This window comes from Calonectris borealis, chromosome 1 (assembly GCF_964195595.1).
Source record: "Calonectris borealis chromosome 1, bCalBor7.hap1.2, whole genome shotgun sequence".
NCBI lineage: Eukaryota > Metazoa > Chordata > Aves > Procellariiformes > Procellariidae > Calonectris > Calonectris borealis.
Window position 1 is genome coordinate 17,325,877 of NC_134312.1, and position 60,948 is coordinate 17,386,824.

At 40.8% G+C, this 60,948-nt stretch overlaps 4 protein-coding genes and 1 long non-coding RNA gene across 10 annotated transcripts; 3 read left to right on the forward strand and 2 right to left on the reverse strand.

Moving 5' to 3' along the window:
* Positions 1–3,117: 3,117 nt before the first annotated feature.
* ALG10 (ALG10 alpha-1,2-glucosyltransferase) lies at positions 3,118–15,061 on the reverse strand. Of its 3 annotated transcripts, none has more exons than XM_075145877.1 (3): positions 14,845–15,060; positions 14,315–14,512; positions 3,118–9,256 (listed from the first exon to the last, which is right to left on the reverse strand). In XM_075145877.1, exons 1-3 carry the CDS (start codon positions 15,007–15,009, stop codon positions 9,206–9,208), a joined length of 414 nt encoding a protein of 137 aa, XP_075001978.1. In that variant the 5' UTR covers positions 15,010–15,060; the 3' UTR covers positions 3,118–9,205. The 3 variants fall into 3 exon arrangements, with proteins under 3 accessions (XP_075001978.1, XP_075001970.1, XP_075001988.1); XM_075145869.1 differs by lacking the exon at positions 3,118–9,256 and adding an exon at positions 10,261–11,669 and having other exon boundaries at positions 14,845–15,061; XM_075145887.1 differs by lacking the exon at positions 3,118–9,256 and adding an exon at positions 10,261–13,069.
* Position 15,062: 1 nt separating this feature from the next.
* TPRKB (TP53RK binding protein) lies at positions 15,063–17,841 on the forward strand. The gene is made up of 5 exons (XM_075145901.1): positions 15,063–15,123; positions 15,314–15,577; positions 16,308–16,430; positions 16,712–16,888; positions 17,723–17,841. Exons 2-5 carry the CDS (start codon positions 15,437–15,439, stop codon positions 17,807–17,809), a joined length of 528 nt encoding a protein of 175 aa, XP_075002002.1. The 5' UTR covers positions 15,063–15,123; positions 15,314–15,436; the 3' UTR covers positions 17,810–17,841.
* Positions 17,842–21,876: 4,035 nt separating this feature from the next.
* Positions 21,877–27,983, reverse strand: LOC142080479 (uncharacterized). The gene is made up of 3 exons (XR_012673002.1): positions 27,439–27,983; positions 24,605–24,704; positions 21,877–23,450 (listed from the first exon to the last, which is right to left on the reverse strand). It is a non-coding gene; the product is annotated as an uncharacterized LOC142080479 (long non-coding RNA).
* A 152-nt stretch (positions 27,984–28,135) lies between these two features.
* On the forward strand, positions 28,136–41,174 carry GTSE1 (G2 and S-phase expressed 1). The gene is made up of 12 exons (XM_075145856.1): positions 28,136–28,202; positions 29,147–29,230; positions 29,920–29,983; positions 30,064–30,682; positions 31,885–32,055; positions 33,309–33,459; positions 34,677–35,054; positions 35,245–35,317; positions 35,748–35,996; positions 37,197–37,377; positions 38,516–38,656; positions 40,755–41,174. The coding sequence occupies exons 2-12, from the start codon at positions 29,152–29,154 to the stop codon at positions 40,836–40,838; spliced, it is 2,190 nt and encodes a 729-aa protein (XP_075001957.1). The 5' UTR covers positions 28,136–28,202; positions 29,147–29,151; the 3' UTR covers positions 40,839–41,174.
* A 2,575-nt stretch (positions 41,175–43,749) lies between these two features.
* On the forward strand, positions 43,750–55,138 carry TRMU (tRNA mitochondrial 2-thiouridylase). 4 transcript variants are annotated; one of them, XM_075145924.1, is made up of 11 exons: positions 43,750–43,867; positions 44,346–44,511; positions 46,767–46,873; positions 47,431–47,553; positions 49,466–49,638; positions 50,614–50,667; positions 51,222–51,288; positions 52,116–52,216; positions 53,264–53,408; positions 53,654–53,736; positions 54,937–55,138. In XM_075145924.1, the coding sequence occupies exons 1-11, from the start codon at positions 43,777–43,779 to the stop codon at positions 55,081–55,083; spliced, it is 1,257 nt and encodes a 418-aa protein (XP_075002025.1). In that variant the 5' UTR covers positions 43,750–43,776; the 3' UTR covers positions 55,084–55,138. The 4 variants fall into 4 exon arrangements, with proteins under 4 accessions (XP_075002025.1, XP_075002042.1, XP_075002033.1 ...); XM_075145941.1 differs by having other exon boundaries at positions 43,797–43,871; XM_075145932.1 differs by lacking the exon at positions 43,750–43,867 and adding an exon at positions 43,953–44,055.
* The last annotated feature ends 5,810 nt before the right edge of the window (positions 55,139–60,948 follow it).

The window sequence follows — 60,948 nt, forward strand, 5'->3', positions numbered from 1 at the left end:
GTCATGTATGAGACCCCACCACTACCACCAAGTGACTTGTTTCCAGGTGCTGGTTGAGCTGGTTCAGCCCATGAGACTAGTTCGCCACATATCACAGACAAAATACAAAAAGAAGAAAGCAGTTGGAAATGAAAGAAAAAAGTCATTCACAAGTGCCACTTGACCCCTCATGCCAGCTGCACTCATGCATTTTGAAGGACATCAAGCCATAATGGGCCACCAGAGAACCTGTTTTACCAGCAGAAACCAGTGTAAGGTCTTTTAATCTTTTATAGGGACACATGTACATGGAAAGCAGTGAAAAGTGAACTTTATTCTGTAGCCACATCTCTAGAAAAGGATATCCTTTTGTGCATTATTTCACCCAGTCTCCACTACCTTCAGTGGGAAACTACACAACGAAAAGAATGGAACTGAGCAAGAGCGTTATGAGATCAACTGAGATACTTCAGTTTTCTATACCGATTTCGCTTCCAACAAAACTACATTTAGTGTACCTCTGAGTATGAGAAATTAAGAAAGCATGACAGAAATTGTCCCTTCCTTTGATTTTAAACCTCAGGTCTCCTGGAGCCTGAATCATAATACTTAAGCGCTAGTAATTGGCAAGTCTGCATTTGTGCCTTTGAAAACATCTTCCATAAGTGATTTAGCAACACAATTTATATTAGCTCAAATAAGGGTCAAATAGTTTGTAAGTTCAGAAAACATCAAAAAGGAACCTTTGCCTTTTGGGTTGCTAAAAAGCCACCCATTTCCAGGTTGAGCAGATGCTGATACTGCAACATCTCAGACGAGGAAGCCAGGCTGGGCTAACTGACACTTAATTTTAGGGCTGTCTTTAACGCTTCTTGAGGGTGGAGCAATACAGTCTGCTGAGCTCAGTCGCTTTGGAACCATTATCTCAGGACAAGGCAAAAGGGCTGTTAGCTCATCCTAGCTAGAAAGGATTAATCATCTGGAGAGGCCCTACTACGGGAATGAAAATCAAGACAAGTGAAACTCCCTCCCTGCAAATTTTGCTTCTGACAGCCAGGGTAGGATTATCACACACTCTTTCTTTTCCCAGGCCAGCCTTTTTGGTGCCATCCCACCAAGCTGATGGTATGTACAGCCTACATTTAGATTTCTTGAAATCCTTGCCTGAATGAACGCTGAGTTTTGTTTTTCAGCAGCAAGGATGAGGCAAAGGAACAGTCTCAGCTTGCCAGGGTGGCCAGGACAAAGGTGGTTACAACTGCAGATAGCCTGTGGCATGTGATTACGTGAAGAAGAGAGGGTGGCACCAAAGGAAGAACAGCCAAGCAAGAAGAGGAACAGTCTACGGTGGGAGGGATGGGTTCATCCACCCTAGAGAGGGATGAAACTGGAGGCTGAGGGGCCAGGGTGAAGTAGGGTTGCCATTACCATGGAGCCCAAGCTCCCTGCAAACGCATACAGCATTACTTTTATCTTCTCCTCCATACGGCCCACCAGGCACACCCCTCACTTTGTTCTCTTATTTGTTATCAAAATACAGAAGTCCTAACAGAGGTTCAAAGAAAAAGATCAGATTTATAAAGGTATTTAGGACCATAAAAATGCAGATGAGCACCTGCACAACTAGATCCTACCTTTTCAGATTTGGTGCACAGCTGCTTTCTACCTTATACAAGCTGGCAACAGAATGTCTGTTACAAAAAATCTTTTCAGCTTTGTATTTCCCTGTATTGTCTCGTTGTAAATATCAGACGGTAGCTTTGCAAAAAAGTAGTCATTGCTGCGAGGGTTTTTTTTTATCATTATGCATTCTACTGAATATACCAAATCCAAAAATCTTTAAGGTCTTTATGCCTGTTCTTTCAGGCTGTAAGATTGAGAGCATGCAGCTGAAGTATTTCGAGAGGGCATTATTATTTCTTTAGGGTGTAGTTCCTGTTGATTTAGATCCTCTAGATGGTGTCCTTGGAGAATGCAGTATTGAAATGAAAATAGATCCATCTCATGAAGTTGTACTTACTACAATTTCAATTAACTTAAGTGTATGGGTAATGGAAAAGAGAGTTAGATTGTAATTACCTTCTTCAACTCTGCCTTGGAAGTATGTGTTCAAAGCACCAAGGAAATTGTCAATATCTATACACTCGCAGAGTAACATGAAAGGTTAAATCTGATACCAAATTATCCTGCTTATTTTATGCTAGATTTAATGAGAAAATAAAGTATTGAATGTATTCAGTCAACACGTACCATTGTCTGCAAGTCCAAGTACTACTCACTACTAATGTAAACGTATACCCTTCTTTAACTTAATAAAAAAGACTCCCAAATCAATTTTTCATCTAAAAGCCAATAAAGCCAAATCTAGGAAAGAAGATCTTGCATTGTGAAAGAAAACACAAAAAGGGCTGAAGAACATTTATCATGAGATCCATCACAGCAAAAATTACCAGAAATCTTTTAAAGCTCTTTACTAAAGGAAAGGTGTTGACTGCCAGCTGATTTTGACATGCTGGTTTTTGCCAAGTAACTGCAGACTATCAAGACGTTATAACTGACTTTAAAGGCTTTCCTTGTTTGTTTGCTTATTCTCTGACAAAATGATGGGCAAGAAAATTCAAGAGCATCACGTACTCGATTACATGCGACTTAAATAGCAAGGTAGAATCTTTGTAGGTGTTTAACATCTTTGACTCAGATTCAGTCACAAACAACTTACATTAACTGGTCTTTGCCATAATTGTATGCTAAGATTTATAGAAGCCTTAATTGCTAGTAGGATTGACATTTATTTTCCACAAAGACTCTTTATTCACAAAGAAGTTTTAATTATAAAGCTAGGATTTGAAAGTGCAAGAGGAATGTACCCACCGATTTTGGTGGTGGTGGTGTTCATTTGTTTTTAGAAACCAAAGGCTTCCTGCAAAGTTAGCTGATCTGATAGCTTATTAAAACAAAGCTCTAGCTCTAGCTCTCAAGCGGACTGATTCCATGGATTACAGAGTTCTTAGAGCCCCATCAGGGCAACTGCGATTTGGTTTAGTCAACCTGAGGAAAAGGAAGGAGGGCCTCCTTCCAGAGTCACCCCATTCTCACAGTCCGAATACCCTATTTCAGACCAGACAAAAAAGGAAAATTCTCAAAGAAATCGTGTCTCAAAGCAAACACAGCCAAACTCTCAATACAACAGCTACAACAGCAAGCTACTCCAGTTAGCCCTGGCTTTACAGACCAAGACAATAGTCAATCAACTAAATTTACCTCCATAAGCATTTAACTTCAAGGAGCTCTACAGGAAACAGCAAAATCATAAACTGCTCAGCCAAACTGAAACTCCACATGCCCTAACTGCTTGCTTCTCCCTTGTTATTCCTACAAAGCAATGTGTGTATCTCTAGTCACTTCACTGACAAAGATGAAAGCAGTCATTATGGGAATTGTTAATATATTTGGTTTGGACTGATTTTTCCATTAGCATGACTTTAGAGGTCAAAAAGTGATGCTTCATCTACAAGGTAGCCAGCATGCTCTTCAAACTAAGTACCCATACGAGGTGCCACAGAGCTTGTTTTGGCTAAACAGAGCAAGGTACACAGGTCTAGGTAGATGATACTTCTTCCCTATAAAAAAAGAAGAGCTCAAAAGTGTTGTGCAGTCTTCAATTCTGGTGATCATACTTCTCTACATGCTGGAAAAAAGCCAGAGAAAAACAATCTGGAGCGCACAAGTCCTCATGTCTCTGTAGGTCAGTAGGTTAAGAGGCTGTTGGGTTGAGACCTGCACATACCAGTATAATTGGCGTGTATCCGTGCACGTAGAAGAGGAAAATGGGGAGAATTGTCTTCGTGCAGATGTAGCATAAAGCTCATAACTAGAGAAAAAAGTTTCCTAAAAGTAATTAATCTCTGAAAAAACTTGTCAAAGGATATGGCAAATTCATCACCACTTGACGGCTTTAAATATTCTGTATTTTCTGTATTTTCAGAAGATATGCTCCATTTGAAAACATTAAACTCTACAGGATTCACTTACATCATGTGGAAACTAATTCCCTCCTTGGTGGAAGTTCCCGGATAAAGTTTTGTGGCCTTCTGTCACGCAAAAGCTGGTCAGGCCATTGTAATGCTACCCCCTCCTCCACCCCCTCCAAAATTTAAGCAGTGTATATTTTATAAGCGGTAAAGGAGGGTGGAGGGAAATTACTAGTATTTATCTCAAAGGCAAACTTAAAGCTCCTCTCAGACAATAGATGGCTCCAAAATCCCAAATATATTTTCTTCTTAAAAAAAGTGCAAGCACTTAATTTCTTTTTGGTTTTAAGCAAACTATCATTCTTCCCTGTTTCAGAACAGAATGCAGAAAATTCCATCTTAGTAATAATTAATGGAACAAAACTCATTTGCTATTGAGCAAATGTGCACCAGTACATTTTTAGCAAGGATACATACAACTCTCTACTATAGCCAGCAAATAAATTCCTTTTCCTTTGACATGTTCCTGGTTCTTCTTCTGGGGGACTGGACCTGGACAGGGAAGGTTATTCCACAAGGCTTCTTGAGACTTTAAAGCAAGTTAACTTGTTGTATTGGGCTGAAACTTTTCAAATTTAGCTAGCAGAGTGGCTGCCAGGAAAATCAGCTCTATCAGGTCATTCTGGCCTAAATCTCGGATGTGAGGCTTCCCCAGTTCACGCGAGTGCCCTGCCCAAACAGGCTGTGCTCTAGAAAGTAGACCGCACTAGAAGGTAATTTTGACAAGATGTCTGGCAGATGAATTCCTGCCTTCACAACTACCTCAATGGACTACTAATGTAAAATAATCCTCTTGGTAATGAAAAGTATATAGTGCTACAGTGGCACAGGAGCGCACAGAGCAGCGAGTAAGAAATCCTGTTGCAGGCAGGAAACACTAGGTATAAAACACCCACGCTGCTCTTCGCCAGGACGATAGTTATGATGTGCTCACTCCCACCCACTAACAACGTTGTGGCATTTGCTCAGCACTGACCCAGAGGGCGAAGCGCGGTCTCTGAAATCGGTGATATTCCTGACTGTGTCTCCTTTGTTCTTTTGAAGCTTGTGATTTAAATCTCAATTCAGCCAGGCAATGCTTTGTTGGAGATTTGATGGGAACGCAGGAAAATCCAGCATGATTTACGTGTATTAAACTTGCAGGTCTGAAGCAGTGCCCTAAAATTAGAGGTTCTTGTCAGCGATAATCACCATAACCATTCCTTTTGCACTGTATATTCACAAGATTATTTCTACAATAATACTTTTAGGAGGGTTGATATGAAAATGTGGAAATCTAATCTCATTAGAGAAGATCTGAAGGTAGCTAAGGACACGAACTTTTGCAATTACATCTTTGAAAAGGCGTACACTGCTACTATTAATACAAGTTCATACCAATTTGAATCAAATGCATGGGATATTAATTTACATTTACCTAAAACCAGGATATAAAGCACATGGGAAGACATTGTTTTAAAAGTGTTTATTTTTTAAGATACGACAATTTTTGCTTTATAAAAACACTAGAGTATCTGGGCAACTAACAATCTGAAAATGAAAGCAACCCCTTCCCTATTACTGACACACAGTTGCAATTCGCGTAAGCTCACAACATTTCTTGAACACAGTAAGAACAGTTTTTATTTACAGATCCACAGCTAAGTACCAAAGCACCCTTCAATAAACCAATTAGCTCCCAAGTTTCAGCAAGATCATTCTCACAGTGATCAGGCCAGCTCTAGCAACAAGCAGCTTCTTCCAGCCGGAGAAGACATTTCCACTCATGCATGGCAAACAACTTTCCTCTATCACCCCATACTTTAGCAAGCCACAGTGCACTGCGAAATGCAGTGGTGCCCCAAAACCCCCAAAAGCACCCCACTCATTTCTGCTCCTGGTAGCGCTGCCCACTCCTAGCTATGGCAGCACTGCAATGGCAATTATCTGTACAAATCTCTTTCCTCTTGCTTCCTGCTCCTCATATCTCAGCTATCCCTGAAGCTGAAGGAACAGCATGAAGCTCTGAGCATATTCCGAGACTAAGCACAAAAACTCACAAATTAAGGGCATTTTAGCTACATATTGCTAGCTAGGTTAGCATTTCTATCTCATGGATTCTTTTTGTTTGCAAAATGATGTTTGTTAGTAAAATCAATTATCTGCATCCATCTAAAGCATACTTTTAAGAAGGATGTTTTTCTGTAAAAGATGCCTCAGCTGAAATACAAATGTCACTGAATCGAAAATAAAAAGCATATCCTATCTAACAAGAGATAAGCAAGAAAAGCAAAGCTTTTCAGGGAAAAACAAAATTAGGACGGTGAATATAGACAAAGAATTTGAGATAATTGGAAGCAGTCATTTCCATTTACACTTTTTCATTACACAAAAACTAGATGACGCATTTAAAATGCAGTATGTCAACTACTATAGGGCTAACAGACATTTCAGCATTTATATTTCATATGTGCATCATCCAATTAAAAAGAGTGAATATTTCAGAAAATCACCATGTGACAGTCTCAAAAGTATAATCACTTTGCTTTCCTCAATTTGTCCTCCAATTTTTTTTTCTTTTTAGACAGCAATGAATAGAATGAATGCATGAAGAAAATAAGAATGTCGTGAAATTTAATAATAAAACAGCAGAAGGAAATTTGCTAACATTCTAAGCAACTACACTGTTTAAAACAATGACATCATTTCAACAGTAACCTTTCCAAGTTTCATTTTGTTCTCTCAGACCAGACATGAAAATTCCACAAATACCAAAAATATCAAAAGACGACATTTTAAAGATGAGCAAAATTTGCTCTTCTTCTGAAACTTAACATACGATACATATTTAAAATTACATACAAGGGTATTTTAGCTAAGCCAGTTACTAAAACAAGCAATCAGCCATGACAGAACTTGAAGTTTTCTAATTCTCCAAAATAGTCTTGCTAAAAACCCTGACATTATGACTTCAAGCAGCATTGCATTAAGCAGTTGGTCACCTCAACAAGATGGCACAAGACTGCCACCTTGTGAAAAGGAAAAAAAATCAGACCTGCATTAACAGGACAAAAATCAACTGTCTGTCCCCAGAGACTACAGAATACTTTTTCCTACAATATTTTTAACACAAACAATCCATCTGATCTATCTACTCACAAGAAAATTAACAGATAAAAAAATATTTCAGCATGCACATATTGCTTATAGTGTAAAATTCATGCTAATTTTGAACATGAACATGTTTTGCCAAAGAACTTAAAAGGAATGAAATACAGACTGGTCACGAATAACAGAAAATAAAGTTCACAGCATATAGGATTGTCAAACAAACTTCCTATCTTCCCAAATAACCACCTATTTTTAACTAAAATTAAAAAACAATGTGTTCAATTATTTGTCTTTTTTTTTTCCACCTCAAAACAATTCAGCCATGCTGTGGCTGTTCAGCTCTCTATTTTTATTATTCTGACAGTTATTGAAAAATCATCATCTTCTTTCTGTCTGAGAAAAACTGAACCTGAGCCTTTATTTTTAAACAGTGATTACAAAAATGTTAGCTATGCTATTTTTGTTTTCATCTTGGACATTTCAACAAATTAGTGTGATTTTCTTTTAAATGGATAGCTGATTAATAAAATTTACAATAAATTATCGTTTTAATGCTGTTGTAAGTAATTTCATTGCCAAATAACACCTGCTGAGGAATTACCCTAAAGTAAGCAATTATGGTTCTACCAAAACTAGAAGACCTTGGCAACATAAACTAGGATAAATAGAGTCCTTTCTGCATGTCTTTAAGAAGAATAGCTAATAAATTACAAACAACTACAATGGGAATATTTGAGGGGCAAAATACTAAAATTGATTTTCCAAAAGATACTTGCTCTAAGTATCATTATAAAGTATGTTTAACTAATTCTTGTATCTAGATTTAAACAATGCTACTGCTACTTGTCAAATTTGTTGATGTTGATGGAATTTGAAGACCTTTCTTTATGACTAATTATGATATAATTACAACCATCTTGATTTCTGAGACTGAATCAGTCTAACGTTGAATATTACCTGCAAACTCCCTGTGGTTCATCAGTAAAAGCGAAAACATAGCTTTACTTTAAAAATAAATTCTCCTTTCACATTTTAGTAATTCATGGACCTTCCTCTTTAATTTAAACTTATATCAATTCAGCCTGCTTTTAAATTAGCAAAATATGTTGAGAATAATTGTACTCTTAAAATAAAATATGTAAGTATGGTGATAAATCTCATGATAAAATACTATGCCATCTCACAACATTGCTTAAAAAAAAAACTCAACAGTTCACAGACTTCTCTCTACATGTAATTTTTCTAGTGTCTTGTGATGTGGAGCTCATTAGAAGGTATTGTGCTCTAAATTTTGGGGGACTTTTTACATTCACTTTTCTTTACAAAAGAAATGTATTTAAATTGTATATATTTGAACTTGGTTCTTTTCACTTGAAACATGGCTGCTATCTCTCTTAAGAATAAACAGGAAGCATAAACACTGTTTAACAGTGTTGATAATCGAAGGCATTCAGATACCAGTATCAACAGACATGGACAAAGCAGAACACCTGTGGACTATGTAAGCACAGGAATTTTTGCATCCTGTCAAGTGAATGAACACCTGCTCCCCTACATCAAGCCAGAAAAAAACCCAGATCTAGAAGACAATTCAGAATTCTAGGCAGAGCCCCATCCCTTCCCATGTTACCATTTCAACTCAGTACTGAAATTTGAGGACACAAATGAAGTTGTACTAAAACACGCATATGCTCTTCACCTTGTTTACATTTTTACTGGCATGGTATACAAAAACAAAATTGGAAGCAGAAGGCGTACAAGACTTCCCCCCCAAATCTGTCATACTAAAATCACAACACAAGACAACATCCTGGACTCTGCAAGAATCACGCTGGATTCTTGAAAAGCAACCCATTTCGCGTTTCTCTTGCCCCTTCAACTTACATATAAGCAAATAGGGAGTGATCGAAAATGCCTTTCCCTATCGTACGCACGTTATCAACAAATTACCATACTGACAACAGGCCAAGAAGCAAACAGTGAGTTGGCAAATGTGTCAAATTCAACACAAATAAACCTACTCATTGAAGAGTGGCTTTAAGGGTTCTTAGAAGAAACAGGGTTGCAAAAACATTGAACAGGAGAATGTGAGTTAACCACACGGTTCATAGTGTTAGTACTGAGAAGGGATCAGAGCCAGGACATTGATCTGCATACTGTAAAAGAAAAAAAAAACACCACCACTACCGATGTGAGTAGTAACTCCACAGTATTGACCTTTTGAGAAACAATTCCATTTCAGAATGACTGGAGTATTTTCATTACAGAATAAGAAAGAAAGATGCTACACAGTATGTGAAGTTTTGGATCCCCCCCACCACATCATTTAGTTATATTTATAGAACTGCTTGATAGTTAACTTCAAGCAATCAATTATTTTTGAGTCTAATTAAAGTCACTTACTGACAAGAACCATTACAGCCTTCTTTTATTTTGGTGATAATGCACTAGATGCTTTTAAAAAAAAAAAAATATATACACACATTGTATTTTACCTTTGTAAAATGAAATACATACTCCCTAGTTCCATTAGATTTGAATATATATGAAAAACATTTAAAAGAACAATTCAGTAATGCCATTAGTATTTCTTTAAGATTATACATTAAAGATCTTAGAAACACTCGGTTCAACTTGGGAGTGCACTCGTATCCTACTTCAATACAAACCTGTGACCACAGAACCTCAGGACATAAAAGCCTGATTATTTAAAAGGGTATTCATTAGACTGCATTCCACTGTGTAATGACACGTTTCAGTCTGACATACATAAATTACTCCCTTTCTAGTAAGTCACATTGTCAACTGCAATTTATCTTTCGCTGTGCGATAACATTTAGTCCCCCAAAGAAGGTATATGTACATAGCCTCCACTATATTATCTAAATATCAGTTTGAAATAAAATTTTCAAAATTCTCTGATGTTTTAAGAGCCTACCTTCTGTTTGCAAAACTAATGTAAGCATTTGCTGACAAAAAAATCATGAAAATTCAGTGGGAAGTTTTGAAAACATTATACATTAGCAGTGGTTCATACCTTGATCACTAGAAAACCTAGGTGGAAGTGGCCTGATCCAAGGAGTAAATATGCACCCAGAGGTAACAAAAAGGTTAAACACTTAAATACTTTGTTTTAAAGAGAAACATCTGAAACAAAGTGTCATGTCTTCAAGGGCATATTATAAAATATTTTATTATAATGCAAAATGACTGTAAACACCTCCCTTATTTCACATTAATTACAGAAAGGTGTTCTCAAATTTCCCCTCATATTGAATTTGTTAATTCCAGCAGCTCATAAATTCAATACATGGAATATATTCACATTACAACAAATCAGATCTCACATTCAGTTCCAAGAAATAAGCAAACAGCTTACTTCCCCAATTCCAACTGGGGAAAAAAGTCCTTACAAATTCAAAACATATTACTTCATTCCAGAGTCCACCGTCCTGAAACAGCACTGGGTTTTCCAAAGGGTATGAAAGTATGGAAAAAAAAAAAAAGAAAAAGTCACCACATAAACCTCTGGATTTCATCACTATTTGGCCATTGGAATGTTCTGTTTAGAAAAAGATGAAAAGTTACTGCATTCACAACAATATAAAATGCCAGCTCCAGAAGTTGTCTGTATAAAGATGGAAACGGAATATTGAGCCTATATATTAAGAATGGCAAAATAAAGTAACGAAATTCTAGCAATTTTTGAGGAACTGTGACTGCTAATAAACATACAAAATACATTAAGATCCAGAATATCGATTTTGATTTTAGTGTATCAGCAAAACTCCAGCCAGCAAATATATAGACTGGAACTAATACATATTTTACAAGCTCATGTCTTTGGAAAACTTTTCTCCAGACATAGAATGTATAATGTCTGTTATCTGCTAGTAAATACTTATGAACATAGGTAAATTTCCAGATCAGAAATAAAGAGGTGACGGCAATTAAGCTGTACTGCACAGGATGCTTTCGTAATGACAGAAGGAATTTCCTGATTTTAGTAGGGGTCAATAAATGAGGGAATGAAAAAAAGACAGTAAAGGACAGAAAATAGAACAGCTGAGGAAAGTGCAAACAGGCTTCATGGCTACTTCTGTCACCAACAACTATTCCACCATTGATGAAGACAAAAACAAAGAACACAGTTACTAATATGATGTATGGCCAAGTTAAAGCAGTAAGTGCAACTAAGTTTTTAGGCGATATGAGATATTCAACAACAAACTGCAATATTCTGATCAAATCTGAAAATGATCCTTTCCTGGAAGAAATCTTTTCATCTTTCTTTTTCTGTAACTCTGTCTTCCAGGCTTCATTTAGCTTCTCTGCCACAACATTTCCAGCGCAAAAAACTGCCCACACAATATTTGTCTGACGAAACATGAAGCCACAAAATCCAAGGAGAGCTGAAGTTTTATGGTTACCATAAAGGCACATTAAATAGGCAAAGAGAGTAAAAAATACTGATCCTGGGTCCGTATAATAAAGGAATGTAAAAAAATAAAGGGTGGGAAACATTGCAAGAGTTAACGTAGACAAGATTCTCTGGAAACCAGACACAGCCTAGAGAAGAAGCAGAAAAATGTGGTTAGCAATGACCAATAAAAATAAAATTAAAAAAAAAAAACAAAGAAAGAGTATCATTCTTGAGAATTCCATTAACACAATATAACATCTCTTATGCTCTTTGGTTCCATTACTGCACACACACACGCGCTATATTTTTGTTAACCTCCTGCTACGTTAATACAGAGTGTCAGACTATACAATGTTAAAAGACAAATGAAAGTATGGAACATTATGGCAATGAAAATACATCAACTTCTTTCATATGTCAGGTGTTCACGTATTTGTGGCATTAAAATCACTGTGGGAGTGTACCTGCTCCCACACCTAGGATAAAAGAGCTGCACTAATGGGCAAAAGAAAAGAAAAAAAATTTCAATGTTTTATGCCCCTGCAATCTCATCATCACATTCTGTTTATTTGTGAAACAGCAGAACATATCATTCTATGCTTATACTATTGCCTCTTTTGAAGTCAGTCCTCAGAGAGGTCAGTTCCAAGTTTCTAATCTTTGGTGCAGCTTTTATTGTTTATCTTCATTATAATTCATGAGTTAGAAAAGAAACTTTTAAGGTAGGAGATCATGCACTTAAAAACTCCTCCCAATTATCCCACTCACTACATGATGCAACGCAATTCACAACATTAAAAAACTTTGCATGATGTTTCTTAATGATGTAGTGTGGGGTGAAACAGCCAGTCACCACCTTACAGAAAAGAGGAACAGAGAAAATGCTGAGTTCAAAGAAATGCCAACAATATAACTACATTTTCTAGTGCTTAGACTACTGTCATGAAACCTTTTGTTTTCTTACATTTATATTTCCAAGCATAAAATTAAAAGTGTTCCGAAAGTGGAAAGAATTTATTGAATTTGACCCAATTCTGTACAGTCTTATCATGTGCTTAAACATGAAGAGTATCCTGTAAGAAAATACATCAGACGAAATTTTCTTTATAGTAAAGAAATCCTTCAGTTATCGGGAAACAGGAAAAACGTTCTTATGGTTAAAAGTGAAACTAAAGAACTTCACTAAGATGAAAGATTTTGAATAGGCCATTAACCACTGGAACAATTTACCTACTGCAGTGGTAGATGCTCCACTACTTTAAACATACAATATTCTTGTATCCAAGTTGAACTGTTATGGTCTGGATGGGTGGACAGTTAGACAGGTAAAAACTGGCTGGATGGTTAACTGGTCACATGCCATCCGAAGGTGAGTGTAACAACCAGAGTATCACAGGGAACTGTACTGGGACCTGTCCTGTTTAACATCTTTATCGATGACTTGAAGGCAGCGCGAGTACACTGTCATCTGCAGATGACACTGAACTGGGGGGGACCAGGCAACATGCTAAAGAGCAGAGTTGCCATCCAGAGTGACCTAGACAGGCTGAAGGAATGGAGCAACAGAAATATTATTAATTCAACAAGGACAAATGCAAATGCCTGCACCTGGAAAGCAAGAAATCCCCACAATGATCCCAAGAAATCCCCAAGGCTGGGCACAGAGTAGCTGAGGAGCTGCTGCTCTGTGGAAAGGGACCTGGGGGTCTTGGCAGATAGCGAGGTGAACAGGAGCTGGCAGCATGCCCTGGCACTAAGGAACAGCAACAGCCTCCTGGGCTGCATTGCAAGAGCATAGCAGATTAAGGGAAATGACTATCCCTCTTTACTCTATTTGTTAGGCTGCACCTAGAATACCACACCCAATTTTGTGCCCTGTGATACAAAAAAGGCACCAGTAAACTGGAGCAATGGCTAAGGGCCACCAGGACAGTTGAGGGCTGAAGCACGGGCCCCAAGAGTAGAGGCGGAGGGAGCTGGCCTTGTTCAGCCTGGAAAACAGATGGCTATATTCGTAGTCTAGCAGCCTACCAATACCGGTGAGGATGTCAACAGGTAAAGGGAGCCAGGCTCCTCGAAGTGGTACATGGTGGGAGGACAAGAGACAACAGTCATAAACTGAAATGAAAGGTTCAGACTGGATTTAAGAAAAACCTTCTTCACTGTAATGCCAGTCAGGCATGGAGCAGGTTGCCCAGAGAGGTTGTGTAGTCACTGTCCATCCTTGGAGAGTTTTCCAAGCCCCAACCCTGAGCAACATGATCTGATCTCAGGGCTGGCCTGCTTTGAGCTTTGAGGGTGGACCTCCTAAGGTCCCTTCCAACCTGAATCGTTCTCCATTTCTTTCCAACTTGAATTATTCTCCGGTTCTAAACATTGACGTCAAACCTGGTATCTTTTTAAAGAACACATTTTAGTTTAAACGCAGCTCACAGGGCTTCACTCAGGATTCACTGGTTGAAGTTTTGTGGAGAGTCTCAAGCAATTCCAACTAGATGAGCATTCAGACCTTTGGATAGGAAGTCTAATGTGTACTAACTTTACATTTTATTTCAATGGGACTACTTATAGTTATGCACAAGAGTGAATTTTTAGAGGATTGCACCCTGAGAGAGAAAAAAGATACTAAAAAAAATTTAGAGAAAAGGAATGTGCCTCCTTGGCCAAACTGGTAGTAGTACTTGCAGTTATGTAAAAAGCAGGACAGCTCACATATGTAGCAAAGCGAACATACACGGAGCCATCAAAATTGCTTGTACAAGCGCATAAAATTATTCTACTTTGACCGTACCTTATTCTTGTGATGGATTTTGAACAGAAGTAAATACAGTAAATAGAAGTTGCCAGCACTGAAAAGGAGGTTAATAAACCTGAGCATTCCCGCAGAGCACACCACGCTTCCCGTCCACCCGAAGAGCCACGCCGCGGGCTTCACTACTCCCACCGACACCAGGTACAAGCCCGGCAGCGTGGTGATCATGGGGTCCCACTGGAAAGTGGAGAGAAACAGGGTTATGGAGCTGCTACCACACAAAAAAGGGACCAGAGACGCGCGACAGGTTACGGTACACCATCCCCACCCACGGCCCGTTTTGTTAGCCTGGATGTTTAGCGAATTTCTGGCATTATCAGACTGAAATTTTTGAACAGTTTGTATCCTGCCCGGCGCACTACTGCACCACCAAGTCACAGAAAGCAGAAACCGGCGTTTTGGACAACCATGACCACAAATGATTCCCTTTTCAAAGCGCCCACGGTACGTTTATCGAAATCATCGATCCTGACTGGAAAACACGCGCCGGGACGGGTCCCGCGCAGCACCTGGAGGAAGCGGCCGTGGCAGTAGGCCTGCGCCTGGGGGACGTGGAAGGCCTCGTCCATGTAGGGCCCGCGCTGGCGGCGGTTGACCGCCGCGAAGAGCAGGCACGACAGCAGGAAGGCGCCGCTGATGGCGGCGGAGAAGCCGTGGGCCTCGGATCGCTCCATGCTGCCGCCGCCGCCGCGCTGGCCGGGAAGGGGCCGCCCTTCCGGGAAGGGCTGGGCGCGGGGAGGAGGGGCCTGGCGGCGCGGGGCCGCAGCGGAGGCGCTTGGCGGGCGGCGGTGAGAGCCTGGGGGGCGCGGCGGCGGCCGGGCCGGGAGGGCGGCCGGGCGGGAGGGGCCAGGCGCGGGTGGCGGCTCCCGTCGGCGCGGCCGCTGCCGGGCGGGCAGGGGTGAGGGGGGCGGCGGGCCGGCGGGCGGGGGGTGCGGCCTGCCTCCGGCCGTGGAGCCCGCGCGAGGCTTCCCCCTCTAGGGAGCGTTGAAAGCCGCATGTGAAAGGTTGCGTGGGATTAAAATTGTGTCCGTGGGAGAGAAGAGTGGGTGCGCCCTTGTGCAGCGGTCCCCGCGGCGAAGGCTGCAGGCTGGCGCTGCCGAGATGGAGCTGAGGCACCAGCTGGAGCTGTTCCCGGGCCGCAGCGTGGCTCTCCTCCTCTTCAACCGCGTGAAAAATGCCGCTGCTCTAAGGAAGAAAGCCATGGAAGGGGCCATTGAAGGAGCATTAATAAACCCGGCAATGGTGAGCGAGTGCTTGTGTCGTCCTGTTTGTACCGCCTTACTGTTTTGAAGGCAGCGTGGAAATCCTTCTCCGTGGAACTGTGAAAAACGACCTGTGCTTGTAATCGCTGTCACACGAGTTGCTGCACTCGTACTTCGCTTTCTCTGCCCAAATGCCCCTCCTTTGATTGCATTAGAGTGTCGTCCAGCGTAAGGGCTCTCTGTAAAAGAAGGAGCCTTGGCAGGATTGGCCAAAGCAACTGTCGTCTTGATTCACTTCACATCCTACTTGGTGGAGCTATTTAAATCTACTTCCATATGTAAAGTGTAGTACTAATTGCTTAATGCTGTCAAAAATCTACTATTTGGAGCCTTAGTTCCCATTTAAACCCATAACTTGTTTCTGAATCTAGTCTTTTTTGTTAGAATTAGCAAAGCAGTAGCTAGGGAAGGGGGAAAAAAAAGAACCTAATCTGGTAATTTACTGACAAGAAGATTTATTAATGTGATTCTTTTTCCAAAATATTTCAGTGATCTGATTGAGAGAGTGTATCTTTATTTTTAGGTCAAGTATTGCCCCACGCAGGAAATAATCACATTGACTTTGGAAGAGCAAGAATTGCTAAAATAGCTAGCAGAATACTGTTTTGCTCACTTCTACTTAGGCTATCAAAATTAAGTGGTCAGGATATTTTCAGAGTTCAAAATAGTATGTTAAATTTCTGTTTAACTTCTTCTGTTGTGTTTTACAGATTGTAGATCCTTTTCAAATTCTTGTGGCGGCCAACAATGCAGTTCATCTACACAAGATAGGTAAAATGAAGACCAGAACTCTCTATGCAGAAATTATTTTCAGCCTTTCACCAAACAACAATGTAAGATTTACTGAACAAATGTCTTTCTTGCCAGAGAAGCTTGCAAAGATCCATGCAGCCAAACTCAATATGCATATTCACTTAACTGTTTACCTGGCTACTAATAGAAGTTACTGTTATTTTTAATATGCTGTTACCTCTTGTAGCTTGTCAGAATTCCATTAATGTAAAATGTGTGTCAGTTTATACTCTTGGTTTATTTGACCCAGTAACTGAAAAGGATGCTTGTATGTAGTGAGAAAGTGATTCATAGTATTTTGATAGTTTTCATCTTTTCTTAGATTTCAGATGCATTTAAAAAGTTTGGCATTTCAGACAGTGACACAGCAGTACTCATTGTTCTGGTTGTGGACAGCGAAAAAACTATAAATCTGGAAGATATAGCATCTCAGGTAGAAGGCCAACAGGTTTCTCTAGATGAACTCCCCCAACTAACAGACACTGCCAAAGTTAAAAAGGTACGTAGCCAAAAGAGATGACTGGCGTAGAGAAAAGGGATAGTTTATTCAGTTATCTGATTAAATATCAATGGACATAATTAACTTAGGGTCTGTATTTCTTTAGCACAACTGGAAACTGGTTTTAAGTGAACCTTGATTATATCTTTATTACAATTTTTTTACTTGAAAAAAGTTCTAGTTGTCACACCCTGACACCACAAATTTTAAGTCTTCAAATTCTTAACATTGTCAGGAAGTTGGAACATAAAAATAAATTCCAGATTGCTGCCTACCACTCAGGCACTTTTGCTTCCTGTTTTCTCAGGCAAATATCCATTTAATTAAAAATAAATTTTCAGTCCCGAACACTTTCATAATCTTAAGCACATAAATAGTCCCAGCATGGGCGGCTAAAAAAAAAAATGTGTTGATTAGCTGCTAGGAGCTGTGTTAGGGCATGTGTGCTTTTAACGGATTACCATATGCTAGATAGGTATCTTAAAGCATAACTATTTCACTTGGTAAAATTCAAGTAACTTTAATCATCTTGATCATGTCTGTCAAAGTAATGATTGGAGACATATGAATAAAATTGGACAAATCATAGCATGAAGCTAAAAGTGCTGCTTTCATTCAGTTTCTTAGCTTTCCTTTATGTCTCGCAGTTTCAGAATTTGCTTGGTTCCTCAGTCCCGATTTTGCCTTGCAGTCACGACAAGATAGGAATTTCCAATGTCAGAAATGGGGGAGGGGGGCAAATCTTTTCTTGTGTACATATTTTTAGAAGATATGTGACCAATTTTTTTCTTCCTTATACAGCTTTTAAGTTTTTCTTGTTCTTTTTTTCTGCAGATGTACAAAGTTACTCCGCAGGAAGAAAAAATCGGCACCTTATTGGATAGTATTGTTTGCAGAATGTCAACAAAAGATGTTTTATGAAAATGTGGAAATAAATTTTTTTAAAGGAAAAAGAGGGCTTTTTAAGATGTAAAAACACTTCATTGCAATTCATCCTGCATTTCAGAGAAAGTGGTGTAGTACTGAGTAGTTTGATGACATCTGAGCTTTAACCATAAATGAGCCAGCTTGGATATGGGGGTGATCTGATCTGTATTCTAAGCACAGAGAGCAATTCTGCCATGCAAAGCTGAGTTTGCCATTGACATTTCTGTCCATTTTCTTAACAAGAGAAAAAAAATCACTTTTGCCAGAACCTTAAGTTGATCATAAACAGAAGGCTTGGAAATCTGTACTTTACTTTTCTCTTTCATCAGATGTTTTGCTAGTCCCAGGTAGGATTCAAACATTGTAAATAATTTTTATTAACCCTCCCCTGATTTGTTTGGTTTTGGCATCGCCGATGGATGATACTCTTTAATGATACTACTGCCGGAAAAGGCGTCTCTATGGCACGAAGTATTGCTGATGGGCTAGAAAAAGGAAAGTTTCCATAAACTATCAGCAGTGCCTCCCCCTCTGCTGATGGGATAGAGTCGCTGCCCACCCTTTGGGAACAGGAAAGGGTGGGAGGGGCACCACGGCAGCTGGTGGTGGGGCAGGGGAGCAGGGGCCTCGGAGGTGTGCAGAACAATGGATTAGGTCAGTATGGATGATGTGGTGGTGTAAGCACCTGACAATCTGATGTCATCAGATGCAGCGTACTGCTGAGGTACTGGTGTGTTGATGTGGTACTTTAGTGTTGGCATTAAAGGGTAATGAGAGGTGCTTGTACTTTATAATACTGAATTATGCATGGTGATGCATAGGCTGACTTCCTAGGGCCTGGTTCCAGGTGCAGAATTCACGAAGAAATTTGCACCATAGATTTATTCACTCAAATTGTCAATATAACTTACATAGTATTCTGAAAGGGTCATTGAACTTACTTTGTTTTGTTGAACCAGTGTTAGGAAAGGCCATCAAAAGGAATGAAAAAGCATATTGATTTCCAATAGTCACCAGGTCCAACAGCCCTGCATGAGTATCATTTAATCACATGCAGGCATCCTGTTTAAGAAAAATTATTGTCCTAATTAGGTAGAAATCCATACTGTTTGTTATTGTTATGCTGTATATTGTTTTTCTGGGACGTGTATAAAACTCTATAGCAGTGTTGGTTTTTTTTCCTAATGTTCTCTGAGGTATTATGTTCTATGTACTTACAAGATATTTGGCAGAGTATGCCCCAGATTCTTACACACAGTGTTTGGGAAAACAAGATGTATTTTGGGGGAGAGGCAAGTCTGAGTTAGAGTTACCCACTACAGTAAACAGGCCAGCAAACTGACATATAGGCCTAGTATTGTCTGTGTTTCTGTATTTAATACGGAAATCCCTAGCTTCTCTTTTGCATTTTGATTTTGGTTAATTCTTCCCTCAATTAAAACACAGTAGTACAAATACTGTCTTTTTCTTACCAACCAAATCAATGGCAAAATACTTGCCAAGTACCAAGGGAATTACAAGGTTTATCAAAAGAAATGATTCAGGAGAAATGGCTGTGCTGATTTCTTGATTTAAAGATGGTTTTACAGAATGTGTCATCCTCTCTAAAGGGAAATGTGAGGCGGTAGTAAAAAATGGAGCTTGAAAGGGCTTGAGTCTTTTGAAATAAAACGTGTGTAACGTCAGCAGTGAGAATTGACCATGGAAACTAAAAGACTTGTTTTCCTTTTCTGACAGTCCAGTTGGTACATGGAGTATATCATCAGATTTGCTGGCTGAACTGCTGACATTGTTTTTGGTAGCTTAAAATAACAGCATACAGGTATGCTTAAACCACAGCCTTTTTTGAACATGTGTAAAACATCAGTCTGGTCTGTTTAATGTAGGAGAAATATTAATAAAAAGATCACTGCGTGACAATTGATACACAAGCTCCAAACTTGGGTTCCCAGTTTCTGATTCTTGTCAGTCTATTTCATTGGTGTAGAAACAGTTAATAGTTTGTTACTGTTGACATGAGTTAAATTATGAAATTGTGATTTACTGTGAGACCCAAATGAGCTATTTTCATGGGTGGATTTACTGGAAATGATTTTGGGAGCTGAAGCCTCCATAGTATTATTCAGTCAGGCAGATGATTTGGGTCTGTTGGCAGTGAAGACTATGCCATTGCCCTGCAAGACGACAGTTTTCCCCTAGTCCCAGTTACATTATCTAAGTTAAACAAATTATTTACAAAAACTGGTAATAACTGTAGATTTTGTTGACCCTGCAAAGTTACGCTTGTCTTTCTGAACACATTAAAAATTAGTAAATTTGGATCTGTAATGTTACTGTTAAATGAACCACCGCTGTTTTCCAGCAAAGCAAAAGTTTAAGGAAAAAAGACAGGTTTTTCAAAACATTCAATGTTCTGCTGCTGTCTCCTCTGAACTTTCATACCTCATCTCTTCTATCACAAGGAGAGGAGAGGAAGCTGAAGCATTTTCAGTACCTTATTTGGATCTCCAGTGCTTCAGAGGCAGGATTATATGAATTTGACAACTAAATCCAAAGTATGATGTGTGGTCAGTTGTTCTAGCTTTTCTTTTTTTTTATGTGGGGTGGTTGTTGTTTTTTTTTTTTGCCTGTGCTGCCTTTTTAACATTGTGTATATGACACAAATTGAGAAAAACCAGCAGCCTGCGCTTCTAAAAGACGATGACCAAAACCTTGTCCACCACAGAACTCACTTTCCTGCTTGAATGCTTTGCAATACATTAGTTTCTTGGGGGGGGGGCGGGGGGAAGAGGAGACTGGGCAAGCAAGAAACAGACTGTACAAAGCCATCTTTTACAATGACTTTGTAATACGCGGTAAAGCCAGCAGGCTATTGCTGTTTGAGTTAAAGACAGTTCCCAAGCTTTCAGCCTAGGTAGATGTGATATATGTCCAAACTGCTGGCCTGTCCATCACGTAACAGGTATACCTCTGGGCGTACAGCAGGAATGTGGACATATACTTAAGGAAAACTTGCCTGCCCTGTCGTGACAGAGGTAGTCGTCCTCCCCTCGGGGAGGATGTCCAGTAGCACGCCAGGATTTGTCAGCAGCCTTCACCTACAGGCCGGTGTACGTGTGCGGGATCAGATGCGTGCCCTTCTCATGGTTGGTGGAGTGTATATTTTGGCACATGGCAAATCTCGTGGTGATGTGAAAGGGACAGTCAGAGGTTCTGCAGGGAAAGAGAAACAGAGGGTAGGCTGCCTCACATCAGGATGACTCCACCTGAGTGCTCTGCAGCCACATCTGCAGGCCACCGTGATGAACATGGCAGCACAAGCGATGCAGATTCACTGATCTGGCAGCTCAGTTTATGAGCCGCAGCCTGTGCATCTCTGAACTGTGTGTTTCATATTAGTAAAATGCGTGTTTCTAAAAGCTAGGTATGTTAGAACAAATAGCCAATCTGATTTACAAGATCTTAAGCAAAGGAAAAGTCCGTTTCAGCTGTCTGACAGGAGTGAATTCCCCTCACCATTAAGTGTGCCCCCCTCCCCAGCTCTGTTTACTGGCTCCTCTCTTCTGTCATCCTGAGATACTTTTACCTGTCTGTTTTCACTTCCAAAGCCCTTCACAGTTCACATCAGTCTCCTATAGCCCAAGCTCACCCTCTTGCCTTGTGTTTCCAAAGCAGCAGCTTCAGGCCTCCTTCTGTGCCTACTTCAGCTAGGGGAACCTCCCTTCATCATTTTCAAAACAAATGATTATTCAGTACCACTCTTTGTCCCTCTCTCCTGCAAAAGCCTTGATGACAGTAAGCTTCCAGCGCGCTGAGGCCACGGCTCGTCACACAACCCCAATTGCCTGGGGTTTTTTGTACTACTGTCAGAACATCTAAATCCCTCTCTCTTCTCATGTACTTCAATGGTACATTTACAAGGGAGGGACCATCCTTTTGCTTTCCCTTGTAATAGTAGTTCATGCTATATGGTTTATGACTGGGGTCCCTATGTCCTACGACAATGTACTTAATGCGCTAATCATCTATATTTTTTATTATTATTCCTTTGTGTGCTCTTCTTCAGAGAGCATCATCAAAGCTTTGCTCCCATGTTAAAGCACGATGAGGTGGTACCTTAACAACAGTAGGTAACAGTGCTGCATAGATACAGGAACATTGATTCCAGCACCCACACCCGCCTGTTGAGAGCTGACACAGGTGTCTCTGGTGGTACACTGTGCTTTCTAAACACTCCTTGAGGTATGCCATGTAGGTCTTCTCAGAAACATTTCAGTTTATGTACCCCTCCTGATTATGGATGGATACCAAAATGGGGTACACGATACTTATAAGAATTGTGTTGTCTACAGGTACTACGTAATTACAAACATGTATCTATCTACTCCTAAGTATTTAAAATGTCTTGCATCTCTTCTTTATTAGGATACTGTTTGTTAGTTTAGGCAATGCTGAAATTTGGGGCTTAAGCTGAGTTTAAGCTCCAAAGGCTTGGACTATTGTTCCCAACAGCCACTGCCCCTCAGCGCTGCCAGTCCATTAACCTGAGCTCATCAGGAGTAGGCAACCATACAATTAACAGAGAGTTTAACAGAGACTGCCAACTGGCAGCTTTCCAGAAAGCTTGCTGGTTTTCTGAGTGGAGTTACTTCCCTGAAAAATTGGGAGTATGGAATGTTCCCCATCAAGGATGGCTGGTGTACATAGAGGTTGGTACTGCCATGAGGTATTAATGAATTATGGAGAAGCAAGCAGTGGTTGAAAATGAATTAAATATATTGGTACAAGATTGAAGACTGAGCCAGTTGGTTCTGCAACAAAGGATGCTTACAAATACAGTTTATTTCATGGTTTTATTCCTGAGTTTACAAAGGCATTACCATAAGTTAAAAATATGCACATGCAAGTCCTATATAAACTATTCAGCAACAAAGATGAGAATTTGACTCGTTGAGAGGTCTTCCTTTGCCTGTGGGATAGCTGGTTTTATTGATTCTTTTTTCTATGTTGTTGTGACAGGGCAGATTATTTGCCTGCTTATAGTGTATGTTTTACCATGGATTGGGACAGGTAATCTTAGCAGAGGTAGAGACTGGACAACTTAAATTCAAAAATGGAAAGCTGGGGTGGATATACGAAACATTGACCAATAAAAACAGAAGTTGAACTCCTTGTTACTAGCATATTGTGCTTAAAGGAAGTTTCATATACATGCAAAGGGTGATATAAACATGTCTACAATGCAAACAGGTATATGTTATTCACAAAGTCATGTTCTGTACATTGCCTATTAAATTGCTTCACAGATTCAGTTCCACAAGTAGCAACAGTTTAAGCAGTTTTAAATAAACTGTAATATGCTGAGACCACTTTTTTGTATCTCCTGGGTATGGATAATTGACACAAATATTCCTTTAAATATTTGACAAAGAAAGCATATTGCTGCTATTAGGATGAATCCTTTCTTGACCAGGCTCCCCAAATTGCCATTAGAAGGATCATGACAATCACTGTGTAAAGGGTATGGACTGTTGCAAGATCATCTCTATGCTGGTGCTTGAACCCAGAGGTGCTGTGCCAGTTCTCACTTTTGTTCCCATTGGTTTTCTGTCTGTGAGCACGGAGAGAATGTATCCTGCCATAACAAAAAGCAAGATTAAGATTAAAAATTATTCTTTTTTATTAACAGTTCAATAGTGTTTATAATGAAGTCCAGAGTGTGCATCATGTCATTGACTTGGCTAGATTTGTGAAAGAAAGACTCGGTATGGGCTTGTTAGAGGATGCACAGTGCTCTTACTCTTCACTGCTGATACAGATCAGCTGTATGAGAAAAACCAAACCCTTTCATTTTGCAATATTATGAAAGTGTCAGGGTTTTAAAAAAATTACCAGTTTCCAAAGCTTTAATCCATGGGAATAAGCACAGCATGTACTATGTGACTTTCCCATTCTGCTCTGATAATGTGTTTCTATCTCTGCTTTTCAGAGGGGACTTCCCTCGGCAGTCTGTGTCAAGGTGTTCATTACCAGATACCAAAGATACCAGTCAGGAGTAACTAAACAAAGCGTATCTGCAGGATTCTCTGGAGTAACATTTTACATTGCTTTGCCACCTTTCCCAAATGGTTTGAAAGTAGAAGTGTTAGCCTATGGTAACTGACCTCCAGTTATTGTTATCTCCACTGAAAATTGCCTGCTAAGCCCCAGTGGGCCTACTTCTTTTTTTTTAAGAGAAAAAAATGTTGAATGTCCACAATTCCATCTGAACTGGAATGCAAAAAGGAGATCAATCAGCTTGTGATTTTCATGTAGCTTAGAAATGGGTCTGAGAAGTATTAGATGTATTACAGCTCTCGTTCATACACATTCCTGCTGTTATTATTACAGAAGAGTAGGAGTTACCAAAATGTTACTGCAGATACAGTTTACAAGTAAAGAGCTTTTAAACACAAATTATATTTATACTTATGCACACTTGGAAGAGAGCTGTCAAAACTGATTTGTTAAAAATGAAAGACTAGGAAGTGCAATCTGCAAAGGTAATTCATCAATAAAACAGAAGTTCTGCAGCTGAGTTTTTACAGAAAGTAGTTGTAGAATTAGAAGTACACATATAACATTCGTATTAGGACAAGGGCTACCTTCTGTCTTGTGTAACTGCGAATCAAATAACATAGTTCATAATCATCTGCCAGCATGATGTGAAGACCACGAGAGGAGTATTCTCCCTGTCAGTAGTTTCCTTTCCTATTCCTACCTGGGGGGAATGCAGTTTGTGCAGCTTACCTCCTGGAAGCATTCATGGTGTCTTGGTGATTGAATTCCCAATGAATCAGATTTCTTCTTGCAGAGAGGAAAAAGTTGTTCTTTTTTATCTTCTCGTTTCCTTGCACAAAAGAGGAAAATCTTCACTCAGTACCAACAAAGAGAGTCTTTCTTCAAAGCCCAACTTGACCAAAGCTAATCTGGGAGCGATTGATATGTATCAATCAAAGTTCTCAAATTACTGGTTTTCTAAAGCTAATTTTGTCATAGTTCTTCAAGAAATTCCCTGGAGCAGCTCACAAGGCAAGTAATGAGTAATCCCAACGACTGGCTTCTTTTAGCTGCTGGGATCCCTTCTTATAAACAGTAGCTCGCTGCTAAAGTGTTGCCAAATTCATAGCAACACAAGTAATGCACAGATGGAGGGTGCTGGTGATGAAAAATGCAGGATGAGCTGTAACTTAGAACTACTTTCTATTAGATCACAGGCTATTTTGGGGTAAAATTTAGTTCCTTTCTACAGCTGTAATTTGGTTTAACTTGCCTGGAGTGAAATTTCAAGCCACCATCACTTAGATGTGCTCTAATATTCAAATATTTTTATGAAAAAGTAGCTGCCTTCTTTAATAATCTGTTGACTTTTAGAACACAATCACGTTCAATAAGCAGCCAATAAGCAGTATATCAGCACAAAAGAAAACATTTGGACATTTAGGGTTAGTAACAAAGTCACATACATCCTGTTCTTCCCTGACCACCTGGAGCCATAATTAACAAGAGGCTGTGCCAATGAAGAAGGTCTCCCAAAAGTTGGGCATTGCATGATTAGCTGGGTTAATGGTGGCTTTAGTGTAATAAATCCAATGGTCCAGCAACTGTTTGTAGGGCTCATGAATATGCACATTTAAATTTGTAGTTTAGAAAAACAGGCCAAAGCCCTTCTTTCCCAAAACAAAATGCGAACATCATCTTGCATCATCTTTAAACTACCAAAAAAAAAAAAAAGTTCTTTCTCATTTGAATGTTAGTTTAAGCTTATTGCCACATATAATTGCTGTTAAGACAAATCTGAACTTGTAGTTCTGGTGCATTTCTAAAGGCTTTAGCCTTTCCTTCACATAGCATTTATGTGTTTATATAAATCAGATAGGTTCCTTTCATTTCAGTAAAACAATTAGCAAATTCCAAATATGTCTTGGGATATCACTTACACTCCAGAAAATTAAGACTGAGCTTGTTTACTCATACTCTTATTGGTCTTAAAACTCTTTTCCATAAATAACATTTATAAAAACAGCTATTTTAATTTCATCGAGACTGTGACTGTTTAATGGAAACTGATTGAGTCTCTCTTTCTTTTAAGTAAACTTGTTACAAGACTAGTACATCAGTGTGCATTTCAACAGAAGTGCACACGCTGTTTACTTCTAACCACTGTGTGAGTAAAACTGTGTCACTGGAACCAGTGGAGCTACCGAGGACGTCATATCATTCTTCATTATTAGTAATATAATAAATATAGAACAACAGAAATATTACAATGACTTGGAGGAAAAAATTTGGACATCAGTAAAGAATTAGCGACTTGAATCACTTCTAGCTTTTTCAGATCTGATCCTGAGAATATTGGCAGTTACAACTTTTGGATTCTCTTAAATACCACATACAGAGTGGTAAATGCTTCAATAAAAGCTGTACACTGAATTTTTCCTGTATGTTTTTAGTTTTCTTTATACATTTTTTCTACTTCAGTCTTAAGATCTGTAGCACTTAGAGCCTATTTGCCCTTTCCCCATTAGTTTCATCTTGGTTTTCTGTTTCTCACTGATGCTTTCACTTTTTGACTGAACTAAGCAAAATGAGGTATGTGCAAGCCTCATCTCAGAAGTGTGATTGTTGATTTTTGGTCATATAATAAAATCTGGAGATCTCCCAATTTTTATTCTTCTATTGTATCACAATTCTCTTTGTGGAAAATTATCTTTTATCATGCCCATGGCCCATTTTTGTTAATACAGCCAGGGACCCTTGCTCAACTCACTGAAAAAGAAATTGCTGTTGAGCTCTTAGTGAGATATTCTATAGGCTGAAGCAATGCAAGAGAAGAACAGTAGGTAAAATCATAGAACTGAAATTGTTACATCAGTTATAGTAATTCAGGGTCCCATGAGAAAAACACCAAAGAGAACAGGTATAAAATCCTGAGATAAAAAGCTGGAAGACAGAAACTCTGTAATAATGAGGATTGGCCTGTTTCACGAGCAACAAAGCCTGACACTTCCCCACCTGACTGACGACTGCCTGCCAGGAGGGACTCCTGGGGTGATGGGGAGGGAGGAAAGGTGGGAGGTGAGCATGTTAATACTCAGCCTAGTAGCCTATTTGTCTCAGCCATTTACTGTGCATATTAGCCAATACCTAGGATACTTGCGATATATTCAAGTTGCATATACACTGCTTGCAAGGCTCCATGAAAGACACCAAAATATAATTGGCCAAATAGAGAAAGGGTTACAAAATATTTTGTCTATATGAAAATCTGCAGGTCATCATTAACCATTCTTATTCACCTGCTGAATTCCAATCCAGTGATTTAGTTAGGCATCCTGAAATACTCAGAACAGAACACATCACTCGACTGCAATTTCTGAAGCCATTCGTGTATTAGGAGAAAACCCTAAGCACTGCACAACATTAAATGTCAGAAGAAAAGTGGTCTTTTCCTGATGTTTCTTACTGACATGGGTCTACTTTTAAAACTATTCTATCGGTCAGCTCATATTAATTGGCAGTAGCTGGGACTGACATGCAGGAATCTCGCTATTCCTTATGTCAGCTTAGCAAAAAGTACATACCCCTTTTGGTGCAGTTAAGTTACTTGGACAATCATATCCAGCAAAGGTGCGGAGGAAACAAAAGGAGTCCATCGGTACGTGCCCAGTCCATTTCCACTCTCCACCATAACTGGCACGGCAGCTGTGCTGGGAGTCACCCTGAGGCCCTGAAGTGCTTCAGGAGTGCCCAGACGACTCCTGGGCTCCCTCAGGTCCGGCTGCAGGTTTGCAGATACCTACTGCAGACACCAATCTCCCTACATGGCAGGCGCACGGAGGCTTTCCCTTCCATCGCTGCCACCACCACGGCTGCCGAGGTCAGCCAGCCAAACCGGGCTCTGCAGCGACAAGCAGCGGGGATGAAACAGCAAGGCCGGGGCCTGCACTTGAGGAGTGGAAAGCGCCAAAGGCGCGGCCTGGCCTGCGAGGCTGAGCGGAGCAGAAGGGGCCACGGCCCCAGACGCGGCTGCTAGCAGCCAGCCCGGCTGGCCTTGGGTGCTGTGATGCTCCAGAGGCCCATCTCTAGTTCTACCAGCGCGTGAGTAATTACGTACATTTAATTCATTAAAAACTGGCCACGGTAAGCGGGTGAGGCCCAGCGGCGGGGAGCGGCCGTTGGGGAGCCCCGGCCAACTACAAGCCCCAGAACGCCCCGGGGGCGGGGGTGAGTCGGTATCGTTCGAACCTGCCAATGGGGCGCGCGGGGCGTGTCACGTGAGCAGGGCGCGATTTCAAACGTCCGGGCGGCCGCGCTGCGCTGCTGCGCGCTCGGCGGCCCCGCGGAGGTGAGCGGAGCGGCGGGGACGGCAGCGGCCACCGGCTTGGGCCCTCGGCGGCCTAGCCGCTTCCCGGCGTCGCGGTATGGTGTCCGAAGGCCTTCCCCCGAGGCCTGGCTATAGAGGGGCCGTTGCGGTCGGGGCGGCTTAGGCGAGCTCGCCTGAGGTGGGGCGGTGGGAGGTCGGCAGGCGGCCCGGGGGGCTCCGTGTGGCTTGTGAGCGGCTTCGCGCACGCCGGGCAGCTTCTCACACACCCCCCGAGTGTGTGTGAGGTCCCCTCGGCTCTGGTGGGCTCTGCTGAGATGCCCCGATAGGGACCAGTCCTGGTAGGTCCCAGCTCGGCGTTAATCTGGTCTGGCCGCACCGCGTGCGGTGCTTTTCCTGAGGGCCTGCTGGCTAACCTCGGCAAGGCCCTTGCTCACAAGAAGATCGTATTTGATGGGTTTCTGTCCACAAGGGAAAGGCGCCGTCTTGAGCACAGCGCGCGTTTCCTCTGCGGAGCAGAGGTGTGCTGAGTCTCGGTTATGCCAGTCTTGAATTAGTGCTGTAAAAAGTTTTTTTAGCTTGTGGGGTGGCAGTGTTCTGCTGCAACTGTCTAGCCATGCTGCCTATTGCAGCTCTATTCATATAAGGGGTTTAGTTGCTCAACACAGAGTTTGCATTAAGGAATTTCAGAAATCCTAGGCATCACTGCTGTATTTGAAGGCTTTTTACAGAGGTTGCAACACTTTACATGTACAAAGTCTCAGATAATTCAATAACACGTTTCAAGAGAGGATGGTGAGATGTGTGATGTCCGATAAACCATGTTTGTGTGGCTGTCCCTAAACATAACATATAAGAGTCTTCAAAGGGAATGTTTACCTCCTCGCTAATTTGGCAGTGTCATAAAATTCTGTGACCTTATTGTTGTTTTTTTAAACATACTGCATAGCTAATTCTGTATTTTCCAGACACTATGGAGGAAGGAAGAGAAATGGCAGCACATTGCTCAAGTCATGTGATTGAAGAAAAACCGGGTATTTGCATGAGCAGTGGTAGGTGGAGAACATGTTGGGATATTCTCTACCTGGTGTTCAGATCAGTAGACCTCCTGTATCTGCTTTATCTCTTGTTCTGTGTATTTGTTTCCTTGCATGGGCTGCTTTTGCCAGTCTCAGACTTACAGTTCTCTTCAACAGCTTGTGGAGCACTGGTGCTAGAACATGTGCAATAGTGACATGATGTCATCAACCTCTCTTCTATATATCTAATCTGAGCTCCTCCATTTTCCTTATCTGTCTGCTGTGGATTCAATTAATATTTAGTGTACATATTAGCTAATAGGAAAACTAATCTTTCTCACTGGCTCCTGTTACTGTCCTGTGATGGTCTGAACCGGAAAAGAACTGACTGATAGGACAACTGCACTGTCATACAGCTCTAGATTATATATTCTCACTTTTCTTGACTGGAGGCTGCTGATACCCTTTCCCACAGCCAGATACCATGTTCCTATTATGGATGCTTAGAAATCAGTGTTGAGAACTTTCATGATATTTGGGCATCTATGATCATATTCACAGCTGCACCTTCAATTTCTTTGACCTAAAACATGTTTTTATTATTTAAACCTGGTAGCTAAAACTTTCTTTGCCATCTGACATCAGCTTCACCAAATTGTTGAAGCATAATGCAATAATTTTTATTGCAAATCCCTACTCTGACAAAATCCGTGTTGTTATAGTTTCAGACTTTCCTCTTCTGACTGATGAAACATTTGATTTTGACCTTTCACTCTCTCCAGCAAGGTAAGTGAAGGGTCTACAGGTAAATATACCTTTAAAATGGACACACATAAGGTGCTGGGCTGACTTATTTTTCTCTGTAGTGGAAATGAAGATGAAGTTTTTGTTGGACCTTTGGGACACAAAGAAAAATGTATTGCTGTCAATATTGAAGCAAAAAAAAGTGCTGAAAAAAAGAGTGTGCCTGTATCTGATGATAAACTCATGTGGAGCCCACTTGCAGGAGAAAAATTTGTGGAAATTTTCAAAGAAGCTCGTTTGTTAGCACTGCAAATAGAGACTGGAAGCAAGAATGAACAGACTAAAATAAGCCAATCAGAAGAACGGGAAAGCAAGATTATAGAAAAATTTGTGGAGGACTCAAAGTCAAAATTGAAAATACTGAGAAACCAAAATATAGAGAAGAGTCCCAGGGCTGTTAAAAGGGAGACATACTGTGTGTGGGATAGCCCAGCATGTCAGCTGCCACCTTGTTTTCAGAAGGAATGGGATAAACTTTTGTCAGATGACAAAACACATGCTCTTCATACTCCTCCAAACAGAAGCCCTGTTAAAATTCACGTATCTCCTACAAAAATTGCCAGTTCACCTCTGACACAAGAACACAAAACTAAGGAAAGAAATACAAAGGCAACTGGCAAACTACTGATGGCAAAACCTTCATCTACTCTTGGAAAAAGCAATTTGTTAACTATTGAAAAGGTAAAGACAGCTTCTGGGCAACAATGTTTTCTTTAAACATGGCCTTCATGTGTTTTAGGAATGTTTAAACTGTCTACAAGCTTTTATTTTTAAAAGTGAACTTTAATCTTCTGATGTTTTTCGACCTCATAAGATCCTTATGCAGGAAACATTATATATAAAAAAGAAAAGTCAGGGCAGATACTATGGTATAGTAGCCAAGTAGTTTTTCTATTATGACAATGTAGAGCATCTGCAGGCAAATTTCTTTTCCACTATATTCTGGTTTTGTGAATACCGTCACTCCTGGCATCTGTTTAAACACTGTTCTGTTGCTGGTAAAATTACTGCACTGTTCTTAGTGACTTAACATGCAACAACGGCTTTGTTTACTGTTAACCCTTGTCAGTGGAGGTGAGGGGGGGGAAAACCCTCTAGTTCTGTCCACAATTTGTCTCAAGCATGAAAAGCACTGATTAACGGTATTACGTTTAGAATGTGGCTATGTGACCAACTGAAAATGTATTCTAGGATAGCAAGAAACAGTTGTGTTAGTGACCTTGTATGCATAAATCCCAGTCTCGAGATAAAATATCTTCTGGATTTTATTGCTCTACACCTTATGGCTTAGGCTCCAGTATGTACTGCAGATTTTACTGAAAATATGATATTGTCTCCTTGGGAATCATCACCTATAGAAAATAGGGGACCCTTTGATTCCTTTGTGGTATAAGTCTCTTCTTGATTTTGTGTGCTATAAGAAAAGGCACAGTCTTAATACTTTAACTAGCCAAATTGTACCCCACTGACTAAATAGACAGTTTGAATGATGCAGTCTACTATTGTAAAGTCTCATCTTTTGGAAAGCTAGGGTAAAGCAGAAGAATATGAATTAAATGGAGATCTCATAGTTGTAAGGAACAGCTGTTACAGTATGTAGGTGAACGTGATTATATGAAATTTGTGCTGATGAATTTTTGTTGCAGAACTGCCCTTAGGTTGATGTCCAATATCTGGGTTCAAGCATGTTCTAGTACTTAACAAATACACTTACTAGACTAACTTTAAACTGTATTCATCTAAAGACTAAGGTCTTGACTGGGTTCAAAGGCTTCTTCATTGACTGTTGTTTTTGTTTCTTAACAAAATCAATTTGTGTAAAAAGCTTCATAGTGGTTTCTAGAAACACTGAAACTTTTAAAATGTTGCATTGAAATTTGCAGCCCAAACCAGGAGAATATACTAGTATTTCTACAAAGAGAGACTTGAACAGCATGGGATCATCTGAAGGTCTAATTTCTGATAAATCTAGTGCTGCTTCAGATGTCTTTGAGTCTTTGTTCAGTGGCAGTTCCTCAACACAAGACAAAAAAGTCCTTCCTGCACCAAGTAAGGTAATGGCAAGCATTCTTAATCTGAAAATAATTTTTGTGATGTTCCGATAAGAAGAAAAAACTGAATATAGTTTACTTTCTAATTTAAAGTTATATTGTTATTAGCTGCAGGTAGGTGATCAGCAATTTTCTGCAAGAAACAAAGTTTTTGATGTGTGTAGTTAACTATGCCATATGAAAAGATTGCCATAACTTGTATGAAGGTAGAATACCTATAGCTGTCAGGAGTTGTTTTGAAGCTTTAGACACCTACTTCCATGCTGCATGCCACTTCACTGAATCACAGAATGGTTGATGTTGGAAGGGACCTCTTGAGGTCATCTGGTCCAACCTCCTGCTCAAGCAGGGCCACCTAGAGTCTGTTGTCCAGACCATGTCCAGATGGCTTTTGAATATTTCCAAGGATGGAGACTCCATAGCCTCTCTGGGCAACCTGTGCCAGTGCTTGGTGACCCTCGCAGTAAAAAAAGGGTTTCCTGATGTTCAGAGGTAGAACCTCCTGTATTTCAGTCTGCGCCTGTTGCCTCTGATCCTGTCACTGGGCACCACTGGACGCTGTCCTTTCAGAAATTTGTATACATTGATATGATCCACCTTGAGCCTTCTCTTCTCTAGGCTGAACAGTCCCAGCTCTCTAAACCTTTCCTCAGATGGGAGATGCTCCAGTCCCTTAATCATCTTAGTGACTCTTTGCTGGACTCTTTCCAGTAGTTCCAAATCGCTCTCATACTGGGGAGCCTGAACTGGACACAGATCTTCAGGTATGGCCTCCCCAGTGGCGAGCAGAGGAGAAGGGTCACCTCCCTTGACCTGCTGGCAACACTCCTCCTAATGCAGCCCAGGATACCGTTAGCATTCTTTGCTGCGAGGGCACATTGCTGGCTCATGTTCAACTTGTCCACCAGCACTCCCAAGGGCCTTTTCTGAAAAGCTGCTTTCCAGCTGGTTGGTGCCCAGCATATACTGGTGCCTGGGGTTACTCCTTTTATTCTTTGATCCCTTTAAGTCCATACTCAAGTGTGTGGCAGGAATAAAAATAACAGTCCGCCTCCTAGATCTAATGTTCCAGTTCTGTATAATAACCCAGATATAATGAACTGTTTCTAAGAAAATTCACTTTTTAAAATGTAATCTGAAGAAGGAGCTTGTCTAAAATTCACAAATAAAAAGCTATAATACCAAGAAAAAGCATGGTAAAATAACGTGTTAAATAGGTTTTTTTGCTTTTGAATAAACTATATTCTCTGATTCAGGCTGGCTTAAAGAAGATAACACATCTGAAACTTCCTGGTGTTGCCAGCGGTGTCACAAGAAAGACTACTTCATCATCTTCTTCGTCATCGGTTTCCAGTGTGAACTCAAGTCTGAATTCAAGTTTACCCATTTCTCCCATAGGAAAAAATGGTAATCACTCTTACTACAGATTTGTGCCACAAATCAACTTTGAAGCAGCTAAGTGTGTCTTGGACTGTGGGTTTAGATATGTTTTAATGGTGTCCAGTATATACAAGCAGTAAGAAATGTTTTGAATGGAGAATAAAATTTTGTAGGCTAGCCCAATAAATCCCTGTGGACTAAAAATAAATCTTAAACTTTTATCATGTGTAAAAACTAGATTCATGTAAGCCTGATCCCTACATGTGAGGGTCTGACACAGCTAGAATATAAGCAATGCCTCAGGAAATCTGTTCTTTTTGTACATGATCTTCTCTATTATAGCCAAGTACATGAGCTTCTGAATGCTGCAAGCTTGTCTAACTTGAATTAAAAAAAAAAAACAACAACAAAAAACTGAAATACGGAAGGAGGGTGGAAGGCCTAGTTCCAAGTTCTGAATTTCTGTAAGCCTAATAAAAGGATGAGCTTTGCTCAAGCAGATTGAAAAAAAACTTTGGGGAGATAACTGAATACAACCAAGAGGCTTATACTATAATGAAGACATCAATTTGACCCTTCACTTAGCCTCAAAGGATCAGGAAAATAGTCTCCTAAAAATACTGATGGATGTAAGCACCACAGTTCTTGTAGATGTATCAAGATACCAAGTTTCTGCAAATTTTTATTTTGCACTTTGTTTCTGGATGGATAATAATAGATCAGTAAAAGTTACAAACTTAAGAATTATTTTATATGATAGAAGTGTCTAGTCAAGATTCCTCCTATTAATGAAAGTAACCTACAGACTAAAAATAAAAACCATACAGAAAACTGAGAAAAGCACTTGTAGTTCAGCCCGTGGTGTTAATCAGTGCAACTTGAACTATTACTTTCTTGAATGCCTGCTTAAGGGAACAGAGCCAACTATGCTGGGAGAAAATGTTGAAAATGTAACTTGAATCTGCAAACTGTTTTGGCATTCCTTGAAGAATATTCTTTGAATTAATTGCAGTAATTCAGGAATTTGGTGAGGAGACTTTCTAAAATGGACAAAATTGCTGGAGAATTCAGGGAGTAACTTTTCAGTAGTTGTATGTGTTCTACTTAAACTTGAGTTGTTTGAACATAAATTTAAATGCTGTAAATTGCTGGTTTTCTTTCCTGTGTGAGCGTAATTATTCTGCTTAGTCAAAAACTTTGCAATAAGCGATGATTCAGAAGTATAACTTAACTTTCTATTTCAGGAAAATCAAGTACGTCTTCAAAAGCTAGTGTGAGTGGCTCTAAGCTTTCATCTAGCACAAACAGGCTGGCCCTTGTCAGACCTACCAGAGTGTCATCTCTGCAGGCTGCCAATACTGAGAAATCCACAAAGCAAGCAAGATCAGCTAGTACTCCCAAAATATCTAGTGCTGTAAGCTTGGCTAAATCTTCAGCTTCTGTAACATCATCTGAGGCTATAGGCAGTGGAATTCAGAGGCTGAGCTCTGTTCCCAGTCTGCAGAAGCTATGTCAGCAGAATAAAGACGGAAGTGCAACAAAAGGAAGCCTGTATCCAAAGCCCAAGGCTAGAGTTTTGTCTGTTCCTACAAGTCAAACTAAGGTTCCAGTGAAGACTGGAGGTAAGCATGTACTTTCCATGACCTGTCTTCTAGTTTGGCTATTAAAAGCAAATGTTACCTTGAATGCTTGTTATTTGTTTCATTACACTTCTGTCCACCTCTTGGAAGGAATTAGTATTTTAACTGACAGGTGTCTGTTATAAAAAAAAAAAAGAATGTGGACAGCAATTAATGAAACTTTTCTCTTTAGATACACCACCAAACAAATCAGCACCAAAAGCAACACCGACTCTTGGATTAACACTTTGTGGCATGCTTGGAAGGTAGGGCTTAACTGAAAATTGAATGTATTGAGGCATACTTCTTAGAATGCAACATGGTTGGGTGTTGCAACAATCTTTAAAAGTTCTACCTTCATTGTCTAGTCCCTTGAGACCCTCCAGGTTAACTGTGTTAATGCCTATTGGAACTGATTTTAAAAAAACAAAACAATAAACAAAACCCAAAACTAAACCAAACAACCCCCCCCACACACACTCTCTTCAGAAGAGGGCTTTCTTTGCGTGCTAAATAGACTAGAGACGTTCATAAAAGAATTCTTATGAAGTAAAGCCTTTACTATGCTGTGATTATCAACTTTATGATGATTACTGTTCCCTTACTGACCAAAGGGAAACTGATTTCTATTGTTTGGTAGAATAGTTTGAATAAAACTTTCTAGAAGCTTTTGTCTAATGCATGTTCCTTTTTTAGTGCCATGGCAGTCAGCACTCCCATGAAAGCTTCAGAAGATGGGATCTTTCAGAATACTTGTTTTCCTGAGAGGTCTGTCTCCATGACTCCTGCCAGTCTGAAACGGTCTTGCTTACCTACACCTGTTCGTCGTGTCTCAGGATTTCCAGCAGTGACTCCTAAAACTGCACCAAGAATGGCATTTTCTCCACATGCTGCATCTATTCACCAAAGTTGCAGCTTTTCTACAAAAAAGACACTTACAGCTGGGTAAGACAGAAACCTCCATATATGAAATGAGTATTGTAGGCAAACTGCCTCTAAATGAATTTTAATGATGACTTTCAGGTTTCAAGGACCTCTGCTAAATGTTAGAATAAAGCATTTGAGCATAGATGCTGTATAGGCCTAATAATGATTTATATCTTGTGACTAGTAAAATACTATAAGCCTTACTGAGATGAGTCAATTCTAACATTAAAGAATTATAATCTCTAATAGGATGTTATTTGTATTTCTTGAGCTAGCGGACAACTTAAGACTTGAATCTAATGCTCTGACTGAAAACAGATTTGGCATTGGTGTTATTTTGCTATTGCCTTCTCATGAAGGGAAGTAGCTGGTTAAAATACGTATTACTCTTAAGTTTGTTTTATACTGTTGCCAACGCTTCGGTAAAATTATCTTTGTTAAAGCATCAGTCAAAAAGCCAAGGATTTAGTTGACTAAACTTCAGTTTCTGAGCAGGTTTACCTATGTTTCATTTGAAATAATTGCTTGCAGAATGGGTGAATCCTACGCTGTTGTTAATTATGTTTGTTTTCTGTGAAAATAACGTTGCCTTCTTCATATTATCAGCCCAACATCTTCTCACAAGTGCCATATATATGTATGCAGGCTTGCTTCATGGTTGGTGGAGATGATTAAAACAGGAATGATTCATGGCAAGAAAACTCTTCCTATATGTTATGTTACTTAGGCTAAATGTCCAAAATAGTCTTTTCTCTCAAGGAAACAATTACTCTCTCTACAATGACTTTATCATACTAATCAGATGACAACCCTTGGTCCTCCACCTCCCTCTGGTGTCAGTACTTCCTCTCAGCAGGGGCTTGCTCAGTGATATGCAATATCAGTACTTGTTTGCTAGTTGTTTCTTCAAAGTCTAAAAAACCAAAATCCCATGTGTGAAGTTTAGGCTGCATGTATATGTCAATTTAAGATTAAATTCATCATCATCCTGAAGTCATTAGCTCGGTTTTTTTTGCATGGGTAGGCTACAAATTTATTGCAGCATGATATATCTTGTATTTTGCAGGTAACTAGCATATTTTTGGATTAAAATATGGTCATTAAAACTTCGGGTAAAAAAGGAGAAAATGAGGTTAGGGCTTTGGCTTGTCTGTCTTCAGTAGTTCATGCTTAAGAGAGATTAAAGAACTCAATTATTGCCAATGCTCTTTTCCCTAGTTCTAAAAGGACAAAAGAGAGCAAGACACAGATATCTTCTTCAGAAGATGATATATCTCCTCCACCTGTGCTACCTCTTGCACTTAACTTCTCACCAGAAAAAACTGCTACAGAAGTAGTAGAAAATGAATTAAAAGAGGCTGAAGTACAAAATCAGCTGTCTGAAGAGAAACAAACTGAGGTAAGAAATAGCAATATATTTTTCTACAGAACTACTAAGGAAACTGCTTGAAAATAAATTATTTCAAGATGAGGGATAAGTAGGAAAACCACTTCAGTACACACAAAGTTAAAATGGATTAACTCTAAGCATGTGCACCCTCTAGTGCCTGTTTTTAGCACTGTGTTTCCACTAAGTCTGTTCCCATCTCAAAGCTGAATAGTCAAATACTTGCAGATTTCATATTAAATTTCCACTTCTGGATAAGTGCTGTGAAATCCTCATGGATTTGATTAGAAAAGCAGTGTCACAGGGCAGTTCCTATTGCAGCCATAAAGCCCTTTTGAAAAAAAAATTAAAAAATGCACTGCTGTAGCTAAATTCAGTCATCTAACAGCAGTGCAAATCTGCATATGATGAGAGAGGATTAAACCCCAGAGCCCATGTAGCAGTAAACTTAGTTAAGTGTCACGTACTTATTCCAGTGAACACTTTTCCCCTGTCCCAAGAATCTGCTGGCTTCATGTTGAAAGCTGGCACTCCACAGGCATTAAGGAGAAGAGACTGAACTCGTAGTTCTGAAATATTAACCTGTCCGAGTGGCTATTGATTTACAAATATTCAGGTGTAGAATAATCTATAGGCTAATTACTTGATGTTATTGCATCAGTATTTTCCTTGTTAGCTTACCTGATGACACAAAGTATCTGTTATAGAATTGCTTAGCACATGTATAGAGTAGTTAAACTGGACAAAAACATAACTAAAGTTTGGAGCTCTACAGAATAGTTTATATGGCTAAATAACATTGCACAATACTTGTAGTCAGGTAATTTAAATATTAAAGAGTTATTACTCTTCTGTTTTAAATTTGACTTAACTCTGCTTTTAAGTGAAAAATTGTTTTACGCCCCAAGGAGCTCTTTTGCTTTGTCTCACTGCATTTTCCTGATTTGTGATGTTAGCCATTGTCAGAGCAGGGGCTGAGGTTTTTACACTGTGTGCAAACAATCCTGCATGAAAAATACCCAACCTGTAAATGAAGCCTATCCTGTAATTATTACAGCTGTATAAGCTAAATTTAAATTGGCTGCCTACATGTTTATGAAGGAAGCATGGAGAGCAGAGGAAAACCTGAACTATTTTTTTTTTTTTTCAGGCCTTACTGGTAGATATTGGAGTGCACAAATTTCTCCCTCACGCTTTGGAATGTGAAAGTAGACCTCTGATTGACCTTTCCAATACTCCTGAACTGAATAAGATTACTCCTCTAAAGCCTACAGTCTCAGGACAGGTAAAGGTAAGTTATAGTCATAGAGTATAATCAATAGAATATTAATAGAATCAATAGAATATAGTTATATTCATAGAATATAATCAATAGAATCATGAAATCGGCTGAACATGAGCCAGCAGTGTGCCCAGGTGGCCAAGAAGGCCAATGGCATCCTGGCCTGTATCAGAAATAGTGTGGCCAGCAGGAGCAGGGAGGTGATCGTGCCCCTGTACTGGGCACTGGTGAGGCCACACCTCGAATCCTGTGTTGGGCCCCTCAGTACAAGAAGGACATGGAGGTGCTGGAGCGTGTCCAGAGAAGGGCAACGAAGCTGGTGGAGGGTCTGGAGCACAAGTCTTCTGAGGAGCGGCTGAGGGAACTGGGACTGTTTAGCCTGGAGAAGAGGAGGCTGAGGGGAGACCTCATCGCGCTCTACAACTACCTGAAAGGAGGTTGTAGCGAGGTGGGTGTTGGTCTCTTCTCCCAAGTAACAAGCGATAGGACGAGAGGAAATGGCCTCAAGTTGCGCCAAGGGAGGTTTAGATTGGACATTAGGAGAAATTTCTTTGCTGAAAGAGTGGTCAGGCCTTGGAACAGTGGTTGAGTCGCCATCCCTGGAAGTATTGAAAAGACATGTGGATGAGGTGCTTAGGGACATGGTTTAGTGGGCATGGTAGTGTTGGGTTGATGGTTGGACTGGATGATCTTGGAGGTCTTTTCCAACCTTAATGATTCTATGATTCTATAGAATGGTTTGGGTTGGAAGGGACCTTAAAGATCATCTAGTCGAACCCCCCTGCCATGGGCAGGGACACCTTCCACTAGACCAGGTTGCTCAAAAACCCATCCAACCTGGCCTTGAACACTTCCAGTGATGGCGCATCCACAACTTCTTTGGGTAACCTGTTACAGTGCCTCACCACCCTCACAGTGAAGAATTTCTTCCTTATACCTAATCTAAATCTACCCTCTTTCAGTTTAAAGCCATTACCCCTTGTCCTATCACTACATGCCCTTGTAAAAAGTCCCTCTCCAGCTTTCTTGTAGGCCCCATTCTGGTACTGGAAAGCTGCTATAAGGTCTCCCCAGAGCCTTCTCTTCTCCAGGCTGAACAACCCCAACTCTCTCAGCCTGTCTTCATAGTTTTCTAGTGCAAATATGCTAGCAGAAAAATGTTAACTGGCTGCATATACTTGTCTGCAGAGCAGCTCTACAATACTGTAATTATTTAGTATTAGCTCAATATGTTCAATATGATACTACATACTAAAATGCTCCTAAGTAAAGAGAACATAATGTTTAAAAACAAAAAAATGTGCTCTAAACTAGAGCTCAGTAAGCAATCTGCAAGTAGGAAAAGGAGGAGGATGGAGAAGGAACTTAATGCTTAAAGCAGTTACTGTTCTGAAGCAGGAAGTGAATGCTGTCTTCAGTAGAGTAGGCAATGCTGACTCTTGTTTTCCTTTTCTTGCAAATTTTCAGTTCTTGGCAGCAGCAGCTCATTTTCAGCAAAAAAGCAAGGCAGTGTCTCCTGTTTAAGACCTCTCCTAATCTCCTCCTTAGTTGAAAGATATGCATTGGAATCTACTCTAAATTTGACAAGCATTTCTGGGCAAGTGTCTTTTGTACACTAGTGGCTTGAAGGTAGATAGATGCCTTTAGATATTGTCAGATGAATGGTGGTAACTATCAGGATGTAGCCTTTGATGACATTAGATGTAGTTGGGATCGATTTAATATCAGGTCCTTCAAAGTATCTCAGAAGAGGATCACAGAAGTCTGACTTCTGGGGGCATGTTCAGAGGAGTTCAGAAGTGCTCTGCCCTGCCCGGATGACAGTGTCACTTGACTATGCATAGTAGTGAAACTTAGAAAAGCCTTTTAGGCTTTTAAGGTGAGTATGGGCAATAACCACCTTGTGAGAAGCTTGTGCTTGTCTAAGAATGAGCTAGATGTTTAAAAACCTGAACCTAAAAGCTTGAGTGTGGTGCTTGTATCTGGATACTAAAAGGAATCCTAAACAAAAAAAAGTACTTGAGAAGACTATGTTAATAGAGACTATTGCTGCTAGTTATGTACAACAGCTCACTACAATAGCTAAATTTTATTGTTTTTCTTTCAGCTAATTGATTTGAGTTCGCCTCTTATCACTCTGAGTCCTGATGTAAACAAAGAAAATCTGGATTCCCCTCTACTCAAGTTCTGAACTTGAGTTGAAATGAAGGATTTTTGCCATCTGTGATCTTTAAAGTATTTAGGTGTTACTCTTCTCTCATACAGGTTTTTTTTGAAGATGGCTATAGATTATCTGATGAACTGCTTTAACACATAGAATTGTAACAGTCTTGATATAGTCAGAGTCTGATTAATGGTTCTGTTCATGGATGTGCTGCAATGGATGTATTTAAACTGGTTTGCTCTAAGGCAAAAAGGGATATTCTCTGTGTTGGAAGCCTGTCTCCTTTTATTTCCTCCCAGTTGTCCTTTGATTCCTTATCCCCTATGTGCAACAAAGATTTAATTTAAAATAAATGAGTTGTTTACCAAACTGTTGTACAAAATAGCAACTTCTTATTACAGGTTTTCGTTAGACTATTTTAGTGTTTCACTAACAAATGTTAAGATGTAGGTAAAGCTAGTGGACTTAAGGGTGGTTTTTCATACAACAGTGTAGCAAGTTTGGAAATAAACATTTTACTGTTGAATGCTAGTGGAATACACTAACAGCAACAGCTGAATTTGTGTGATTTAAAGGAGAAAGCAACAGCTTGTTACTGCCATATGGTGTAGTCTTGACATTTGAAGGTTACACTTGAACTTTCTCACTCTCAAAGAATAGAAAAATGCTTTCTTACCCAAATTTGCCACACTTAGATAATACATGGAGAATTTAAATACAGGGAGCTGAATGGAAATGAAAATTCACACAGTAGTAGCCCATAAATGTTGAAGTAACAAGCCTGTCTTGAAGACTAGAGACTACTGCTGTCTATGTACTAGCTTAATATATTTATGAAAGTTCATCAAGAGATGGAAATGATTTTCAGCTGTTTGTATTAATTCAAAAAGTGGTGGAAGTTGGAGACTTTAAGTGTTTAAGTAGGAAGAAGTGTTCAGATGAGTTTGTCAAACATTTTGATGCTGAACAAGGCTGCTGCCTTGGCTTTATCTGAAGGCATTTGCCTACTTCTCAGCACAGCTGCCTTTTCTGTGGCTGCTGCAGTGTCAGGCTCTGTTCTGAATGAAGGCCTTCGGAAGACTCTTCTGGGTCAGAGGAAACAACCATGCTACCTGCTCCTGCCAAATATGAACCATAAAAATGTTGAATTTGTATACTTTTTTTGCTTGTTCCTGCTTTCCTTCTGTGAAAAGCAAGAGGGCTTCAACTGAGGCATTTACTAAAACTTTATTTGAGCCAGTGCTGTGCAGTTAAAAGCAATACTCGCACTAGGTCCTCAACTAGTATTTAAATGGGGGGAGAGTTTGTTTGCGTATTTCTAAATTGAACCAGAGGGAGATATTTAAAAAGAAAAGTGAACTTTTTTGAGTGATGTATTTGTGATTTCTTTTAAAAAAGAGGTAAGTGGGTTTATGCCCTATACTTCAAGGACTTGCAGGAGAGCCAAGCATTCTGTGCCCCTTGAGAACTACACTTAGTGAATGTATGCTTTTGCAGGCAGCAGATCTAAATCCTGGTTTTGAGCATGACTGTGACAACTTATGAACAAGCAGCAGTCATCTGCCAGTCGAAAGACCCAAATGTGTGGTCCTAAAGCAGGCAACTGGCCAGCTGAATACTTCTGGAGTTCACCACCTGCATTGACTAGCCTAACTATTCACTGGAGTCCAGACACTGAGTTGACAGCTCTGTGTCTTCAACCAAGAGGCAAATTCCAACCTTTGAGGTACAAGTCAGTTGTTCAAACACCCAGAGAGGCTGGCACATGGTTAGGCAGGATGTCTGCCTGGCGCACAGAGCTAGGGGAGACTGCACCGCTCTGTAGTAGTGTTGTCCTGCAAGTGGGGTTCGTTACTTGGGGTGCAATGAGCCAATCTCACACACAGAGCTGAGATGTTTATGTCATGTCTGCAGAGATGGGTGCTAGGTGGTAACTCCACAAAGCTAGCACACCTCAGTTAACACGGTAAGCATTTTATACATTCTGAGCAACAGTTATCAGTACTTTTTACATTTACACTTAGTCACCCTTACTTCTATTGGTTCTTGTATGCCTCGTCTTTCACTTGAAGTCACATACTTTTTACTGTGCATATTCAGTGGGGAGGGGGGTTTGTTGGGGGTGGGTTTTTTACTATGCTAATTAGGATAGTTCACCCGTAGTTCAAGTAGTTGCTTCTTTTTCTGTTCTTTTAGTGCTTATCTTGGTACTCCCTTATTTGGCTGATTTAGCATGTTTCTTCCAAGGCCATGCCCAGGTAACTCCCTACATAAGTTGAATAATGTCTTGTTTCATTTCTCACCAGAGCCTTCCTGGGATTCACCATCCTTGGTGCATCTAATCCCTCGGATAAACAATATCAATGTAACTTAAAAGCTAACTATTTGATTAGACTGCAGGAGCGGCTTGAGCTAGGTGGAAAAACCTTTGGCTTATTGAGTGGTGACGAACATGAAGCAATCAAATGGAGATTGTTTTCTTCTGGCTCTTCCTTTGTCCAGTTCCATTTGCTGAGTCCTGTTCTCAGGGAGCGTTGGAGGGCGGCCGCTCGGAGCCTGTGCGAGGGTTCTCGCTGGCCTGACGCGGGGGGGCGGTGGGCCAGAAGGCCCTTCTGAGTTTTCCGCCTGAACAACGCGCGGCCAGCCCCGCCCTACGCCTCCTGCGGCCGCTGGCCTGAACCCCGCTTCCCTGCTGGGAGCGGGGCAGGCCGGCTGCACGGCACCGGATTCAGCCGTGAAGGGGGGAAACCCCGAGAGCGGCCCTGGTACGGGCCTTCACGGCGAGCAGGCGCTGAGTGCAAGCGCTCGCGCCGCTTGCGCTGCTGCATCAAGGGACAGGGCGTCCCCTGCCCCAGCCCCTGCTCGGCGCCGGAACCCCCGAGAGGCGGCGCGTTTCCCCCGAGCGCCGTGGCCGCCGGAAGGGGCGGGCGGCCGGAAGCGGCGGTGCCGCTGCGGGGAGGGGGCGATGCTGGCGGCGGCGGCGGGGCGCCGAGTGGCCTGCGCCGTCTCCGGCGGGGTGGACAGCGCCGTGGCCGCCCTGCTGCTGCGCCGCCGAGGTAGGTGGGTGCGTGAGTGAGCGAGTGAGTGAGGGCGGCGGGCCCGGGCACTGCCCTCCGCCGGCGCTGCGGGGGCCGCGCCTCACCTCTCGGCCCCCCCGCCCGGCCGCTCCCCGCGCAGCCGCGGCCGGCCGGCGGCTCCCCGCGCTCACCCGCCTCCTCCGGCGGGTGGAAGAGCCCCACCTCGGGTAGGGCGCCTCGGGGGGCGGCAGAAGTGAGCGGTAAAGGAGGGGGTGGGAGAAACTCGGAGTTATGAAATGTCACCGCGTTAGGTGCCAGAAGAGCTTGTTTTTGTGTTAGCTATTAGCCATAGGGGGAAAAAACTGTACTGTAAAGCTTAGCAGGATGTTTGCTTCGTACAGGACTACTCGCTTCTTCTGAAGGAGGCAGTTACTCAAGCAAGTCTTAAAAAACACAGGTTTTGGGTCCAGGCTGTAAGAATTTAACTTTATAAGTCATTCTTGCCTTCATTTCATAGGCTATCAGGTGACAGGCGTCTTTATGAAGAACTGGGACCCTCTGGATGAACAAGGAGCTTGCTCCATTGACAGAGATTGCGAAGATGCTTACCGGGTTTGTCAGAAGCTTGATATTCCTTTTCACCAGGTTTCCTACGTGAAAGAATACTGGAATGAAGTATTCAGGTAGAAACATGTTTAAAATAGATGGTCTTTCGGTATATTAGTGTAGTACCATATTATTGTGAAAAGGAACGACGGGCAGATAATGGGCAACGGCAATTTATTGCAGTATTATCGGTGCTCAGAGAAAGTACTGAAGCCTGTTTAATATCAGAGGAATTATTTTTTCTCTCATTCATATTTAAGATCAGAATTTATATGTTGGTTTTAATATGTTTGTTATTTTTGAAATTAATAGGAGATTTATCTCTAGTTATGATGAGTGTGTAGCACTTGCTTTGTTGCGGCTCATTTCTTCTGCTTCCCACATACTGGCCTAAGCTTATTGCAACTTGAGAAGAAAGTATTTAATGGGGTGCTATTGTCTCCATGTGTAATTTATGCAGTGCATTTTACATTAATATATACTGAATCCAGTTTCCCACAAAGTGATCATGAACTAGCCTTTCTTCTTTAAACTTATAAAAAATTTGAAAGAGTTCTCTAAAGAGGGTGTTCAGATTTTCTGTGAATTTGTTCCACTTCAAGGGAAGAAAGTTCTACATAGGAAAAGCTGAGTTTTTCTTGGGAGGCAGGAGAAGGAGGGAAGTATTGGTATAACAACATAATTTTATCTTTTATGCGCTCAACATAAGTATATAAAAGTTGTTCCCTGATCTTCATCATCCCTCTTTAAGTAGTGCTGTTTTTACCTTGTCTTAGAAGAAACTGAGGAATAGCCTAGTCGTGCTACTTCTACTTCATGTTGAAATGACATCAAGTTGAGCACTAAACTTCTGTACAGTCAGTGAAGAAAACAGTCCTGTTCTGGGAAAGTTCACTCCGTTTTTCCCTCCTGGTGTGAGAGAATGAATGAAGGTTATCAAAAGTCTTGAGGGGTGTGGGGTGTCTGCAAATGGCAGTGAATCAAAGATCATAGAACATCAGCTTTTCTTTCGCTTCTCATCCTTTCTTAGTACAGTGTTTCCAAACAATCTGTTGCAAGTGTCTTCGTTTTTTTCAGAATCCTTTTTTCTTTACTGTCATCACTGACCTTGAATTTACTCCTCCTCTGGATCTCTCTTTAAAGGGTTATTCAATAAAAAACACCTTTTATCAAGAGAACTATTCCAGATCTTGTCTTTCCCATGGTTTGTGCAAAATCTGTTTCAGATCTTTATGTCAGAGAGAGATTCAGTAGGCATCTTTCATTGCCTTTTCTCCGGTTCTGTACTTTACTTGAAGTTCTGAACTGGTGTGAGCCTGGCTTTACGCTGAGTCTTTTGTAAAGCTTCCAGTGTACTCTTGCAGTGTTTACAAAGGAGTACTGTGTTGTCCTAAGTACAGTGCTGAGGCAGCAAGAGGGAGGCAGCTCTGGGTAGACCCAGGTGATTTAATTACTAGTATAAATTGTTGAATTCAGAACTGTTAAAAAGGAATTAGACAAAATAAGATATGTTGCTTTATTTTCTATTTATGAATGTAACGTGTAACACGGTAAGAAAGATGGTGAAAAGTAAAACCAAATACTAGGGTTGCTGGTGTTCTTTTAAATCCAGTCTATGCCCTCACTTCTTCTTGGCTCTAGTGGCTACTGAGGACAAGCAAAATAATGCAGTGATCAGGCCTTTTGATATCTCAGTGCATCACTGTATGCAGGTTTAATTTCATTAGTTATTATTTCAATGTTTTGAAGCAAATAATGCTGAGCACTTTAATTATGTGACAGTGTGAAACTACAACATGACTTTGAGAAACTACTTGAATTTCTTGAAGAAAAAAAAAAAAAAGACAGGAAAAAATCTCTATAAAATTAAGCCCCATGACTGCTTATGGTGACATTATTGCAGATTAAGTTATTGTCCATTCAGTTGAGACACCGTAACTCCTGGTGTGTACTCCACTGCACTGTCGCTTTGAAAAATTAAACAGGGTCATTTAATTTTGAAAGTAAGTATTTCGTAAGAGATGAGTAGGATGTGCTCAGTGGTCAGCCATGTCTCCCCTGAGAGAGTATTAATTTAATAAAATTTAATAAAAAGTTATGGTGTGGTTACAAGATTGTGAGTCATCATTTGACCATGTCCTCAGTGCACTTTGGAGAAAATCTTCCAAGCACTGTTTTTTACAGCTTAAAATCTAATGGGTATTTTATTTCTTACATAAAACACATAGTATGACTGGGTCTCAAGTTCTCATGTTTAAACAAATCATTCCTTCTCGGATAGTATTATGCAGTGTTAATAATGTTGATATACATTTGAATTTTTATTTTACAGTGACCTCTTAAAAGAGTATGAATTGGGAAGGACTCCTAATCCTGATATTGTGTGTAACAAGCACATCAAATTCAACTACTTTCTTCATTATGCTATGGATAACCTTGGTAAGGCATTTTCAAGTGTGTCAGTACAGAGTGTGTGCCGTGGAAATGCTTAAAGGATACAAACTCTTGAAAAGGTGGGGAAAAACATGAGTTCATATGCATGCCTAATTCACATATCTCTGTGGCAGTATTTCAATATTTGCAAAATATTTGGTTGTAAGTTTGCTTTTACATATAGAATCATAGAATGGTTCAGGTTGGAAAGGACTTTAAAGGTCATCTAGTCCAACCCCCCTGCCGTGGGCAGGGACATCTTCCACTAGATCGGGTTGCTCGTATGTGGGAACAGATTTAATTCGGGGACATATGTTGACCTGAGCATTAAGTTTTACATTCTTAGGTGGTCCTTAAAGTACAAAAGCACAAGTGCTGGCATGCTGTTGAATAGTTTACTTAATTTAAATAGCAGGAGTATGATTATTGTCAGTATAAGACTTCTCTATAGGTTTTCTTCCTTCATTGCTTTCTGCTTTTCTTACTGGATGTTTATAATCCTGTTTTAAACTGTGAATTTCAAGTATGTGCCTTTGTATTTTGGTTTTTTTTTTTCTTGATAGGAGCAGATGCAATTGCTACTGGACATTATGCTAGGACCTCACTAGAGGATGAGGAAGTGTTTCAACAGAAACATATTAAAAGACCACAAAGGCTTTTCAGAAACCGTTTTGAAGTTAGAAATAGTAAGTGATTTCTTCATTTCATATTTCATCGTAGATATGAAAGAGAAATTTAAAGTCTACTTGGTGTCACAGAATCAGGGAAGTTTGTTACCTTACACACAATGATTACCATTTAAACCCCATCCTATGTAGAAGGTTGATTGCACAAAACAGGGGATTTACATTACTGAAAATTACCCTGCTAGTCAAGTATTACATTTTCTATTTTACGAGTTTGAATCCAGGTGCAGAGGTAAGAATAAGCATTTTGGTAGTAATCAACTTTCTGAAGGAGCTGTAATGTGGATTAAGGAGACAGGACTATCTTCTATACTCTGGAGAATCATTTCAAGAAATCTTTATCAAGTATTTCCATGACTTACATAACATCTTCTTTTTTAGGGAATGTATTCTTCGGCTATTCAGTATATAGTATAGATAGAAGTCATCATGGGGATATGCTTAAGTGGAATTTTAGAGTTAATGCTTTGAAACATTAAAATTAATAACATACTTTTATACAGTAATTGGACTGCATATTATTTTACTGGAAAAAAATCAGGTTCTCATTCAGTAATTCAACTATTCTGCCTTATTTCTCTGTTCTCCTGTAGAAGCCTGGTTTTCCCAGGTAGGTCAAGGTTCTGCCTACACTGCAGTTGAAAAGTGCAAGTGCAGCATGTGCAGACATTTTTAAGGCTATGATTCTCAGGTCAGCAAAGGTACTAGTAGCAGCAGTGCAGGTTTTGCTCTTCACTTTAATACTCTGCCTGTGGCTGTACTTAATCAGAGGCTGATCTCAGCACCACAGTGGTTCTCTTGTTATCAGTAAGCTTGATGAATGCTGTGTTGGGTATGTCTCTGCATGGCACTATCCCAGCTTGGATGGCAATGCAGAGATTTCCCAAACAGCTCTGCAGGGGGCCATAATGCAGTAAAGTAACGCAGATGAAGCCCTGATCTATAATGAGAAGCATGCTATACCCAAAACGAAAGAAATTTGCAAACTACCACTATGCAAAGCTGCGACGGTGATGTTTTTGTGTTACAGCTTCCCCGCTCTCATTTGTCTATTCTGGACTTAAAGAAGTTTCTTTGTCTTAATTTTACTACTGGAAAGTTGAAATGGCCCCAGCGAAACCAACGGTCTATACTTGTGACAGACTGTGATTCACAATTGTAGTATTTTGTGATGTTCCAAGCAGGCTTCCTGCCCTGTTACTGAGATGTCGTATTGCTAGTTGTGACTGAACTATTGGCCTGTAGTTAATGTCTGAGTCAAGGAACACGAGTAGAGTTTGTATAACAGCAGAGCTATTAGCTCTTAAAGAGAGTGGACAGAACATGGCTGAAAAACTATACCAATTTTATTTCATCTGGGAAAGCAGGAGACTTGATCTATTTTAAAGAAAAAAGTCGAACTCTGCTCTCTGAGCATTGGGAATAACTCTGCTGATGGTTCAAATCATTGATTTATAGTAGTGTGATTTGAGGGCAAAACTGAACGTCTTTTTGAGGAACAGTATACTCTGAGATATTTGAATCTTCATTCTCTCTTTCACATGAAATTTTGAAAATTTCCTTCTTGAGGTTAGCAACATTAAATCTGCGACATGAAATGTGAAAGTTGTTTTCGTTTTTCATATTGTTGATGTTCTCGCCAATGACACATGCAGTATTGTAATAGATGAGGCAATGTGAGACTTTGTAAGATTCCGTGTTGTACAAAATCAGAATCTTTCTAGATCTTTTTCGCGGTGAGAAAATACCCAAACACTTTCAATTAGATTTTGAAAACCCTGAAAAATACTGTCTTTAACATGTATTTGGAAATAATACAACTAAAATGTTGATTGTCAAACAAAATACTAAAGGAAGTTGAACTATTAAAGGGGGATATGCTGAAATGCTTTATGTGTTCTGCACTTTGCAGCTGTGAAACTCCTTCAAGGGGCTGACCTCTGTAAGGACCAGACCTTCTTTCTAAGTCAGATCTCGCAGGATGCTTTGAGGAAAACCATTTTCCCTTTAGGGGATTTAACAAAAAGTTTTGTAAAGAAGATAGCAGCGGAACATGGCCTTCATCATGTGCTAAAGAAAAAAGAGGCATGGTAACTCTTAAACTCTTTTGATTTGTATTTCTGTCTAAAGTAGACTTTCCTGAACTTTTTGAACTTTAACCTGTGACAACTCATCTGTTTCCGAGCACCGTAATAGAATAGGTTGGGAAGCAGTTTTATAGCTGTCTACTTGCTTAAAAGTACTTTTATGAGCTTGTGGTTAGTTGTGTATTTTAGCTTGCAAATAATTTTTCTGCCATTGTATCTCAGAAGAACTACGGTGAAGGTGAATGTGTTAGGATGCTTGTGAGCCTTAAGGAAAGCATTCTCTATCACAGCAGGTGAGAAGCCTTTGGTCTTTATTTTCCATAGCTTTTAAAGGCTTCCTCACTATAATTGTTTTTCGATATGTCATTATAGAAATTGGATCATACTGTTTTTCCACAGTTACTCTTTTAAAAAAAAGTTCTGTTTCTCTGAGAACTAACACTTCATGAGTTGATCCTAAAAAAAAATGTAATGCAGGCAGCAATTGTATTGCTGATGCTGTCTTGATCGCTTTTAATGTTTATACTCATCCACTGGAAATGGGTGTTTGAAGAATATAGGCAGTAACTGAAAGGAAAAGGAAAGCCTATTTGTTTTTGAAAGTTTTTCGCAAGATATTATACCATTATTGTATAATTTTTGTTACTTTTGTACTTTAATCTGAAAGAGACTTCTGTTTTTACTGTACATGCAATATAGTCACCAAGGTTAATGTATTTATTTATTTATTGAACATGTATGCTATTTCCTGTTACTTCTCTTTTCTGTGCTTACGGCTCTCACTGATACTATATAGAATTAGTTTACCTCTGTTGGAGCAGATGTTGTGGTTTTGTTTATTTTATGAGATGCCTAGCATAGTTTGGGGTACATAAGGGGAGAAAAAAAATCCATCTTGGACAGATTAATAATAGACATTATTTCAAATGTTTATCTCTGCTTTTATGGCTTCAATACCACGTTTCCTTTTCAGAGTATGGGAGTCTGTTTCATTGGTGAAAGAAACTTTGAAAATTTCCTTCTTGAGGTTAGCAACATTAAATCTGCGACAATCTTTATGTTCTGTTCTGGTTTTCAGAAGTAATTTGTAACACTGTCTACAGAAGAATCTCCGGCGTCTTGTGGCCCACACTAAGTAGCAATGTCCCATCTCCCTTTGCAGTCCCGAGGCTACTCAGAAGCTAATGCCAACAGTCTGTAGGAGATATCTTGCCCCCCCCCCCAGCAAACAGGCAGTCACTTTCTGTAGCAAAAGGAGTGCATGAACGTGCACTCCTGTGCCTGCCAGGCTCTGACAAGTGGTTGGGGTGTGAGAGGGGCAGGTGGCTGCATCCCGCTGTCCCTTGGCATAAGTAGGATGGGGGGAGTGAAGCCCAGAATTACTGCTGATAGGGACTGCCCTTCCTACTTTTCTCTTATTTAAAGCAGCATCAGGGAAGAGGCAGTAAGCTGCTTGGGTAGAGTTTGCTTCTTGAAAAGTTATTTTCCAACTTCAGGAGAATGTAGTGACAGAACCTGAAATATACTGTGAGGTTTTTTTGGGCCATCTTGTGACTTAAACAATCTCTTCCTATTTGGTAGTATTTAGAACCTCAACCAGGTAACTTTGTTTCCATTGAAGATAAGAAGGTGATGGGAACACACAAAGGTAATTGGCTAACCCACCTTAATTACTGCTTTTAGATAAATGGAACAATACTGCTTATATTTGGAGGGACAAATTTTGTGAAATTCCAAACCAGTCTACAGGTTTTTCTCAGTTTGATAACTCTGATAATCATGGAAAACTTGCTTTATACAATAGTAGAACCTTGAACTACAACTGACTCTTGATTATTTGTTCCATGTTGCAAGACAGTAAATCATAATTATTAGGGTTACTGTTGATACTAAGTGATTGTTAATTTAACACTGAGAGACCGTTGTTCATTTAATTCTTTCAGAATGACTGTGCTTCAGTTCTGGATTCTTTAGTACCTAAACTTTGCAGAAAAAATATACCATGCACCTCAGTGATGCACAGTAGGACATCACCAGCTATGTGCAGCCTACCTTTTCCTTTCCTTCTCTGTGTCCTTTCTTTGCTCTCCTCAGTTCTAGCTGCCAGAACCGACTTCCTCTCCCAAGTAATTATGGAAGTAGGATGTTCTACTAGTACATAAAAGTAAGGGAAACTGGTAAGACTGAGTGGTAGCAAAACCACAAATTGAAGCTGAAATAAAGAAATCTTTGTCTTTTATAAACCCTAAGAATACCACAATTGAAACGGATTAGTTTGAAATCACGTGCTTCAGGTACGGATGAAAACTTCCAAGTGGATGTTAGTTTAGTTTGTAATTGGCACACTTCTCTAAGACAACTTGGTTTGTTACTCTTTGTTTAGTGGTAAAGTTTTGGGGAAATGATTTTAACGTATTTTTCTGAAAGTAAAAGATTAAAAGTTGCTAGCAGCATTACATTTTCGTATTTCTTTAGGTTGGTTCCTCTACACAATAGGCCAGAGGGCTAGACTAGCAGGCCTGAAGGATGCTTGGTTCGTTGTAGACAAAGATGTCAGCACTGGAGATGTCTTTGTGGTGAGTTAATTAACACTGGTATTGCAAATGACTAATGCAAGCGTTTTGTGACTCCTGCTGTACGGAACGTGATTCTAACCTGGGCAGAATTCTCGGCTTTCCTCTTGGGAGAAAAAAGAACCAACTAATGCAGCATCAGCAGATTTGAAACATCTTGTCCAAACTGGCTTTTCTTGAGTAGAAAATTGTTTTAGATTTTGGCATAGAAATTTTTCAAACAAAGAGCGAATACTGAAAAGAATCAGCCAATCTACTGAGCTCTCATTTTCTACTCTAAAACGTGAGTTTTTTATTGTAGTTATTATGACACAGTATATAAAATGTGTATTATCTTGGTTTACTATGTATTGCTACTTTCTTTTTCTAGTAAAAGAAGTAGTAGCGAGTAATACAGTTTTATCATTTTGAAAACTGAGGCAGAATATTTATAATACTGCAAATAATTGGTGTGTTAATGACTAATCATATGAGATGAGTGGGAGTTCTGCAGCTTGCTGGCATTGTTAATGTTCTTGCTGTTCATGCATCGCTGATGTGATTATAATGAGGTGTTCTGCTGCTTGTTAATGTGCCTGGGGGGAAGAAGTCATAATCAAATGAGAGTTGAGATGAAACAGGCAGGCCCACTAAGAAATTTTTTTATGCCCTACAGTAAGGTTGTGTGTGTGCAGCGCCTTTGTTGGGGAGGTGTTGAGTTGAGAAATTGGAGAAGAGGGAGGTAGCATCTTGTTGAGGTAGAGTAAGGAGGACAGTAGATATCTGAACTCATCCTGAAGAAGGCAGAAATATGTTTGGAGGAAAAGGAATACAAGAAGTGACATGACTCTGAGATGTAGAAGACTGACAAATAATTCAGGCTTGTTGTAGCCTATTTTTTTCATTAAAGGCTTCCACCTGGAAGCTGATTAAGTGCTAATAAATGCTTGCTTTCTTACTCATTTTGCCTTCACTTTGATATGGCTTGATGCTTCTTCTATATTTCATGCTTTGCTTTACAAGTTAGACGTTCTCTGGCAAAAACATCAGCGTTAAATGTCGTATTTTAAGGCACCATCAACAGATCACCCTGCTCTGTACAGAGACCTATTGCGGACAAACCGAGTGCACTGGATAGCAGAGGAACCTCCTGCAGAGCTCGTTAGAGATAAAATGATGGAATGTCATTTCAGGTTTCGGCACCAGATGGCGCTGGGTAATCAAATCTTGTTTTGTTTTTTGCTTTACTCAGTTTGTGAAACTGTGGTAATGTGTTCAGTGTAGTTTTGCAGAAATAGTTGAAATGTTTTGGCTTGCCTTTCTGTTTCTGTAGTGTCTTTATAAAACAATTTGGTGTAGTAGTATCCTGACTTACATCAGTTTAACCTAGTGATGAAGGTTTTTCTTTTTTAATGTGAACGTAAGGATTAACTGGCAGGTGTTTGGCCATTTTCTCCCTAGTGCCTTGTGTGCTGACTCTAAACCAAGATGGGAGTGTGTGGGTGACGCTAGTGAAGCCAGCAAGAGCTATCACACCTGGGCAGGTAAGTTATTAGAAGTGATTTTCTTTCCTTTTTTGTGTTTTGGCTTATCTGGCTAATAAAGGAGAGTAGTGTTTTTATTAGCTGGAGCAAAATAGTTAATTATTTGCACGTGAGAGCAGTTAGCTTTATTTTGACTATCATCAACTGTTTTGAAGGAGATTGTTTCTGGTTTTAAATGGTCTGTTGTTATCCGTATAGACTGAGAAAGTGGCTTGCAAGTTTTAGAAAACATCTCTGGTAATCAGTTGTATATGCAGAAATGGAATCTGTTGTTGTCTTCAAGAAACAGATTTTAAAAGGCATTAGTTTGGTAATTGGCTGCTTAATACTGTTTTAGTGTTCAAATTTGTTTATTGAGGATCTGTGTTCAGTGAATTCCATTGTCCCGGAACAGTGAGAAAAGATACTGTGTAGTGATGCCTTTTAACACTGCTAGCGTAAAGGTACTCCATCACATCGTAAACCAGTGGTTCTCAGATGTTTTCTGCATGCCCTCTCCCAGCGTACGTTCTACCCTCCCTCTCCTTCCCCAAAACTTGGGGGCCCGTGGGACACATCAGGAGGGAAATTGTCTGAGAACTATTTGTAATGGAGGGAGGGATACACTTAAGAGAAGTGAGCTGAGCTGAGAAGACTCCAGCCAGAGCTGACGATAGGCATGCGAAGCCCCTGACTGCCAGGAGCTGCTGAGCCTGTAACTGGGCTCTTTACTGCAAGGTAATGAGACAAGGCCAGGAGGTCTGTGCTCCTCCTCTCCTGCAGAACCTGCTGAGCATGTCAGGGAGCCCCAGTCGCTTCCTCCCAGATGGTCTGCTCCAGCAGTCCTTGGTCCCCTTCCTGTTTTGAGAAGTGCCACTGTAGCCTGGGCACAGTTGTCTGGGGAGGGTCCAGTGAAGATGCAGATGATGTTATGTATGTCGTCCCCTTTGGGAAAGGAAGCTTTCTAGCACAATCCATTCCACCTCAGTAACTGAAGAGTTTTGAGATAATCTGGTAGAAGTTCTTGATGGAATTTCCGCCAACATGTTTATATTTACACTCATGCGAGCCAACAAATCCTTTGCGGTTTTTTTATTCCTTTTTTTTTTTTTAAGATTTAGTCAGCAGAAATATAAATGAATACACTCACTGTCCAGCAGGTCTTGCCCAGCCATGCCGTTTGCAGCTGCTGAAAAGACTCTCCCTGTGTTTATCTCCTAGTTTGCCGTGTTCTACAAGGGTGACGAGTGCTTGGGCAGTGGGAAGATCCTAAGGATGGGCCCATCGGTGTATACTATGCAACAGGGCAAAAACCGAGAGGAGGGTCCAAAGAAGGAAGAGATTGACAAGATAGAACCAGCAACATAACACATGGGTTATGGAAGGACTTTGGAGAATTTGCTGCCTGAGAATAATAAAAACATATTTTTTGTTGATCTGTATGTTCTAAAGGTCAGTTGACCATCGAGTCCCAGTTCTTGACTGTTAGCACTGAACAGGTTTAAAACTATAGCCAGTTTGGTACAATTTTACTGGACTAGATGGTGATATTTATGTTAATACGTATCAAGGAATGTCTTAAAGTTGTTCTGTAATAGTAGTTACACATATAAGAATTTTAATATAAAAATCATGTCTGAAATCATAAATCTATCTTTTATGCGCAAGTGAAATACTTTTTTTTTTTTACTTGAAGATACCTGTCCCTAGGTAAAGTACGTACGTTGTATGTTTACATTTAGTAAATGTATGTTTGTGCTTTGAACTCTGGAAAAGGAATGAATGATATTTAAGTTCAGTATTTTGAATGAACTCCAAGCAACAGATACTTATTTTTCATTTTATATAGTTTTATAAGAAATGCTTTGGATTCTTAAGCTGTATTAAGTAGTGGTTTCAAATGTTTACGTGATTCAGAATTACAAATCTAGGGGCTTAAAAACAGTCTTGGTTGTTAATTTTTTTCACACAGCTGACTTATTTTTTGTTAACTGCTGAGGGCAGAGGCTGTTTGGTTTGTCTCCTGGGGAAGAGAATGCGTTGTTATGTTTCAGAAAAATGCAAATTCATATGCATTTCCTTATTATGTAGCTAACAATATAGACCCAATAACAATTGCATCTTGCCATGTGTCAAAATGGAGTGGTATTAGGAAGAGCTGAATACCCCTGTCCAAATTATCTACGTTTATAAGGATAGGGTGGATATTGAGGACACCTTAAGCTTATAATGAAACTTTATTCCAGCAAGTCAACAAAAATGAATTCCTGTCTTTCAACATGGTAGTAGAAGCTGTCCCTAAAGTACAGCTGTGCAGGAGCAGGACTTTCCAGATGGGTGTAGAATTTTGAGATTTGCATCCAATTTGGGCAGTAGGAAAGCTGCACCATGAATAGATCTTTTCGGGAGATCTGAATGCTTGGATTACATGTACATCCTTTTCTGTTGTCTTAGTATCTTCTAAGAATTCCTTTTATTTCTGCTGGTAAGAAAAGTAAAAGGAAGTCTCTTTTCTTCAAAGTGTGGAAGTAAAAGGGGGAGAAGATACTCTTCAGTGTCTACCGGCTAGTCTGGCGAAGTTAAACACACAGTTCAGGGAGCCCTATGGAAAAAACCTAGACTGTTAAAACCTTACGTATTTATTTGACCTTGAGAGGGGGAAAAAGCCATCCTTTTTCACTGGTGCCAAAATCAATTCAATTTAAAAGTCTGTCTTTAGATTGTCTATCCATGCGCAGGTTAACTGTAAAGACTTAATTCTTCACGTCAACTCCTGATTTGTGTTAGGTTAGTTGTGTTACGGGTCCTGGTCATGACTTCTATGTGGTTTTCCTAACGTTTTCCTTATCTTTCCTAAAACTTCTGTCTTTGCAAAATGTGGAATTAATTACTAAGGAGTTAATGCTCCACATTGTCCTCATCTGAGTTTGCCAGTAAATGTCCCAATTAAAATCACTAGTGTGGTTTTTATTGTTAATTCATCTCACAACACTCTTGGGTATGTTTTTTGTTTGGTACTGCACTGGTAGAGGTAGGTTCAACTGTGAGGACATGAAAAAGGACATAGCTATTTCTGCATCTTCAAAATGCACTTTCTTTTAAAATTCACAGAATTACAGAGGTTGGCAAGGAGATCATCTAGTCCAACTCCACGGCTCAAAGCAGGGGCAACTAGAGCAGGTTGCTCAGGGCTGTGTTGTCAGGTTTTTAATGTCTCCAAGGATGGATGCTCCACGACCTTCACTGATAAGATCCCCCTGAGCTTTCTCTTCTCAAGGCTGAACAGCCCCAGCTCTCTCTGTTTCTCCTTGTATGATGGATGCTTCAATCCCCCCCTCATCAGCTCTTCCGTATCTGTGTCAGGAAGTTATCAGCGCTCCAGAGACCTCCTGGACTGCTTGTGCTTTCAGTGTTGTCCCTCCAGCAGGTATCAGAGTGGTTTAAGTCCTCCATGAGGACCAGGGTCTGCAAACATGAGGCTTCTTCCAGTTGTCTTTCTTCCTGATCGCACAGAATTAGCAGACACCTACAGCAATGTCACCCACGTATGTCGCCCCTCTGATCCTAACCCGCGTGCTCTCAGCTGGCTCATTGTTCACCCCCAGCCAGAGCTCCATGCTGTCCTGCTGCTCCCTCACATCCAAGATGACTTCCCTGCCTCCCCTTCCCATCCATGGCAGCACTTTGGCTGTGTGAGCTGTCCCACCATGTCTTTCTGATCGCAATGCGATTGACCCACGCAACTGCATGCAGACCTCTAGCTCCTCTTGCACGTTCCCCATGCTGCATCGGTAGTGTGCGGGCACTTCAGAGGGCATCTAGAGAGGCCCCTCCTGCCTGTTTTGTTGTTTTCAAGGTCTCTCCTGCCTGGATCGCCCTGCTGCCTCAGCTTGCCAGCCCAGTCCTGCACTGGGTCTCCCCATGCCATCCTGGATCGATGTGCCTGGCGAGCAGCAACCTCCCGAGACACCAAGTTGGGTCAGCAGCTGGAGCGTCTGTCTCCTGTGGCAGGGAGTGTCCCGCTGCTGTCACTCTGCCTGTCCCTCCTTCGGTATGGTGGTGGGTTCGGGCTCTCAAGGCTGCAGGGTTCCAGGGAAGATCCAATTAATCTCTCCCCTGTCACCTCTGATGTGGCCCAGGCTGCCATCCTCCTGCCATGGCTCCTGGTGAGTCAGACCCTCCACCAGTGCCCACCTCCTGCCGGCAAGGAGCCCAGCTCTGCCGGGCTGGGGGGGTGCACCCTCCCTCAGGAGCTTGGCCTGAGTTGAAGTCACTCTTAACATTTCCTCATTCTTCAAAAGAATGGGAGCTACTGGTTTTTAAAGTCCTAAAGTTGCCAAGTAGATACGATTGTGGTTGCCACCACCTGAAGTCAGAGTTGGTAAATGACTGCAGAACCAGTGATACCCCCAGCTGGTAATTTTGTTTAGCTTAAAGCTGTGTTTGACACCAGTAGTTTCCAACCACTAATATTTCTCTTGTATAATGAGCACTTGCCTCCTTTTAACTTGCATGTTTCTATCAGGCAGTGTTTCCTTTCCTACGTGCCTCCAAGGATTTAATGCGTACATTCTTTTGGCTCTAAAACTCCAAAATCTAGCTATTGTATAGCCACCTGTGACCCCTGGACTTACTAAAGTGTCCACAAGCTAAGTTCTCAGAGCTGCCTAAAAATGTCTGCTTCTGGGCCTGCCCAGACCCACTGAAATCACATCAGCTTAGGGACATCCCCAGTGGGATGGTGGAGAAAATCGGAAAAAAAAGTAAAATACGTGGATTGAGATAAAGACAGTTTAATAGAACAGAAAAGGAAGGGAAAATAATAATGATGATAGAATATACAAAATGAGTGATGCACAACGCAATTGCTCACCAGCCGCTGACCGACGCCCAGCCGGTCCCTGAGCAGCAATCGCTCAGGTGATTGGCCCCCCCAGCCAACTCCCCCCAGTTTATATACTGAGCATGATGTCATATGGTATGGAATACCCCGTTGGTCAGTTGGGTCAGCTGTCCTCGCTATGCTCCCTCCCAGCTTCTTGTGCACCTGGCAGAGCGTGGGAAGCTGAAAAGTCCTTGACGAGGACTAAACACTTAGCAACAACTAAAACATCAGTGTGTTATCCACATTCTTCTCATCCTAGAACCAAAACCCAGCACTATACCAGCTACTAGGAAGAAAATTAACTCCATCCCAGCTGAAACCAGGACAATAGGTTTTGCAAATACTTTCAAAATAACAAAAAAAATCCCACAATAATTTCGATAAACTTGCTATTTCTTTGCAAGAAAATGTTCATCCTGGCCTATAGGCTTTGTAGTTAATTGTGCTTTTCTGGGTGTGAGCATTACACCAGTGATGGAGTGGTGGTTTGGTGGCTGGGTGGTTTGAGCTCTGCTTTACTGCCTGGGTGAGGTGTTGCTGGCTACGAGCAAGTGAGCAAGCACCTAACTGCAGGGGATGGCTCATTCGGGCAGGGCGACGTGTTTCCCCGCGGCCTGACTGCTTTTCCTTACCCTTTGAAGAGAAAAGGACTTTTTTCACCCTTCCTCAGCTTTATTTTTTTTTCCTTTTTATCTCGATCAGGAGAGCTCGCTTTTTATAAATCCCATTCTGAGGACAGGTTCTCCCGGTGCATTATCCCTGGGAAGGCTTTGCTGCTGGATTGCTGGTAGGATGCCAGGTGCATCCCGAGCCCAGGGGACTCAGGGTGCTCGCTTGGCTAAGGCACAGTCGGTGCAGAAGTCGTAGGTGCTTTTAACATCGTTATGGTGAATTTAGGAGTTCTGGCCACGAGATCCCAGGTTTGCCGAGAGCCGCTGAGCCAGCGCCTCATAGCAGGAAAGTTTAGCCAATGCTGCGTGTAGCGTGGCCGGCATGGGGCACAACAAGCATCTGCCACAGCTTCTGTAGGACAGGGGCTTTTTAACAAATGCTCTGCTTCCTTCTTTTTCTTTAAACATCCTTAAAGTTGGATACAGCAGCAATCCAGGACGGCTAATGCAGAAAATTCATAAGCTAACATGCTGCTCTTCGGTGGCAACCCCTCTAGCAATGGTCTCAATTCATTTTTGAGGCTCAGGGACTTCGATTTTATCATCAGAGCTGAACCTCATGGTTCTACTGAAGAAACTCCATCTGAGGAAGAGGTGAGTACAGATGGTGTTTGGTTAGTAGAGACTCATTGTCTGAGAAGGATGGAGGCTGCTTCTCGGCTTCGGTGCAGCTCAGCCTCTTGCCGTGATGATGAGCAGAGACCTTTGACATGATAAAGCAACTGCTGCTATTGCTGCCAGTGAATCTCACCGTACTGCTGGGAGCTAGGAATTAGTAGGCATTTGTGAAATTCAAATTGCAAATAGCTTCTTGCATGGGATGCTTTACAACAGGTTGCACACGTCTAGCAGCATGAAGCTTGCATGTTTAAAACAGCATTTCCAAATAGCTTGTACTGTTCAGAGGGGGTGGTACGTTTCTCTTTCCATCCCATGTGTTTCTCCTGGGTAGGGTCTTAACTCCTGACCTCCTGCGTGAGATCCTTGCTCCTCTCGTACGTAGGGTCTCTGGCAAGGGGAATCTTGCTCTCTCCTGCACAGGACACAGCTTCTCGGGGCAGTTTGGCAGGGCAGCCTACAGAGGCACATTTCGCCCACATTTCGCCCGCTGGATCTGGCTGTTACATGCAAGATGAGCGGCACCATCAGCATTTCTGACTGTGTTTGTAGAGAGGACGTGGTTTCAGTAACACCAGTCCCGCCCAGCCAGCGTGCCGTAGTGTTGCGTTGGGAGCGGTGCCTGAATCCCATGCTCCAGCCTGCCCCGAGGCTTGCAGCCCAGCCCGGAGCATCGCGAAAGGGTGAAAATGCACAGGGGACAGCTGTAAACAGGGAGGTAAAAGAGCGAGGTGAGAGCAGAGGTCGGTGCCTGGGGTCGGGCAGCCGTGCTCCCCACAAGGGACCATCACTGACACCATCTCTCAGGCTCCTTTGCCAAGGCTGGGATTTGGCCAAGGTTTGGCTTGAACTGGGTAAGAGCAGTTTGACTGGCAGGTGAATTTTCTTTTTTTCTCTACTGCAGAAGATTAGCATCGACGTGCTTTTTAAAATTCATTGGCTTTTCACTTTTTTGTCATTTTTCTCCCACTTTGGGCAAGAAATTGCAAGCAGGTGATTTCACTTTCAAGTTGTCATTAAGCTTTTCAGGTCTTGAAATATTTGATTTCAAAGACTCAA

Coding starts and splice junctions, on each gene's coding strand:
- TPRKB (XM_075145901.1), top strand. CDS start 15,437: ATGGAGCTGAGGCACCAGCTGGAGCTGTTCCCGGGCCGCAGCGTGGCT. Junction 16,431..16,711: donor GCCTTTCACCAAACAACAAT/GTAAGATTTACT, acceptor ATCTTTTCTTAG/ATTTCAGATGCATTTAAAAA. Junction 16,889..17,722: donor ACACTGCCAAAGTTAAAAAG/GTACGTAGCCAA, acceptor TTTTTTCTGCAG/ATGTACAAAGTTACTCCGCA.
- ALG10 (XM_075145869.1), bottom strand. CDS start 15,009: ATGGAGCGATCCGAGGCCCACGGCTTCTCCGCCGCCATCAGCGGCGCC. Junction 14,513..14,844: donor GCCACGGCCGCTTCCTCCAG/GTGCTGCGCGGG, acceptor TCCACTTTCCAG/TGGGACCCCATGATCACCAC. Junction 11,670..14,314: donor AAATCCATCACAAGAATAAG/GTACGGTCAAAG, acceptor CTTCTTCTCTAG/GCTGTGTCTGGTTTCCAGAG.
- GTSE1 (XM_075145856.1), top strand. CDS start 29,152: ATGGAGGAAGGAAGAGAAATGGCAGCACATTGCTCAAGTCATGTGATT. Junction 29,231..29,919: donor GGGTATTTGCATGAGCAGTG/GTAGGTGGAGAA, acceptor GTGTTGTTATAG/TTTCAGACTTTCCTCTTCTG. Junction 38,657..40,754: donor CAGTCTCAGGACAGGTAAAG/GTAAGTTATAGT, acceptor TTTTTCTTTCAG/CTAATTGATTTGAGTTCGCC.
- TRMU (XM_075145924.1), top strand. CDS start 43,777: ATGCTGGCGGCGGCGGCGGGGCGCCGAGTGGCCTGCGCCGTCTCCGGC. Junction 47,554..49,465: donor CCGTTTTGAAGTTAGAAATA/GTAAGTGATTTC, acceptor TGCACTTTGCAG/CTGTGAAACTCCTTCAAGGG. Junction 53,737..54,936: donor GAGCTATCACACCTGGGCAG/GTAAGTTATTAG, acceptor TTTATCTCCTAG/TTTGCCGTGTTCTACAAGGG.